Raw genomic sequence first — 72,089 nt, forward strand, 5'->3', positions numbered from 1 at the left:
GCCCAGAGGCAAGATAAATGTTGGTGCCCCCCCAAATTAAAATGTACCACCCCCCCAGCACCTATGCCAGCCCCAGCTGCCGCCCCCCTACGCAGTTCCCCCAGTAGAGGTCCCCCTATGCAGTACCGCCTATGTAGTGCCCCCCAATAATGGTCCCCCTATGCAGTACCTCCAGTAGTGGTCCCCCTTTGCCGTGCCCCCAGTAGTAAGGGCCCCAGTAGTGCCCCCAGTAGTAAGCCCCCTGTAGTGCTCCCAGCAGTAAGCCCCCTGTAGCAAGTCCTCAGTAATGCCCCCTGTAGTAAGCCCCCAGTAACGCCCCCTGTAGAAATTCCCCTGTAATAAGCCCCCAGTAGTAAGCTCCCAGTAATGCCCCTTGTAGTAAGCCCCTGCAATGCCCCCTGCAGTAAGCCCCCTGTAATATGCCCCCATAATGCCCCCTGTAGTGAGCCCCCAGTAATGCCCCCTGTAGTGAGCCACCAATAATGCCCCCTGTAGTGAGCCCCCAGTAAGCCCCCTGTAGTGAGCCACCAATAATGCCCCCTGTAGTGAGCCCCCAGTAATGCCCCCTGTAGTGAGCCCCCAGTAATGCCCCCTGTAGAAAGCTCCCTGTAATGCCCCCTGTAGGAAGCTCCCTGTAATAAGCCCCCAGTAATGCCCCCTGTAGTGAGCCACCAATAATGCCCCCTGTAGTGAGCCCTTAGTAATGCCACCTGTAGTGAGCCCCCAGTAATGCCCCCTGTAGTAAGCCCCCTGTAATAAGCCACCTGTAATGCCCCCTTTAGTCAGCCACCAATAATGCCCCCTGTAGTGAGCCCCCAGTAATTCCCCCTGTAGAAAACCCCCTGTAATAAGCCCCCAGTAATGCCCCCTGTAGTAAGCCCCCGCAATGCCCCCTGTAGTAAGCCCCTTGTAATAAGCCTCCAGTACTGCCCCATGTAGTGAGCCCCCAGTAATGCCCCCTGTAGTGAGCCCCCAGTAATGCCCCCTGTAGTGAGCCACCAATAATGCTCCCTGTAGCGAGCCCCCAGTAATGCCCCCTGTAGTGAGCCCCCAGTAATGCCCCCTGTAGTGAGCCACCAATAATGCCCCCTGTAGTGAGCCCCCAGTAAGCCCCCTGTAGTGAGCCACCAATAATGCTCCCTGTAGCGAGCCCCCAGTAATGCCCCCTGTAGTGAGCCCCCAGTAATGCCCCCTGTAGTGAGCCACCAATAATGCCCCCTGTAGTGAGCCACCAATAATGCCCCCTGTAGTGAGCCCCCAGTAATGCCCCCTGTATTGCCCCCTGTAGTGAGCCCCCAGTAATGCCCCCTGTAGTGAGCCCCCAGTAATGCCCCCTGTAATGCCCCCTGTAGTGAGCCCCCCCGCGAACGCACACACATACAAAAAACAAAACAAGAAGAAACCAATACTTACCTGAAACCCCGCTCCACTGATGCTGCCTTCCGGCGCCCACTCCTCGGAAATATAGGAGTGATGTCATGATGTCACTCCCATAGTGCATTGCGGGACCCAGAAGCGGAGCTCAGGAGTGAGCTCCGTTCCTCCGGTTACCGCCGGGGGAAAGAAGGAGCCGGGCGCCCGTTGGTAACACACTCAGCGGGCGCCCGCCAAATAGGGGGTGCGACCGAACTCCCCTTATTGACTCCGCTGGAGGTGGAGCACGATCAGTGGCGCTCCATCTCCATAGCAGTGCCCGGAACGGACCGTGGGACAATGGAGCCAGGTGCCCCCTTAAGCGCTGGAGCCCGGCGGCAAATGACTCCATTGTCTCCGGGAGTTCCGCTACTGCACAATACACTTTGTATGACGCATATTAAAGCTGGATAAGTACTAATTCTACCCTCTTCATGGACTGGCCACACTCACTCTAAAATCAGGCATTTGGAAACCCCTCTCTAGAAATCCTGCATTTGCCACTGCAGTTATCGCAGACTTTCACAGGCAAATGTACAAAACTTTCCAGAATCCATTTAAATAGTGATCCATTGCAGAGCATACATACTGTATATACTCAGCGTCATTGGTGCACCACCTGTTGTAGTGTAACAGTCCAGCATTTATGCTTTGATAATAAAAGATAATACTAGTGGTGAAACATCTTAGCAGACATGTGCGGTATCTGTTTGAACACTAGGTGGCGCCATGCCATCTATTCTTCTCCTTGGATAGTTGCTGGCTAAAGGCCGGATTCAATTAGACGCTATAAATCAATAGATTCTCGCCGGTGAATTTATCGCACTTATCGCCAGTTTTGGTGCGATACTTTTGCCTATTCTGGCAATGCATGCTCCCGTTTTTTGGCAAATCCAGGCGAAAACACATACGTGCGATAATTTTTCATAGTGAAGCCTACAATTTCTCCACATTTTGGGAAATCAGTCTGTACCCCAAAAAAAGCCTATTTGACATAGGAAATCAATATAAAAGTGTACTGAAGGTCGTAATAAATGTATTTGGCTTCTTAAATTGTGTCAATTGGCTGTTATATGCGTATTTGTATAAGTGTTGAAAAATTATAAAAAGTAATATTTTTTGGAGAATATAACTGCTGGACGTAAATTGGGGGGTGCATTAAAATGGGTGCAAGTATATTTTGTGTCTATAAAGTGCACTTAAATGTTTAAAAAAATATATACCTGCTGCAGCCACCTACATTGTTTAAAACACCTGTCCCATTGATACAGCTCCCCAAAATACCAGGCCCACTACTTTAAACCTATTTTCCACTACTTTTATTTTTTTTACCCAAAATTGACATGTCATTTTTGACCAAATTACGCTAATTAAAAATTTTAAAGAGTTCTGAAACAAATCTCCACATTTTTAGCCAAAAATATGGATTTAGCATTTTTTTTTCACCTATTCTGAGATGGTGAAAACTTATCGCCGGTTTCGGTCTATGTAATTATCGTACATGTGATCATTTAATTGCCAGATTTCAACATTTTCACCAAAGCGATAATTTATTGGGAAAATGGAGCTTATCACACCTAATTGAATCGGGCTCTTTAGTTGGAAAGATTGTTATCTGTATATCAATAAGTTATTAGTGCTGTATGATTTTCTGGTTATTTCATACTGCGGTGACCGAATTCTCTATGAGTAGACACCTAGGTTCCTCTAGCTACTTATCTGTGGCTCATGTACTGTAAGAAAGTGGGAATGTATCATACACCTGTGTAACATGTCCGATTCCGTGCTTCTCACTGTTACGTGTCTGCGTTACTCTTACACTTAGCTCTAACTTCAAAAAATGTTTATTTAATTGTGCCTGATATAAGGGACACATGTTCTAATTTTGTACCCGTCTCATCCATTTACATCCCCAACCCAAAGATATCAGGGGCAAAGCACAGTACCATGTTATAAATTAGGGACATTCTACTCCATCTTTTGTCAGATCCCCATCTGGCTCCCCCTTCAGTTCCACCCCAGAATGACATCACACTACATACACAATGATGCAATGCTGGTACCACCACTGAATGACATCACGTCACATCCACAATGATGCAATGCTGGTAGCACCACTGAATGACATCACACCACATCCACAATGATGCTATGCTGGTACCACCACTGAATGACATCACACCACATCTCAATGATGCTATGCTGGTACCACCACTGAATGACATCACACCACATACAGAATAATGCAATGCTGCTACCACCCCTGAATGACATCACACCACATACACAATGATGCAATGCTGCTACCACCCCTGAATGACATCACACCACATACACAATGATGCAATGCTGGTACCACCACTGAATGACATCACGTCACATCCACAATGATGCAATGCTGGTACCACCACTGAATGACATCACACCACATCTCAATGAAGCAATGCTGGTACCACCACTGAATGACATCACACCACATCTCAATGATGCAATGCTGGTACCACCACTGAATGACATCACACCACATCCACAATGATGCTATGCTGGTACCACCACTGAATGACATCACACCACATCCACAATGATGCTATGCTGGTACCACCACTGAATGACATCACACCACATACACAATGATGCAATGCTGCTACCACCCCTGAATGACATCACACCACATCCACAATGATGCTATGCTGGTACCACCACTGAATGACATCACACCACATACACAATGATGCAATGCTGCTACCAACACTAAAAGAAAAATGATAGTATAAAAAATATTGCTTTATAAAGAACATAGAAGACAAAAATATCATTAATACATTTGTTTAGAAAAAATAAGAATGAAATATCTTTGCGTGTCCTCCTTACTAGTATATGAAGCAGGATCAATTCTTTCTTATGTATAGCGTTATATACAAGGCACGTCTGTGTAGTACATAACCTCTGCTTGATATAATGTATTATGTGGAAGCAAAAATTAAACTACAAGCCAAAGAGCTTTTATACACACAAATCATTAATCCTTGTTCCCAATGATGTCATCCTGTAATTCCATACACAGTGTTATTTATTGCAGCCATAACGTAAAGCTGCATACACGGTATCATTATAGTTCATATCGTTCAATATCGTTCCGTGTGTATACAAGACATCGCTAACGATACGCTCTCCCGCAGATCGTTCACAATATCTTTCATCGGCTGTACTTGTAGGGCAACCTGCCAATAACGGCAGATCCTGCAAGTTAGGGGATGCAGCCTGTGACGTCACTAAACGATTAGAGATGTGCGCCAACCCCGTGTTTTGGTTTTGGTTTTGAATCTGGATCTCCCCTGGTTTTGGATCTGAATCTGGTTTGGATCTTTTTCCTTGGTGTTTTGTTTTTAGGTTTTGGTTTTGGTTTTGGATCTGTATTGTTTCCAAAAAATTATATAGGGGTCTAGTTACTAAACAGTGTTAGGAGACAGAGTGAAAAGTGATAAGTCTGTGATAAGGTGCCAGCCAATCAGCTCCCAACAGTCATCTCATAGGCTGTGTTTGAAAAATGACAGTTGGGAGCTGATTGGCTGGTACCTTATCACAGACTTATCATTTTCACTCTGTCTCCTGACACTGCTTAGTAAATAGAATCCACAAACAGCTAAAACCACATAATTTGGGCCTATTTTTGTTCCTACAGTATTATTAATCTTAATAACAATGATTTTCAGGCATTTCTAGGCATTTTAACCACCTCACAGCTCACAATATTGATTTCACTATTTGTCATCAATATAGGCCAAAGGCTGCAGCGAGCTGGCTGGCTAAAGTAGCGACAGAGCATCGGCACAAACGCACGGCAGTTTAACAAAATATCAGATGTCTATGAGACATTGCCATACAGCAGTGGCAGACAGGATGGCAGTTTAATAAACTATAATAATGTCAGTCGGCAATGCCCAAAATTGTGCCAAATCTAAAGGAAAGAGGTACAAGATGGAATTGTCCCTCCCACCCACTCTTATGTGGGATAGTAAAAAGGACATACACAGTTTAACAAACCAAGCACTTTAGCCACTAGGACTGACACTTTCGTGGCTGAACTCCTTGGTTTGTTTGGGCCCCCACAAAACATTTTTTGGAAGGACTACCTTCAATTATTAAGGAGGAGGTTGATGATGAGGGTGTTGGTGGTGGAGATTGCATGTGCTGGTCCAAACTGCTGGTATCTGATACTGGATTGCTTGTTATTCATTTACACATTATAATTTTGTTAAACAAATTACATGAACTCGCTGCAAATGACGTAACAGGAAGGAGGTGCCTAGATGGTTAACGTCCCTTCCTCTGCTAATTTTGGCTTTACAAATGGAACAGATGCCTTCACAACTGTTGTCTGAATTTAGATTAAAATAATTTCACACCCAAGACGTGACTTTTTTGGCTTTTTTATCATTAGCAAGAACTGCTGCCACTGGTGGCTGATTTACGCAAACCACATCCTTATCATCAACATCCACATTAGTGTCAGATATGACACAAATTTCCCCCTCATCCTCCTTTTGCACTTCCTCCACACTATCATCCTCATTTTCTATTACTTCACCATCTAATACTAGCACAGCCGTCATGGTGTCAGTGATCCGCTGTGAACCTGGGTGACAGCTGTTGTACTTACTTCCTCTATCAAAGGACTGTTTAATAGTCAATTATTTTTTTAATTACTACTAGTAGTAGTCTTCTTGGTCCCTTTCTGGGATGAAGATCCACCCCCAGCAGCAGCAACAGGCGTAGCACTCAAGGAACCTTCTGAGGAATCACGGATAGGAGAGGATTAAGTCATGCTTATGAAATTGGATGCAGGACTACTTCCAATCGCGAATGAGGATGTTGATGATGATGCAGGTGTTGGTGGTGGAGGTTGCAGGCGCTTGGATCCAGATAGAAGGGAGCAGCTAGGTGACACTGGACTGATTGTTGTTCGGTTTTTTACCCCAAAGTTTTAGAATTTGAAATACCCTTTCCAATTTGATGAATGCGCTGCAAGTGACGTAACATGGAGGAGGTTCCAAGTTGGTTAAGGGCCTTACCTCTACTCACTGTTACTTTGCAATTGTTACAAATGGCTTGGCAATGGTTGTCCTGATTTGGGTCAAATAATTCCACACATGAGAAGTGGATTTTTTGGTCCTTTCCCCAGGCATGACAACAATGGGATTTTTCCCACCATGGGCAACAACTGTTGCCTGATTTACAGTTTTTACACAAACATCCTCACCATCAACATTCTCATCATCATCATCAACATCCTCATCATCCTTGTTGTTATCGCCAACTAGATATACAGTCAGGTCCATAAATATTGGGACATTGACAGAATTTTCAGATTTTGTCCTCTATTCACCACCACAATGGCTTTGAAATGAAACAAACAAGATGTGATTTAACTGCAGACTTTCAGATTTAATTTGAGGGTAATTACATCCAAATCAGGTGAATGGTGTAGGAATTACAATGGTTTCTATATGTACCCCCACTTTTTAAGGGGCCAAAAGTAATGGGACAAATTAAACAATCCTAAATCTAACTTTCACTTTTTAATACTTTGTTGCAAATCCTTTGCAGGCAATTACAGCCTGAAGTCTGGAACGCATAGACATCACCAGAAGCTGGGTTTCATCCCTGGTGATGCTCTGCCAGGCCTCTACTGCAAATGTCTTCAGTTCCTGCTTGTTCTTGGGGCATTTTCCCTTCAGTTTTGTTTTCATCAAGTGAAATGCATGCTCAATCGGATTCAGGTCAGGGGATTGACTTGGCCATTGCATAACATTCCACTTTTTAGCCTTAAAAAACTCTTTGGTTGCTTTTGCAGAATGCTTCGGGTCCTTGTCCATCTGCACTCTGAAGCGACATCCAATGAGTTCTGAAGCATTTTACTGAATATGAGCATATAATATTGCGCGAAACACTTCAGAATTCATTCTGCTGCTTTTTTGTCAGCAGTCACATCATCAATAAATACAAGGGAACCAGTTCCATTGGCAGCCATACATGCCCACGCCACGACACTACCACCACCATGCTTCACTGATGAGGTGGTATGTTTTGGATCATGAGCAGTTCCTTTCCTTCTCTTCTCTTCCCATCACTCTGGTACAAGTTGATCTTTGTCTCATCTGTCCATAGGATGTTTTTCCAGAACTGCAATGGCTTTTTTAGATGTTGTTTGGCAAACTCTAATTTGGTCTTCCTGTTTTTGTGGCTCACCAATGGTTTGCATCTTGTGGTGAACCCTCTATATTCACTCTTGTGAAGTCTTCTCTTGATTGTTGTCTTTGACACATATACATCTACCTCCTGGAGAGTGTTCTTGATTTGGTCAACTGTTGTGAAGGGGTTTTTCTTCACCAGGGAAATAATTCTTCTGTCATCCACCACAGTTATTTTCCGTGGTCTTCCGGGTCTTTTGGTGTTGCTGAGCTCTCCAGTGCGTTCTTTCTTTTTAAGAATGTTCCAAACAGTTGATTTGGCCACACCTAATGTTTTTGCTATCTCTCTGATGGGTTTGTTTTGATTTTTCAGCCTAATGATGGCTTGCTTCACTGATAGTGACAACTCTTCGGATCTCATATTGAGAGTTGACAGCAACTGATTCCAAATGCAAATGTCACACCTAGAATCAACTCCAGATCTTTTACCTGCTTAATTGATAATGAAATAACGAGGGAATAGCCCACACCTGTCCATGAAATAGCTTTTGAGTTGATAGTCCCATTACTTATGGTCCCTTAAAAAGTGGGAGGCACATATTGAAACTGTTGTAATTCCTACACCGTTCACCCGATTTGGATGTAATTACCCTCAAATTAAATCTGAAAGTCTGCAGTTAACGCACATCTTGTTTGTTTCATTTCAAAACCATTGTGGTGGTGAAAAGAGGCCAAAATCTGAAAATTCTGTCAATGTCCCAATATTTATGGACCTGACTGTATATCCTAATCATCCTCCTCGTGCAATTCCACAGAAGCTTCCTCGATTTCTACGTCAGAAGGCACACAGATGGTGGAAGGAGGATCCTCTTCAAGTACAGTATTACTAGAAAGGTGGCTACAGCAAACACACTTGGACTCTCCTCAGGGATTTGTGATTTTTCAGAGCTCACAATTGGTTCTGGTGTCTTCCTCGTCTTAACAATTTTAATTTTTTTTGTACCTCTCCTACAAGCAGAAGGGCTTAAATCATCACTAGAACCACCAGTCATAAATAATAAAGACCAAGGCCTTATCCTTTCCTTGCCACTTCGTGTAGTGAATGGCATATTGCCAATTTTTTGTTTCTCTAAAGCTGACTTAGCTTTACATTTTTTTGCTTAAACAGGGTAAAAGTAGTTTTTATTAGCCTGACTTTTTGGCCTGACTTAAGCCCTGGTACATCGGCCTTCATAGATGACGTTGATGGCCTTGCATCGTGATCAAGACTGCTGCCAGCAGCTACAAGACTGGTATGTGGATCCTGCTCTCCGGTCATGTGATTGTCTTCCATACTCACTACGCACACAACCACACACAAAAATAATTGTTGGTTTTATTTTTATTATTTTGGGCAGCAGCCCCTCGACAGATAGGAGCACAGCACCCATGCGCACTTACGCCAATGACAGGTGTGGCTAAAATGCACACACATTTTTTTATTATTTTGGCCAGCAGCCCCTTGACCGGCAGGAGCACAGCACCACTGCGCAGCTACGCCAATGACAGTGACAGCCAGGTGTGGCTGACCTGCACACAAAAAAAAATGTCTTTATTTTTTGGGCCAGCAGCCCCTTGACAGACAGCAGCACAGCACCCCTGCGCACCTACTCCGATGACAGGTGTGGCTAACACGCCACACAAAAAAAATGTTTATTTTATTATTTTTTTTAACACTGGGGTGAACCCCTGAAAAGAGGCAGCAGCCCCTTAACAGACAGCAGCACAGCACCCCTGCGCTGATGACAAGTGTGGCTAACACTAATTAAAAATTTTATTTTCACACTGGGGATGGGTGAAGAGCACCCCTGAAGGATAGAGCACCCCCCGGACAACACAGCACTACAGCCAGCCAGCCCCTATGGACAGGACAACAGCCAGCACCTATGGACAGGACAACAGCCAGCCCCTATGGACAGGACAATGACAGCCAGCCCCTATGGACAGGACAACAGCCAGCCCCTATGGACAGGACAACGACAGCCAGCCTCTATGGACAGAACAATAGTCAGCCCCTCTATAGATAACAGCCAGCCCCTCTATAGACAACAACCAGCCCCTCTATAGACAACAGCCAGGGAGCCCTTATGCACAGTGTCAGTGTGCAATTAATTAACAATAACAAGTATTAACAACAGCACCAGCACAGCTCCCAGCTCCCTCCCTCTTCACTCTCCACAGCCAGGAAGGAAAAATGGCGGCGAATCACGGGACCTTTATAGAATCCAAAACCTGTGAGAATCTGACAGCGAGATGATGACGTTGTGCCTCATTTTCAGATCCAAGTCAGGCGGCAACTCATATCTGCCTTGGATCCCCGTAGTTCTGGTGGGTTCAGTTCTCAGGGAACCGAACCCGCTCATCTCTATAAACGATATCGTTAACAATATCATTCAGTATGTATGCTCAATGTCGGGAATGTAGTTGAGCCCGGTAGGTGAGGGGACAACACTGAACGATATCGCTCATACAGCATATTGTTCCATGTGTGCCTGGCTTTAAAGGTTATGATATACCAAGTTTTCATAATATATCCACAAATTATACGAACATGTTACCACATTTAGAGTGTATCCTGGTCTCCAAGTTGGTCAATTGCAATATATACTTCCACTAATACTACCCATACTGTACATCTCCTTTTGTCCTTAAAAAAAACTGTGAGCAGGAGGTAAAACAGGTGCCCATCGCAGTGCCAAAAACATGGATGTAAAATTGGTGATTAAAAAAAAAGTGTGAGAGAGAGAATAAATCTGATTGCTTCCAAAATAAAAAAAACCCAAATTATTCATGAGAAGTGCTAGAACCACCACAAATGCCCTCGTTGTATGTCATCTTTGTATAAAACTCTATTCCATCACATTCATCTGATAATAGCTCTCTTTCCATTTCATATTCAGTATTTTTTTTAAGTACTGTTATAGCATCTTTAATGTAGGATTTCATAGAGACGACATTGGTATGTAAAAAAGTGGTACAAATATATAGTAGTTAAGAGACCCAATTTCAATAATAAAAATAATAATATAAATATTAATACTAATAATAATAGGATGACCTGCTGGACTGATAAAATGTTGTAGAATTTAGGTAAGTAATAATAATTCTGAATTCTAAAAATAAAATAAAATAGAGCAAATCTTGGGCCTGATTCAGAGCCGGACGCTCTGACAGAGCGCTCGCTCTGAATCAGGGCCGGCCTTCTGTTTTTTTTAAAGCAGGCTCCTGGCCGTTCGCATAGCTGTGGGTGACCACCCACAGCTATAGTGAGCGGCCAGGAAGATGGTCGCGATGGTCAAGAGCATCGTGACCATCTTGCTTGCTACGAGACCCTTGTGGTAGGGTCCCATTGCCGCAAGCCCTAGAGTGCTTTCGGCTCTAACAGAGCCGAAAGCACTCCCACTGACATCACTTGTGATGTCGGTGGGGCCGGCCCCAGATGATAGGAGTTCCCATGGGAACGCCTCCGTCTGGGCAGCCACGCCCCTGGCCCGCCCACCACAGGGGGCATGCTGTCACTCAACATCGACAGCACGCCCCTTTGGTATGAGACCTGGAGCGACAGTTTGCCCGTCGCTATCCGGGTCTCGCGCATGCACACTGGGCCACCATCGACCTGCTTGAGAGCGCATAGCGCTCCCGATCGGGTCTGAATCAGGCCCCTTGTTTGACTATGCAATGAATCCCCAAATTGTGTATGAAATCACTGAGGGGGATCCTGTAATAATACAATATATAAGATATAGACCAGGGATGGGGAACCTCCTGCCCGGAGGCCATATAAGGCCCGCAGAATCATTTGGTCTGGCCCTCTGAGCTTTTTTCTGCTGGTCTCATCTGGCCATCAGGGTGCCTAGAATGGCCAGCAAATAATGTTATATATGACCTGAACCTGACCCACAACTAATGTTATATATATCAAAATGGCCCTTGGCAGAAAAAAGGTTCCCCACCCCCGATATAGACGTTAATATTTCTAACCTGTCCATTTGTGTAAACAAAAATCCACCTTCCTTTGTCAACTGCCTTTATTAAAATTGGATAATCCTTTTTGAGTTCAAACTGGACTGATTGCTACAGTGATCTCTAAGGGAACCCACAAACATGAGTGGTCTCTTAATGTAATAACTAGTTGTCATCTCTCCATCAACTATCAATTCTCCTGTCTCATTAAGTCCATCTCAGATAGAACTTTAAATATAGAGCTCCTTTTGTGCCGGGTTCTCCCTAAAATTCGGATTCAAAATAAACACACACCCGTACCTCTTAAGTAAATTAACTGAAGCTCCTCCTCTTTCACTGATAGGCTATGCCACACTCCCAGCCTGACACAAAGGAGCTTACTGCACCAGTGTTGTCCCCTTGCTTGCTCCACACAAGGTAAGTAGCAGGGTGGGAGTGGTCACAAACTCTTCCCCCAAAAGAAAAGCAGAACAATACTCCAGGTTACAAAGAGCATGTAACAATCCTTATGGCACTTTCATGTTGTCAGATGTTACTGGTCATGATTCCATTGGAGCCGTGTGATTGGTACATGAAGTGAGCCGAGAAATGAAAGACGTATGGGCCAAATCTGCTTCAAGCCAAAGTGTCACTTCTGTCAGGAAACAAATTTCCTCCTATGGGTTTCACTGTCACCTTGATGAGGTTCACCATCCATTTTAGGTCTCTTCTCTGGTATTTCTCGCCATCTGTGGTGGCACGTGATACAGAAAGTCTCTCTGCCATTTCATCTCGAACGGCCTCTCGCCACCTCAAACTCAGGTTTTCAAAAACTGAACTATTGATCTTAGCTGGGGCCAATAGAAGCTGCATAGATGAAAGTTCTAGAGCTCCCTTTTTGAAAACCTGAGTTTGAGGTGGCGAGAGGCCGTTCGAGATGAAATGGCAGAGAGGCAGAGAGGCGCTGGGGGGAGGTTAGGTTTAGATGGCGTTGCCTATAAAAACCTATGGGCTTCTGTATACACTAAGGGCTTTATTCAGAGGCAGCCGTACGGTCTACGACTGCACGGCCGCCTCGATGTTTGTCTAGTGCGCATGCGCACGAGGGAGCCGGCTCCTTCGTGCGCATGCGTGAGACCCGCTACGACCGACAGCGCCGGTCGTAGCGGGTCTCTTTCCAAAGGGGGCAGCTATCGATGTTGATTGACAGCTCGCCCCGTCTGGAAGGCAGGCCGGGGGGTGGCAGCCCAAACGGAGGCGTTCCCATGGGAACGCCTGCCATTTGGGGGAGGCCCCACTGACATCACTAGTGATGTCAGTGGAGAGCTTCCGGGTCTGACAGAGCCAGAAGCTCTCCGGGGCTTATGACAAGTGAGACCCTACCCTAGGGTCTCGTCGTAAGCCCCGATGGTCGCGATGGTCTATGACCATCGCGACCATCACCCTAGCGGTCGTTAGAGCTGTGGGTGTTAACCCACAGCCTAACGACAGATACAGAGGCGGGCGGTCAGGATGCAAGCGGCCATCCAGTTTCTGAGCGACCGCTTGCATCCTCCGACCACCTCTGAATGAGGGCCTAAGACCCTGGAGAGGGATCTGTCCCCCCGATGAATACGCAAGCGCAGGCCCTGATGATTGCTGATGCACCAAAAACTTTTTGTTTGTTTGTATATGCTAAACCAGAGGTTCCCAAAATCTGCCATTACAGTACACGTTTTAGGGATATCCATGCTTGAGTCCAGATGGTTAAATCAAATGGATTGAGGTACTAATTAAGGGCCTGATTCAGACCCACTCGCGAGCGGCTGTCCGCTCGCAAGTGGGTCAATGTTATTGAGGGAGCTCCGACGTGCGCATGCGCCAGATGCGACGAGCGAAGGAAAGTCCTTCGCTCGTTGTGTCCGATCAAATGGGGTGTGCTGTCAATGTTGATTGACAGCACGCCCCCTTTGGTGGGCGTGCCGGGGGCGTGCCTCCCTGACGGGGGCGTTCCACGGGAAAGCCTCCCGTCAAAAGCCGGCCCACTGACATCACTAGTGATGTCAGTGGGAGTGATTTTGGCTCTGATAGAGCCAAAATCACTCCGGTGCTTGCGGTTGAAAACCTCAACCGCAGGCTCCGGCTCGCAAATTCGATGGTCGCGACCATCGCGACCATCACAATGCACGCTCGTATAGCCTGTGGGTGGTGACCCACAGCTATACGAGCGTCCAGGAGGACGCTCCATGAAAATGGAGCCCGACCCTCATTCAGAGCGTGCGCTCTGCTCAGAGCGTACGGCTCTGAATGAGGGCCTAAGTCACCTGTGCTCAAGCATGGATATCCCCAAAATGTGGACTGTAATGGCGGACTTTGGGAACCTCTGCTCTAAACAAATAACCCACCGACCCCCAAACCTATATTGGCGCGTGACTGGATCATATCGCCACTCCGAAGCATTATTATAATGGAAATCTTTTGCTATATATTGCTGGATCAGTAAGCAATATATAGCATTTAACCTTATGTACCAATTCTGCGCTGGCCTATTCCTCTGCATTTTAATACGCAATCTTTGTTATTACTGTGCTTACTCCCTATTGTAAAGAGCTGTATGTGAGTAAAGGTGCCCACACACAGGGCCTGATTCAGAGCCACTCGTAAGCGGCCGCTCGTTCTCTCAGAGCGATGTTCACACAACTGCGCATGCGTATGGGTTGTAATACGCATGCGCGGACCATTCATTGCGGTCGGAAATTGTGTGCTCGCAAAATAGCGAGGGCCTGCTAATTTGAGTGACAGGATGAGGTGTTTGTGGGTGGTAACAGGGGAAGGTGCTTGAAAACGGGGAGTGGAGATCCGAACGCAGGCATGCCAAACGGTCAAAACGGGCGTTTTAAGGGTGTGCATAATTAACAGAGCAGCGTCATCGGCCACGTCACTTGGTTGTTTCTAAGCCTGAACTGTTCGCATGAAAATCCAACCACAAGAATAGCGAGCAGTTCAGACGCCTTTCGATGTACTCGATTAATCAAATAAATAGCGGAGATGATGTAGGATGCGAGCGGCCAGGGGGCGTCTTTACAAAATAGCGAGCGCATGTTTCGTTCGCTCGCTCAGACATAGAGGCGTCAACAGACCGCAAGGAGCGAGCGCTCAATTTAAATAGCCGGCCCCTTTTTCTGAACGAGCGAGCGTAAATAGCGTCCGGCTCTGAATCAGGCCCAGTGTCAGATATTTTGCACAATTTGCTGATTTCAACGCATCCGAACAACAAATCGTGCTAAGTATGAGCAAATCGTGAGTATCCACTCACGATGCCGATGCGGGTATCCAGGGGTCGTACATCGTATCTCCAGATCTTCCCTCCTGCTGGTAAGATCTGACAATCTCGTTAACGATGCACTGGAAATAGTTAAGGTCGTTAACTATATAATGATAGGTCATTACTAGTTAGTAGATCGTTTGTCAAAATGAACATGTTACTTTGCATCGTTTGCGAGTCGCTCAGTGTGTGGGCACCTTAAGGCACTATATATACAAGGAGATGTTACTGCTAATAATGTACATTACTCATCAACTACTAAGTGTCATTGCTGCAGCTAATCTCCATGACAAACAGACAGGGGATGTGATATCGATGTGTGAAACAAAACTGTACGTAGGAAAGTGTCATTATCATCAGTTTTTTAATTAGAATTATTTATAGGTCTAAATGATGTAGAAATTCTAAACAGAACATATAATTCTATATACGATGTACTGTACAAGGTAAAGAAAATACTGTCAGGTAATTCATCATCACATGTAAATTACAACTAAATCTATACTTTTATTTTATATTTTAATAATATATTAAAAACAGAGACCCCACCCCGAAATGCTGATAATTTTCTCCATATCTCCATCAATTCTAATTTTTTTTATTAATTTTTTACATTCTATTGGAATTTTTTTGCTGCATCTGTCCCAATTTCTGATCAAAAGGGATGTGGTCATAATACCGACAGTCATGATGTCGGTACTTACACTGCTGGCGCAGGAATCCCAACACCTATCAGAAGCGTGGCACCGGCATCCCGACTGTAAGTACTGGGGTCAGGGTGAGGGTTAGGCACTAGGAGGAGGGGTCGGGTTAGGGTTAGGCACTAGGGGAAAGGTTAGGATTGGGGGTTAGGGTTAGGCACTGGGGGAGGGTTAGGGATTAGGCACTAAGGGGAGGGTTCAGGTTAGGCACTAGGGGGAAGATTAGGATTTAGGGTTAGGCACTAGGGGGAGGGTTAGAATTGGGGGTTAGAGTTAGGCACTATGGGTAGGGTTAGGGGTTAGGGTTAGGCACTAGGGGGAGGGTTAGGGACTAGGGGGAGGGTTAGGATTGGGAGTTAGGGTTAGGCACTAGGGGAAGGGTTAGGGTTAGGCACTAGGGGAAGGGTTAGGGTTAGGCACTAGGGGGAGGGTTAGGGCTTGGCACTTAGAGGGGTGGTTAGGTTTAGGCAGTGGAGAAGGAGGGAGGGTTAGGGGTTAGGCTCTAGGGCGACGGTTAGGATTGGGGGTTAGGGTTAGGCACTAGTGGGGTTAGGATTGGGGGTTAGGGTTATGCAGTAAGGGGAGGTTAGGATTGGGGGTTAAGGTTAGACACTAGGGGGAGGGTTAGGATTGAGGGTTAGGGTTAGGCACTAGGGGGAGGGTTAAGGGTTAGGGTTAGGCACTAGTAGGAGGGTTAGGATTGGGGGTTAGGGTTAGGCACTAGGGGAAGGGTCAGGTTTAGGCAGCGTAGAGGGAGGGAAGGTTAGGGGCAGGGAGAGGGGGAGTGTGAGGATACTGACAGACAGGTGTCTGTATCCTAACCCTGTCGGGATTCTGACTGCCGGGATCCCGAGCTCTGGCATTCCGTACCCATCCCTGACCAAACAATTAGAGCAGTGAAGGTTTGTCTGTAATGTCACTAGGTTAAGCAAATTACTTCTTGAAACAAGGGCTGAATATAGAGATTAAGTCCCACCAGTTTGTGACTCCTCACTCTATGACACTCCCCACATTCAGTCTCTTTCAGAATCCTGCTGCTTCCAGCTTCTCTGATATCAGACCCTTCATCGCCATGGATGCCACAAAAACTCTCATCCATGCCTTGATCACTTCCCTACTGGACTACTGTAACCCCTTCCTCTCTTGCCTTACCTTCATCGAACCTCTCTCCACCTTGATGTCTATAGCATCTCTCCCATCCCCTGCCTCGGCCACACCCCTGTAACAACTGCTTCACTAACTAACCACCCACCATAGAAAGCTGCTCAAATGAATCATCCCCACATATAAAGCCGTCAGTTGCTCCACTACCCCCAACATCTCCAACCTAATTTCTGTCTACACTTCCACCTGGCTTCCCCTCACCTCCCCTGACCACTGCTAACACTTACTCACACTCCCACATCCAAGATTTCTCCTGTGCTGCTCTGGAGCTCACTCCCTTGTACTATCAGATTGTCTCCACATCTTCATGTGAGCGGGTTAGATTAAACTAACTCACTCCTCTGACCACCCTCCTCCTGTCCTCTCTACCAGTTACCCCCTCCCTCTGGCTGTAAGCCTTGTTCCCTTTACTCTAACCCCATCGGTAAAGGCTCATTGAAAGTGTTGTTTGCTCTCTACTCCTCACCCCCACCTGCTACCCATGCAATCCATCATTGCTTCTTCTTCAAGCCATTGTGATTTGCCTTCCACTACCCAATGCAGTTTGATTATTACAGAGGTGAAACATAAGCTGCCAGAGAATAAGAAATATTGCAAATAATAATAATAATAATAATAATGAATAGGTTTACCATGACATCAGGGTCACCAAGAGGAGGGGTACTAATTACGCGGGCCAGGGCTTGTTGGAGGTACCCAGATCCACCACCACCCTCCTTCTTAGCTGACAGCTGACCCTCTCTGCAGCCCAGTCTCCTCTGCCTGTGCAGGCCGGGGGAGAGTAATAACACTGACCATGCCCCTCCTGGATTTGCCCCTGACTGAGGCTCACAGCGCTACCTCTCCAGCGCGCAGCACCACAATGCTTTATTCCTAAGGTGGACTTGGCCATGCCTCCTGAGAAAATAACCGGGGCCTGGGCCAGCTCTCTATAGGCCTCCATGACACAGACAAGTTTGCTGTGAAACACAACGTTATATTAGTCTCTATTCATGGCAAGTCTATGACTTTCTCTGGTATGAAAATGTACATGTTTCGTAAAGGAGAATATATTTAAATGGAGCAGGGAGAATCAGGCTTTTGGGTTTGCTACGTGTTATAGATGAGCATAATGAAGACACACGGCCAAAAGTCATAGCCTACGGATTGCGGAAAGTACCGGGGTTTCAGTAATTTAGCCACGAGATTTAAAGCAGCAAATTTTCTTTGTTTTTTTTAATGCAAAACTAGGTTGGATTCCTCTTTAGAAAAGTTGCTGCTTTAAATCTAGCAACTTAATGGAGGTAACACCGGTACATTCCGCAATCCACCGGCTATTGTATTTGGAGTAGAGTGTGATTTAGAGAATGGCTCTACCAATATGAGGCTGTGGTTGTTGTATCCCACGATGACCCAAAGTCTGGTTTCGTGGGTAATTACATCCAGAGGCCAACTGATGACAATTGCACTGATCAGGTTATTTGGGTGTTTTGGTCGCACACATGAAGCTGTATTGGGGCAAATCGGTAAAGAGCTATCCAATGGTTCAACCTAATCACTGATTTGTGACCAGGGGGTATATCTACAGTACTTAAAGTTGATTATGGTTGATTTTGGAATCGGTATGTATTACCGCCGGACCTAAGCCTGGTGGATGAAATACAGACACCGGAAGGCCAGCAGCTGAAGATCCCGACTGAGGTGAGTATTTACCCTCACCCTCCCCTCTCCCCACTAACCCTAACCCTCCCTTAGGGGTGCCAAACTCTAACCTCTCCCCTAGTGCCTAACCCTAACCTCCCCCCAGGGGTGCCTAAACCTAAACCCCCCTCCCCGCACCCTAACCCTCCCGGGGGGTTCCTAACCCTAACCTCCCCCCCGAGGGGTCCTGACACAAACCCCCCTTTCCCCTAGCCCAACCCTAACCCTCCCAGGGAGGGCGGTGCCTAACCTTAAGCCTCTCCGGGAGTCCCTAACCCTAACCTTCCCCCCCAGTGCCTAACCCTGATCCCCCTTCAAAGTGCCTAAAGCTAACCCCCGCTTCCCCACCGCCTAAACCTAAGTCCTCCTCGGGGGTGCCTAATGCTAAGCCACCCTAGCATAAACCTAAGCTCCCGGGATGGTTCCTAACCCTAAGTCCCCCCCAGGAACCCTAAACCTAACCCTCCCCCCCCCCCGCGCGGCTATCTGCGATCAGCGCGCGGCTTCCCTTCGATCGGGATGCCGGGCATTGGGATCCCGGCGTAAGTCTGATGACAGGCGTCGGCATATCGACGCCTGTCTTTAGACCCTTGCCGGGATATGACAGTCGGGAAGCCGGCTGTCGGGATTTGGTCCGCCGGCTTCCCGACTGCATACCACTTAACTTCATCCAGGCTCAGACTTAAAATAACACATCCTTTGTCCCGACCTCCATATCTTCCCATCTGTATGAGATATTTAATGCCAGGATATAAGAAGGATGAGGGTTTGGCAGGCATCCATTAGTACACAGAGGTGGTAAGTTGGTGAAGCTTGGGGCTGCCTGCTGCCCACATACTTATGTTGTCCTATGTCGGGTCATGTGTGACCCTTCCCCGATTCCAGCCTTCTCGGCATCTGATCTGGAGCCTCTAGTGTGGAGTCCAGCGGGGTGGTTGAATTCCAAGCGGTTTGTTACAATGCAGCAGATACATAAGAATGTCTATTGAGCTATTTTTATGAATGGGGTTGAAAAAAGGCATTTAATGAAACTTTAAAAGAGCCAGAAGGAGTCTCAGAGGCAAATACTGTAGGTCACTATCTGGTCGGCATGTTCATGTAGACTTTCTTGTCGTCTGGAAGAAAGGAAAAGGACAAAAGTTTGAACTTACAGATCGCATGACAAAACACTTAGTATTCTGCGTTACAGAGGCACAGACGTTACAGAGGCACAGACGTTACAGAGGCACAGACGTTACAGAGACACAGACGTTACAGAGGCACAGACGTTACAGAGACACAGACGTTACAGAGACCCAGACGTTACAGAGACACAGACGTTACAGAGACACAGACGTTACAGAGACACAGACGTTACAGAGGCACAGACGTTACAGAGGCACAGACGTTACAGAGACACAGACGTTACAGAGGCACAGACGTTACAGAGACACAGACGTTACAGAGACCCAGACGTTACAGAGGCCCAGACGTTACAGAGGCACAGACGTTACAGAGACACAGACGTTACAGAGACCCAGACGTTACAGAGGCACAGACGTTACAGAGACACAGACGTTACAGAGACCCAGACGTTACAGAAGCACAGACGTTACAGAGACACAGACGTTACAGAGACACAGACGTTACAGAGACACAGGCGTTACAGAGACAGGCGTTACAGAGACACAGGCGTTACAGAGACACAGACGTTACAGAGACACAGACGTTACAGAGGCACAGGCGTTACAGAGACACAGACGTTACAGAGACACAGACGTTACAGAGGCACAGACGTTACAGAGGCACAGACATTACAGAGACACAGACGTTACAGAGGCACAGACGTTACAGAGACACAGACGTTACAGAGGCACAGACGTTACAGAGGCACAGGCGTTACAGAGGCACAGACGTTACAGAGGCACAGACGTTACAGAGGCACAGACGTGACAGAGACACAGAGTTACGTATAGGCCCATTTTGCGGACAGATCTTGCTAATTGTTTTTTTTTTTTCACTGCGCATGCGCCAAGTGGATAAAGGACCTCATTCAGAGTCTCTCGCAAGCGGCCGCACGCTCGTACGCGGACGATGTTAACAGACCACGCATGCGTGCACTTCGTTGTGCGCATGTGCGTACGAGTCCTCGCGATCACAAAATCCGTCGCTTGTACGGCTTGCGAGCAGGAAGAGACTCCCGATAGTTTATTGACAGGAAAGGCCGTTTGTGGGTGGCAAGAGGGGAAGGTGCTTGTGAACAGGGGAGTGGTTGTGCGAATGCAGGCGTGTTAGGCCACCAAAATGCCGTTTAAAGGCATGCATAATTAGCAAAGTAGCGTCATTGTACACGTCATCTGCATGTATTTCAGCCAGCACTGATCGCAGTGCTTGCGGCAGGCTAAGGCAACCCCAAGGGCTGCGAGCAGTCGATGGCTCTCGATGGTCCCGATTAATCCTTCATTTCCCAGAGATGACGTCTGTTGCGAGTGGCAAAGGGGGCGTCTTTAGACACTTGCGAGCGCACTTTGCCGTAGCTTGCTAAAACATAGTGGGCGTCCTTACGAGACGCAGTGCGAGCAATTCATTACAATATCCGGCCCCTTATTGCATACGAGCGCTCGCATCTTGTGAGAGACTCTGAATGAGGTCCAAAATGTAACTAATTGCAACTCCCGGTGTGTTAGACTTGCGGCTGGGTGGGTGCAACTGGGCTGCAACTAAGGCCCCCATTTATCAACAATGGTAAATACCAGCGCAGTTTTTCGTTTAGCATCACTGTGATACAAATTTAAAAATGTACTGGTATTTGCCAATACTTGCCCCTCCGGCGAGGGCCCGCGAAGCCCAGCGAAGTCCTCCTCCTCCGCTAGGTCCGCCACTGGTCTGCTGGCAGCCTAACACTGCCAGGGACGGGGCTCCGGTGCATGACATGGGGACCCGGCAGTGCCTAGAAGGCTTCGATTAAGATGGAAAGGCAGCGCTGGGTCTCCATTGCCGGCAATGGGGACCGCATCACTAATGCCATCTAGAACACAGCGAGAGCGATGCTTGAAAAATGGCGGTAACGTAAGATTACAGCTGTTTGTAAAGCATCGCTCTCGCCATGTTTGTTAAATCCAGAAAAGGGGGCATAACCCTTGTAGCGAGCACTTCGATGATAAATGGGGGTCGAAGTGCCCTGAGGGTGCGTCAATCAGACTCGCAGGCCAATTAGAGTTGAGCGTATGTAAAGGGGTATCTGATTCTCATGACTGTGAATACAGGCGAAGATCTGTATTTATTACCGAGCATCCGATTTGCGCGCGTCTCTGAATCCGCTTCAATAAACCATTTGTGAGTAAAAAATAAATATATGAAGGTTTTGTGAATGAGCAAAAGTGACAGAATCTTTATAGAAGATGACAATTAATAACTTAGATACGTCCATAATTTAGCAGCAGAAAACAATCACGATTTTGAAAAAAATTACTCCACAAAGTACAAATTTTATAAAAAATAATATGACAAACTAAAGTTAATACAATAGAATACAAATGTTGACTATTGTGAATATAACTTCAGAATTTATCTAATGAAAGGTGTACATGCCGATACAAATGATTGCGGCACTTGGTATAAAATCAGTAGGCGATGCGGCTTCCCACTTGAAGACGTACAATACGGATCCTCACATTCGCCGTAAGTCCCAAAATGCTGTCTCCCAGCAACAGGACGACCAATTCTCTACACACAGGGAAAGGAACTAAGGCCCTGATTCAGACCCACTCGCGAGCGGCTGTCCGCTCGCAAGTGGGTCGATGTTGTGCACAGTGCATGCGCACGACGGCGGGAGCTCCGTCATGCGCATGCGCCAGACGCGACGAGCGAAGGAAAGTCCTTCGCTCGTTGTGTCTGATCAAAGGGGGCGTGCTGTCGATGTTGATTGACAGCACGCCCCCTTTGGTGGGCGTGCCGGGGGCGTGCCTCCCAGACGGGGGCGTTCCTAAGGGAACGCCTACCGTCAGAAGCCGGCCCACTGACATCACTAGTGATGTCACTAGTGACATCACTAGTGATGTCACTAGTGATGTCAGTGGGAGTGATTTTGGCTCTGATAGAGCCAAAATCACTCCGGGCCTTGCAGTTGAAAATCTCAACCGCAAGCTCCGGCTCGCAGTTTCGATGGTCGCGATGGTCACGACCATCGCGGCCATCAAACTGCACGCTCGTATAGGCTCTGGGTGGTGACCCACAGCTATACGAGCGTCCAGGAGGACACTCCATAGTTATGGAGGACGGCCCTCATTCAGAGCGTGCGCTCTGCTCAGAGCGTACGGCTCTGAATGAGGGCCTAAAGTCATTATTATGTTGTTTTTAAGGAGACAAATCCCATTTTAAAGTATCTTTAATAGCAATTTTTTAAATGTATATCTATATCACCCCTACACGGTAACCGTACCCATTTCCGCTCGTTTTTTGAAGCTTTGTTTCGTGCAGAAGTACACCACCAGGACTATAATGACCGTCAATGCCGTGTCTCCGAGGATCACCCCAACCAAAGTCACGGTATCAATCCGGTAACAGTCTCCACAAGCTGACCCTGCAAGAGATGACTAGATTAGTGGGGGAAGATAATATGGGGCCAATGGCCCGATTCACACCCGCTCGCTAGGAAGCGTTCGCACGCAGACTGCCGATGTTTGCATTGTGCACATGCCTACGCATCGCAGTGCGCGTGCGCGAACCAGTCTGAGCGAACGGGTAGCGTACGCTCGCTGCGCATAGACTGCTCAGCCGAGTGAGTGACAGGAGAAGCCGTTTGTGAGTGGTGACGGGGGCTGGTCTTTGAAAACGAGCGAGTGGAGGTGTGAACGCAGGCGTGCCTGAGCGTCTCAACGCCATTTCAGAGGCGTGCATAATTAAGGCGCTGCATCATAGTACACGTTACCTGGCTGGAGTGTACACTTCCTGGAGATGACGTGCGCAAATGGGCATCTTAAGACAGGCTGGTGGGCATCTGCATACATAGAGCAATCGTACGCCAAGACATAGTGGGCATGCTTATGCCTTGTCGTGCGATCGCCTGCCTTGCTGTTAGTTAGCCAGATTTGCATACGCATCAAGCGAGCGAACGCATCTAGCGAGCGGGTCTGAATTGAGCCCCTAATTCAAAGACAGGAACTAATGCGATTGCATGTGTACGACATCGCATACCTGCGCAAATATCGGTAACATCGATGCACATCGAGCAGCCATCTTGCCCTTGCGACCATCCGCAGACCTGGCAGCTCACCTGACGCGCAGAGAGCTCGCATACTGTGTATGTAATAGCAATGGCTAATTTATGCACGCCCATGTAATGGAGTATAGACGGTCAGACACGCCTGCGTTTTATTACCCACCCCCCATTAGCTTCCCCAAACGCTGACAGCCTGTCACTCACTTTGTGATGGATTCCTCTGTGTGTCTGTAATCGGAATGCGATCACTGCGCATATGCAGTGCGTCTTATACACATGCGCAATGGCTAACAATTGCTCAATCTGCGTACGTAATCGCCATTGCGTCCATCTCTGAATGAGACCCATGATCTTCACATTCACTGCCTGTATAACTGAGACCTTTCCCTATATATACAGTATATCCAGGATGCAGAAGGATTCGTCCTCTCACCGATATAAGAACCTTACATGAAAGGAGTCTTCGTTTTTCTCAGATCGCCGTCTGGGACATATAAACTACATGGCATACACTTCAGGGCCGTAACTAGGGTAGTGCGACCAGTGCCATGGCAATGGGCACTGCAGGGCAGGGGGCACTGTTTGGGCCTGTCACTTTTCTGTTTATTATCATTCTCACTTGTAGCTCCCTCATCTTTTATCCCCAGCATCTCCTGGCCTCCCCTATCTCTTCCCTGGCCCTTCCCCATGAGGCCATGACCCTCTCTCAGGTGCACTATATTATGTCCCTATTTATTTCCAGCATCTCCTGGCCTCCCCATCTCTTCCCTGGCCCTTCCCCATGAAGCCATGGCCCTCTCTCAGGTGCACTATATTATGTCCCTATTTATCCCCAGCATCTCCTGGCCTCCCCTATCTCTTCCCTGGCCCTTCCCCATGAGGCCATGGCCCTCTCTCAGGTGCACTATATTATGTCCCTATTTATCCCCAGCATCTCCTGGCCTCCCCAATCTTTTCCCTGGCCCTTCCCCATGAGGCCATGGCCCTCTTTCAGGTGCACTGTATTATGTCCCTATTTATCCCCAGCAGCTCCTGGCCTCCCCTATCTCTTCCCTGGCCCTTCCCCATTAGGCCATGGCCCTCTCTCAGGTGCACTATATTATGACCCTATTTATCCCCAGCATCTCCTGGCCTCCCCTATCTCTTCCCTGGCCCTTCCCCATGAGGCCATGGCCCTCTCTCAGGTGCACTATATTATGTCCCTATTTATCCCCAGCGTCTCCTGGCCTCCCCTATCTCTTCCCTGGCCCTTCCCCATGAGGCCATGGCCCTCTCTCAGGTGCACTATATTATGTCCCTATTTATCCCCAGCGTCACCTGGCCTCTCCTATCTCTTCCCTGGCCCTTCCCCATGAGGCCATGGCCCTCTCTCAGATGCACTATATTATGTCACTATTTATCCCCAGCGTCTCCTGGCCTCCCCTATCTCTTCCCTGGCCCTTCCCCATGAGGCCATGGCCCTCTCCCAGGTGCACTATATTATGTCCCTATTTATCCCCAGCATCTCCTGGCCTCTCCTATCTCTTCCCTGGCCCTTCCCCATGAGGCCATGGCCCTCTACCAGGTGCACTATATTATGTCCCTATTTATCCCCAGCATCTCCTGGCCTCCCCTATCTCTTCCCTGGCCCTTCCCCATGAGGCCACGGCCCTCTCTCAGGTGCACTATATTATGTCCCTATTTATACCCAGCATCTCCTGGCCTCCCCTCTCTTCCCTGGCCCTTCCCCATGAGGCCATGGCCCTCTCTCAGGTGCACTATATTATGTCCCTATTTATCCCCAGCATCTCCTGGCCTCCCCTATCTCTTCCCTGGCCCTTCCCCATGAGGCCACGGCCCTCTCAGGTGCACTATAGTATGTTCCTATTTATCCCCAGCATCTCCTGGCCTCCCCTGTCTCTTCCCTTGCCCTTCACCATGAGGCCATGGCCCTCGCTCAGGTGCACTATATTATGTCCCTATTTATCCCGAGCATCTCCTGGCCTCCCCTATCTCTTCCCTGGCCCTTCCCCATGAGGCCATGGCCCTTCCTCAGGTGCACTATAGTATGTCCCTATTTATCCCCAGCATCTCCTGGCCTCCCCTATCTCTTCCCTGTCCCTTCCCAATGAGGCCATGGCCCTCTCTCAGGTGCACTATATTATGTCCCTATTTATCCCCAGCATCTCCTGGCCTCCCCTATCTCTTCCCTGGCCCTTCCCCATGAGGCCATGGCCCTCTCTCAGGTGCACTATATTATGTCCCTATTTATCCCCAGCATCTCCTGGCCTCCCCAATCTTTTCCCTGGCCCTTCCCCATGAGGCCATGGCCCTCTCTCAGGTGCACTATATTATGTCCCTATTTATCCCCAGCATCTCCTGGCCTCCCCTATCTCTTCCCTGGCCCTTCCCCATGAGGCCATGGCCCTCTCTCAGGTGCACTATATTATGTCCCTATTTATCCCCAGCGTCTCCTGGCCTGCCCTATCTCTTCCCTGGCCCTTCCCCATGAGGCCATGGCCCTCTCTCAGGTGCACTATATTATGTCCCTATTTATCCCCAGCGTCACCTGGCCTCTCCTATCTCTTCCCTGGCCCTTCCCCATGAGGCCATGGCCCTCTCTCAGATGCACTATATTATGTCCCTATTTATCCCCAGCGTCTCCTGGCCTCCCCTATCTCTTCCCTGACCCTTCCCCATGAGGCCATGGCCCTCTCCCAGGTGCACTATATTATGTCCCTATTTATCCCCAGCATCTCCTGGCCTCTCCTATCTCTTCCCTGGCCCTTCCCCATGAGGCCATGGCCCTCTCCCAGGTGCACTATAGTATGTCCCTATTTATCCCCAGCATCTCCTGGCCTCCCCTATCTCTTCCCTGGCCCTTCCCCATGAGGCCACGGCCCTCTCTCAGGTGCACTATAGTATGTCCCTATTTATCCCCAGCATCTCCAGGCCTCCCCTGTCTCTTCCCTGGCCCTTCCCCATGAGGCCATGGCCCTCTCTCAGGTGCACTATATTATGTCCCTATTTATCCCCAGCATCTCCTGGCCTCCCCTCTCTTCCCTGGCCCTTCCCCATGAGGCCACGGCCCTCTCTCAGGTGCACTATATTATGTCCCTATTTATCCCCAGCATCTCCTGGCCTCCCCTATCTCTTCCCTGGCCCTTCCCCATGAGGCCATGGCCCTCTCTCAGGTGCACTATATTATGTCCCTATTTATCCCCAGCATCTCCTGGTCTCCCCTATCTCTTCCCTGGCCCTTCCCCATGAGGCCATGGCCCTCTCTCAGGTGCACTATATTATGTCCCTATTTATCCCCAGCATCTCCTGGCCTCCCCTATCTCTTCCCTGGCCCTTCCCCATGAGGCCACGGCCCTCTCAGGTGCACTATAGTATGTTCCTATTTATCCCCAGCATCTCCTGGCCTCCCCTGTCTCTTCCCTTGCCCTTCCCCATGAGGCCATGGCCCTCTCTCAGGTGCACTATATTATGTCCCTATTTATCCCCAGCATCTCCTGGCCTCCCCTATCTCTTCCCTGGCCCTTCCCCATGAGGCCATGGCCCTTCCTCAGGTGCACTATAGTATGTCCCTATTTATCCCCAGCATCTCCTGGCCTCCCCTATCTCTTCCCTGGCCCTTCCCCATGAGGCCATGGCCCTTCCTCAGGTGCACTATAGTATGTCCCTATTTATCCCCAGCATCTCCTGGCCTCCCCTATCTCTTCCCTGGCCCTTCCCCATGAGGCCATGGCCCTCTCTCAGGTGCACTATATTATGTCCCTATTTATCCCCAGCATCTCCTGGCCTCCCCTATCTCTTCCCTGGCCCTTCCCCATGAGGCCATGGCCCTCTCTCAGGTGCGCTATATTATGTACCTATTTATCCCCAGCATCTCCTGGCTGCCCCTATCTCTTCCCTGGCCCTTCCCCATGAGGCCATGGCCCTCTCTCAGGTGCACTATATTATGTCCTATTTATCCCCAGCATCTCCTGGCCTCCCCTGTCTCTTCCCTGGTCCTTCCCCATGAGGCCATGGCCCTCTCTCAGGTGCACTATATTATGTCCCTATTTATCCCCAGCATCTCCTGGCCTCCCCTGTCTCTTCCCTGGTCCTTCCCCATGAGGCCCTGGCCCTCTCTCAGGTGCACTATATTATGTCCCTATTTATCCCCAGCATCTCCTGGCCTCGCCTATCTCTTCCCTGGCCCTTCCCCATGAGGCCATGGCCCTCTCTCAGGTGCACTATATTATGTCCCTATTTATCCCCAGCGTCTCCTGGCCTGCCCTATCTCTTCCCTGGCCCTTCCCCATGAGGCCATGGCCCTCTCTCAGGTGCACTATATTATGTCCCTATTTTTCCCCAGCGTCACCTGGCCTCTCCTATCTCTTCCCTGGCCCTTCCCCATGAGGCCATGGCCCTCTCTCAGATGCACTATATTATGTCACTATTTATCCCCAGCGTCTCCTGGCCTCCCCTATCTCTTCCCTGGCCCTTCCCCATGAGGCCATGGCCCTCTCCCAGGTGCACTATATTATGTCCCTATTTATCCCCAGCATCTCCTGGCCTCTCCTATCTCTTCCCTGGCCCTTCCCCATGAGGCCATGGCCCTCTCCCAGGTGCACTATATTATGTCCCTATTTATCCCCAGCATCTCCTGGCCTCCCCTATCTCTTCCCTGGCCCTTCCCCATGAGGCCACGGCCCTCTCTCAGTGGCACTATATTATGTCCCTATTTATCCCCAGCATCTCCTGGCCTCCCCTCTCTTCCCTGGCCCTTCCCCATGAGGCCATGGCCCTCTCTCAGGTGCACTATATTATGTCCCTATTTATCCCCAGCATCTCCTGGCCTCCCCTATCTCTTCCCTGGCCCTTCCCCATGAGGCCACGGCCCTCTCAGGTGCACTATAGTATGTTCCTATTTATCCCCAGCATCTCCTGGCCTCCCCTGTCTCTTCCCTTGCCCTTCACCATGAGGCCATGGCCCTCGCTCAGGTGCACTATATTATGTCCCTATTTATCCCCAGCATCTCCTGGCCTCCCCTATCTCTTCCCTGGCCCTTCCCCATGAGGCCATGGCCCTTCCTCAGGTGCACTATAGTATGTCCCTATTTATCCCCAGCATCTCCTGGCCTCCCCTATCTCTTCCCTGTCCCTTCCCAATGAGGCCATGGCCCTCTCTCAGGTGCACTATATTATGTCCCTATTTATCGTCAGCATCTCCTGGCCTCCCCTATCTCTTCCCTGGCCCTTCCCCATGAGGCCATGGCCCTCTCTCAGGTGCACTATATTATGTCCCTATTTATCCCCAGCATCTCCTGGCCTCCCCAATCTTTTCCCTGGCCCTTCCCCATGAGGCCATGGCCCTCTTTCAGGTGCACTGTATTATGTCCCTATTTATCCCCAGCAGCTCCTGGCCTCCCCTATCTCTTCCCTGGCCCTTCCCCATTAGGCCATGGCCCTCTCTCAGGTGCACTATATTATGTCCCTATTTATCCCCAGCATCTACTGGCCTCCCCTATCTCTTCCCTGGCCCTTCCCCATGAGGCCATGGCCCTCTCTCAGGTGCACTATATTATGTCCCTATTTATCCCCAGCGTCTCCTGGCCTGCCCTATCTCTTCCCTGGCCCTTCCCCATGAGGCCATGGCCCTCTCTCAGGTGCACTATATTATGTCCCTATTTATCCCCAGCGTCACCTGGCCTCTCCTATCTCTTCCCTGGCCCTTCCCCATGAGGCCATGGCCCTCTCTCAGATGCACTATATTATGTCCCTATTTATCCCCAGCGTCTCCTGGCCTCCCCTATCTCTTCCCTGACCCTTCCCCATGAGGCCATGGCCCTCTCCCAGGTGCACTATATTATGTCCCTATTTATCCCCAGCATCTCCTGGTCTCTCCTATCTCTTCCCTGGCCCTTCCCCATGAGGCCATGGCCCTCTCCCAGGTGCACTATATTATGTCCCTATTTATCCCCAGCATCTCCTGGCCTCCCCTGTCTCTTCCCTGGCCCTTCCCCATGAGGCCATGGCCCTCTCTCAGGTGCACTATATTATGTCCCTATTTATCCCCAGCATCTCCTGGCCTCCCCTCTCTTCCCTGGCCCTTCCCCATGAGGCCACGGCCCTCTCTGAGGTGCACTATATTATGTCCCTATTTATCCCCAGCATCTCCTGGCCTCCCCTATCTCTTCCCTGGCCCTTCCCCATGAGGCCATGGCCCTCTCTCAGGTGCACTATATTATGTCCCTATTTATCCCCAGCATCTCCTGGTCTCCCCTATCTCTTCCCTGGCCCTTCCCCATGAGGCCATGGCCCTCTCTCAGGTGCACTATATTATGTCCCTATTTATCCCCAGCATCTCCTGGCCTCCCCTATCTCTTCCCTGGCCCTTCCCCATGAGGCCACGGCCCTCTCAGGTGCACTATAGTATGTTCCTATTTATCCCCAGCATCTCCTGGCCTCCGCTGTCTCTTCCCTTGCCCTTCCCCATGAGGCCATGGCCCTCTCTCAGGTGCACTATATTATGTCCCTATTTATCCCCAGCATCTCCTGGCCTCCCCTATCTCTTCCCTGGCCCTTCCCCATGAGGCCATGGCCCTTCCTCAGGTGCACTATAGTATGTCCCTATTTATCCCCAGCATCTCCTGGCCTCCCCTATCTCTTCCCTGGCCCTTCCCCATGAGGCCATGGCCCTCTCTCAGGTGCACTATATTATGTCCCTATTTATCCCCAGCATCTCCTGGCCTCCCCTATCTCTTCCCTGGCCCTTCCCCATGAGGCCATGGCCCTCTCTCAGGTGCGCTATATTATGTACCTATTTATCCCCAGCATCTCCTGGCTGCCCCTATCTCTTCCCTGGCCCTTCCCCATGAGGCCATGGCCCTCTCTCAGGTGCACTATATTATGTCCTATTTATCCCCAGCATCTCCTGGCCTCCCCTGTCTCTTCCCTGGTCCTTCCCCATGAGGCCATGGCCCTCTCTCAGGTGCACTATATTATGTCCCTATTTATCCCCAGCATCTCCTGGCCTCCCCTGTCTCTTCCCTGGTCCTTCCCCATGAGGCCTTGGCCCTCTCTCAGGTGCACTATATTATGTCCCTATTTATCCCCAGCATCTCCTGGCCTCCCCTATCTCTTCCCTGGCCCTTCCCCATGAGGCCATGGCCCTCTCACAGGTGCACTATATTATGTCCCTATTTATCCCCAGCATCTCCTGGCCTCCCCTATCTCTTCCCTGGCCCTTCCCCATGAGGCCATGGCCCTCTCTCAGGTGCACTATATTATGTCCCTATTTATCCCCAGCATCTCCTGGCCTCCCCTATCTCTTCCCTGGCCCTTCCCCATGATGCCATGGCCCTCTCTCAGGTGCACTGTGTTATGTCCCTATTTATCCCCAGCATCTCCTGGCCTCCCCTATCTCTGCCATGGCCCTTTTTCAGGTGCATTTCTTATATCCATATTTGAAAAATAATTGGGGTGGTGGGGCACCAATGATCTTTCTGGCACAGGGCACAAAAAAGTCTAGTAACGGCTCTGATACACTTAGGGGTAAATTTCCTAAAGGTCAATTTTGATTTTAGTGTGATTTGACATTCGATTTACACTCGATTTTCATTCGATTTAGCATTTGGATATTTACTAAAGGCTAAATCGAATGTAAAATCCCACTCAAAATTGAATTTTACTCAAATCATACTCAAAATTAAACATCGTAAAAACATCTGTACTTTTACATAGACTAACACACAAATCCCTTAATTACTATTGTTCGATTTGAAATCAAGCACAAAATCGAACTTCAAATCAAACTTCAAATTCCCACATGAATAGACCTGCTTTATGCTCTCGATTTTAGCATGAGCAGGTCGGATTGACACAGATACGGTAGATGCATACATCATTGAGATGCATCCATGTATCTTACTGTAACAAGCTTAGAAAGAGTTCAATTTTTTTTTTTAATTTGTGGGGTCCCCCCCTAAAACAGAACCAGCCCTGGACTTTTCATAGCCAGTCATGGTTGTGCAAATACAGGGGAAATATTGCGTAGGGGAGTTTGACTAGGGCAGTACATCTGTCAAACCGTAACGCAGGTGTCCTAAGGCAAGCTCAGGGAGGACAGAAACCTCCCGTGGAGCAGAAGGGCAGCACTGGGCTCTGATCCTCTGGGCTCTGATCTTACAACGACCAGCACTGGGCTCTGATCCTGTCCTGGTTCTGGACTTATAGGGGAAAATATGCGTAGGGTTCTCCTGTAATATCCAGAACCAGCACTGGGCCCTATCTAGCGGGGGGCTGATGCCACAGCCAGGGGAGGCTGCGATGGTACTCGGTTGTACCGATGGATTCGCAGTCTTGTGTGCAAGGTACAGTGGGCGTCCTTGTGTAGTGGTACGATGGGGCAGCGATCGCAATGGATTAACATACTATCGCTGTTGAACTGGGTGCGTAATCACTATTGCATACGCAGTTTTGTATGGTAGTGAATGAGCCCCTGACGGACGTTTCCAGCACCAGTGCATCTAATACACAGGTGACCAGGTGTTACAGCGTCAGCCACACTATGACATACACAGGCAGAGACACATAACACAGACATTTTATTATTCACGTACAAAGGACAGACAATAGCGAGCGGAATATATGAGATTGTTATTTACCGGTCTCAGGAGATGCTGCAAACACTAGAAAATAAAAAGGAGAGGAATTAGTGACAGAGCTGGGTCACATGGAACCACCTCATCTGATGTCTGTAATAACTCGCTGTAATAAAACATTCTGTGTAGCCGTTTTTTTTAATTCACGTAAATATTCTCACTCCTATAACAAGAGGATACAAACACCATTAGGTCCCAACGACGAGGATGTGCACCATTGTATCAGGACGCAAACTCCGGCTTCTCCCCGAGCATCGCCTCCATTCTGTACACTGCGACGCAAATCTATCAGCACGTACAGGAAATAAGCTGCACGGACACCCAGAAGAGAGTCGTGTGTGTGTGACTGTGTTTGTGTGTGACAGTGTGTGTGTGTGTTTGTGTGTGACAGTGTGTGTGACAGTGTGTGTGTGGCAGTGTGTGTGTGTGTGACAGTGTTTGTGTGTGTGTGTGACTGTGTTTGTGTGTGACAGTGTGTGAGTGAGTGTGTGTGACAGTGTGTGTGTGTGTTTGACAGTGTGTGTAACAGTGTGTGAGTGTGTGTGTGTGTGTGTGACAGTGTGTGTGTGTGACAGTGTGTGTAACAGTGTGTGTGAGTGTGTGACAGTGTGTGTGTGACAGTGTGTGTAACAGTGTGTGAGTGTGAGTGTGTGTGTGTGACAGTGTGTGTGACCAGGAGGCTGCACTAAAAAAACAGAAGGACGGCCCTGATTCAGGCCCTATGTACTAAGCCATGGAGAGAGATAAAGTACTAACCGATCAGCTCCTGTCATGTAACAGGCTATTTTTGAGACTCACAACTAGGGCGACCACACCAGCCCATAGTTGCCGACTTTCTGGCTGCTCCTTCCGGGAGGGAGAAGCCAGATAGGCAGGGCAGCCGGGGGCGTGGCCGAAAAAGGGGGCGTGTCCGGACGGGTGCCTGCCGTTTGTTGGCATCACGGGGGCGGGGTAACGCGATCGCGTCATTTTGGCCCCGCCCCCGCCACACAATGCCGATAATACAGGCATTGTGAGGCAGGGGGCGGGGTCAAAATGACGTGAATCGCGTCACTGGCTGCCCTCAAAGCGGGGGTTAAGAGTAAGTTGCGGGAGATGTCGGGGGGATTGCCGGCTGCCGGGAGGCTTGCCTGCCTTTCCGGGGGGGCGGGAGCTGCACCCGATTATCGGGAGGCTCCCGCCCAAATCGGGAGGGTAGGCAACCCTGCACCAGCCATACATACCTGAGAGCACGTGCACTGCAATTACTTCACATACTCATACATGCTGCATAATAAATACTATAAACACGCAATACACATGTGAAATAATTGCAGGGCAGACATGCAGCTTGTGCAGTGTACGTATCCGGATGTACATGTCAGGGGCGGGATGCAACAAAGGGAGAAATGCAGACTAACCCCGAAAATGCAGATGTGACAGCATTTCTCATATACCCCGGGGCCTGGAATGCGATGCACACTGGGGCCTGGAATGCGATGCACATCGGTGCTTGGTTGCAGTGGGTGACGCCATCTTCCTGATGGCGTTACCCTATAGAACTCTATGGATCTGATCGGATCTCTTCCAGAACCCCCCGCGGCACGCGCATCCTTCTGCGCATGTGCAGGACACCAGAGGGTTTCTGGGTCACAGTGCCGGAACTCCCTACATCGCAAAGAGCCGCTCTTACCAAGAGATCACCAACGCCTTTACCAACGCCGGTAACGCCGGCATGCATGGGAAGAGCGGCGCGATGCAACACGCCCCAGGTGTGGAAAACATCACACATGACGACCATACTTTATCTGAATGGAATTCCTTAGCCACATGGAGAGAAATTCCTCTGACTTTTCCCCTTAAGGTGACTTTGGGCATACATGCCTACCCTCCCGGTTTTCGCCGGGAGGCTCCCGATTTTTCGGGTAACCCCCCGCACCCCCGGAAGGGTAGGCATTTCTCCCGCTTTCTGCCCACTTCCTAGTGAAGTGGGCAGAATGCGGAGAACTTCCGCAGCACTCGCGGGTCTCTGTGTAGGGGGCAGGGCTTAATGACGCGATTCTGCGGGAATCGCATCATTTAGCCCCGCCCCTTATGCAAATCTACGCCAATCGCGGCAATTTGTCGCGAAGGGGGCGGGGCCTAATGATGCAAGATGTCAGGCCCCGCCCCCATCACGACCTGATCTTTCTCCTCTCTCCAAGTCTCCCGCAAAAGAGTACTACAATGTAGGCAAGTATGACTTTGGGAGAAGCAGAGATGCTGGGGCAGAGGGGTGGGTGGGTACAAGCTGCCAAGACCCAGTCATGTCTGGAAGCCTGAGATTGGCGAAGTGATGCCGGCACACGCCCAACGTGCCACCTCCAGTACCGCTCTGCTGCGAAGGCAAGAAATTCACAATGTGGCATCACGGCCACTCCCACACCCAGTGCGGCCGCTCTTCCTAAACTGACCCTGGCATTTCTCATGGTGCCCCTATGGAAAACTACAGTAAGCCGTATATAATAGGCTACAATTTAAATGACACGTTGGCCTTACAAAAGCAGGCAATGGGGGAGATGTACTAATCCTTGGACAGTGATAAAGTGGAGAGTGATAAAGTACCATCCAATCAGCTCCTAACTGTCATGTTGCACGCTGTGTTTTAAACAGATGGGAGCTGATTGGTTGGTACTTTATATCTCTCCACTTTATCACTATCCAAGGTTTAGTGCATCTGCCCCAGTGTCACAGAAGGTAATGATTTTCTAAAGTCTAATATATAAATATGTACTTAATGTGACATATATGGAAATAACTGCAGAATGGGTGTATTGCGATTAGTGCCCACGCATTCTGCACGTATGACGTTATTACCCTGCAGACATACAGCATGCATGTGATCTATAACAGCCATACAGGTCTTGTACTGTCATTTACAGGTGTGATAGGTTAATCTTACTGTAGCTATTATCTTTTACCTTTCTAATATTGATAGAATATAGTGACGCGCTCTGTCTAATTCATTTGTGTTTCTAACTAAATGATCCCAGAATGAATGAGGAACAATGGCTTCACCGATACAGCGCTGACTTATTACATAGCGCAATACATTGAGCATGACAGAAACACATTACATACAGTGACAGGACACAGAAGGTAATAATGGCCCGTCCTAAATGAGCTTAATATGTAAGAGAATCAGGTGTATAGTTACAGTAGCTGATAATGTCTCCGGGTCTCTATCAGCCCCTTATGTGAGTGTAAAAACTGTTATATAGGGTGGATCTGAGCATAGAGGGGGTCACTTCTGAAGCGCAAAAATACCAACGCGATTTGTAAATGAGATGCACAGTGACCTCATATAATTAGCACGGTGAGAATAACAGCTTGCCATTGTAATTTTATAACACTACATAATTCAAAGGACATTGCTCTATAAGTGCATAAAATATAATATATATATAATTGTTTTCTGTGATCAGATATTGTACAGTATATCAGGTCTGAGATCTAAAACTTTCTAACTACATGACAATTCCAGCCAACCTTCCTCTCCTACCTTTCATCCCACTCTCATAATTATCCTATTAGATATTGGGCAAACCCCTAGAACTGTTTGTTGAATTGATGCACAATCTGCTCTTTCTTCTACCTCATACAGTGCTGAACGATTCTGCATAAAATTCTGATTTACAGGCAACAACATCAAAATGCAACTGAAGCTTCAAGGAAAAAAAAACAACGCATTAAAATTGCTATGGAAATATTGCTCAATCCTCCTTGTGTTTGTCAGCGACTTAAGTCATTAAATAGTCGCAGAGGAGTCAGCGTAATGTAGGGTCAGCTACTAACTCAATCATGGGAAAAACAAAAAGTTGAAACTAAAAAAACAAAAACAATCTGGAAATATTCCGTCTTATAGCAACTCTGAGGACCAATGGTATTTCCTCCGAAATGTAAATGAATCTAGATTGGTATAAAGGGTGTTAGTCACAGTATACGATCCACACCACAGTACATTTTGTCACACATATAAGCATCTCCTTCCCCCTCTGCCCCCTCCCAAGCCCCTGAAAGCTTCGCCCAGACAAGGGCTCTCCGTCTACTCCTTGTTACATTATCCCATTCTCGCCGGTCTAACTGGATAGTGTGACAGAATTGTTCTCACCCATGGGTAGGCAGAAAAGGAAGGCATACAAGATGCTCGCCAATGTCTCCTTCATTGTTTCACTGTGCCCGGTTCTCTCTGCCAGTCGCCCCCCACCGTCCTGTGCGTTCTGCTCATTAAACAGGATGTCACAAGTGGTTATTGTCTTCCCCTCTAACACTTAACAGCGGTGAACTAATGAGACAGATTCTTCATCCAGAGTGAGACTTACTTCCTCCCTGCCCTCCACACGCTACATACTCATCCTCTGCTGCCCGTCCCCTCTTCTCTATATTCTCTCACAGTTCATCTCTACAGGCCGATAACATGACAATGGGAATTTGCAGTATTTATTTATGGGATCTATCTATCACAATGTCACAATGCGCATCTAAGATGTGGATGGGATGAATTATCACCCAGTAATTTAAGGCCATTTGTTTTTTAACCCCCAAAAATTACGTAATTATTGGACTAATTAAGCTAATTGGAAACCTCCCATTGCCTAATTAGTTATTAGGGGAGGTGTTCAAGAGGCTCAGCACAGTGTCCCGACATTTTAACCGTAAAATTAAGATTTTTTTCCCTCCATCTCTCAGCCTCAGGGAGGTGCGAATGGAAAAATTTGAGTTTTACTCTGACTGGTTCAGTGCGAGTTGCTAAATTGGATTTCAAAATGCGAATTCACAGAGAAAACAGCAACTCGCACCTAATTGGATTAACCCCTTAAATAGCCAGCTGTCAGATGTAGTCCTTGCTGGTAGTTGAGTAATTATTACCTAACACCTGGGCACAAAACAAAGTCCAAAGAGCAGCACCTCTGGTAAGAACCAGTACTGCAACTCACATAACCAGAGGACAGATGACCCCTGGTGGCAGGGATTCATACTGCAGAGGGACAAGGCAAAACAGAGGGCCTAATTCAGACCCGCTCGCAAGCGGGTCGATGTTGGGCAAGTGCGCATGCGCACGACGGCGGCTGCTCCGTCGTGCGCATGCGCGAGTCCCGAATAACGACGGCCAAGCCGTCGTTATGGGTCTTGCACCAAAAGGGGCGTGCTGTCAATGGTGAGTGACAGCACGCCCCCTTTGGTGGGTGTGCTGGGGGCGTTGCTGCCCAGATGGAGGCGTTCCCATGGGAACGCCTACCGTCTGGGGCCGGCCCCACTGATATCACTAGTGATGTCAGTGGGAGTGCTTTTGGCTCTGATAGAGCCAAAAGCACTCCAGGGCTTGCGGCAACGAGACTCTACCACAAGGGTCTCGTTGCAAGCCCGATGGTCACGATGGTCTTAACCATCGCGACCATCATCATGGACACTCGCAAAAGCTGTGGGTGGTAACCCACAGCTATGCAAGCGTCCAAGAGGCCACTACCGAAAAAAAACCGCAAAGGTTCAGAGCGGGCACTCGTTCAGAGCGTCTGGCTCTGAATCAGGCCCAGAGTTCTAACATCATGCACCCCTCCAGACGGCGAATTCCAAGCGCCTTAAAGTTCACCTTTCCTATTCGTCTTTTTGCCTTTTCTTTTGGATGACTTCTTAGCGGTGGTAACAGGCTGAATTTGAAGGGAACCCAAACACAGCCCGACTGCTGGAGACTCAGAACCTGCAGTGGGGATCTCCAGGGAATTCCCAGTATGGAATGATGGGGTGGAGGATGGAAGTCCGAACTCCCTAAATACTGCTGCAACAAAGGTTTGGGTATCTATTAGCATAGGATGTTGAATTTTCAGTAACAGACAGGCCCAAGTCAGAACCCTCCCTTTGAAATGTGCAATGATGTAATCTACTTGGGGTGATGGTTTATGGAAGAACTCGGGTACGATAAAGAAATGCTTACAGCAGAAGTTCAAAAAAGGAAAAAAACAGTGAACTGTCCCTGTCAAAAGTAGTCTCTTCTTGAGGCCCTGGCTGGGTGGGAGACGCAATTGACCCCAACTGGGCAGGCACAGGAACCATCATACTGGTGCCAGCCAGGACTGGAACCACCAGGCTGGCAGCACACATCAGTGTGCGCGGCTTGGTAGTAGATACAGTGTGTACTGGATACACGGCAGGATCAGATACAGGGCTATGGGCCTCAGCAGGCATGACAAGATTGAAGATCGTGGAGGGCTTGAAAAGGTTAAATTCTAGCGGGACCTTTGGCAAGAAAGCGGGCACTTCTTGGACCACCGTCAAAGAGAAAAACACCTCTTGGACCTCTGATAAGGCAGCAGACATCTCTCAAACCTCTGACAAGTCTGCAGCCATTTCTCGGACCCTTTGCAAGGCAGCATCCACCTTTCAACCCTCTTAACAGAGCAGCGGCCACCTCTTGGACCTCTGTCAGGGCAGCAGCCACCTCTCTGACCTCTGGCAGGGCGGCGACTACATCTTGTACCTCTGGTAGGACATCAGCAACCTTTCAGACCTCTGTTAAGGTGGCAAACACCTCTCGGAACTCAAGTTTGATTACAGGGATTGAGACCTGCACCCTGGAGTGCTCAACAAGACTGATATCTTGGGCTAGTGAGTCCTTTAGCAAGGTAGCGGGCACCACTCGGACCACCAGCAAGGAGACCTCTTGGTCCTCTGTTAAGGTTGCAAACACCTCTCGGACCTCTGAAAAGGCTGGCAACTCTCATACCACTAGCAAATCGATCATCTCTTGTATCTCTGGCAAAGTAGGAACCTCTAGCAAGGTGATCACCTCTCAGACCTCTGACAAGTTGGGTACCTCTCAGACCTCAGGAAAGGCAACATACACCTCTCAGACCTCGTCATGCCCAGAGGCAAGGACAGAGTGAACCTCATGCCCAGAGGCAAGGACAGACATAACCTCATGCCTGTGGGCAAGGGTAGGCCAGTGACTCAATTTTGTCACAGCAGCAGATTGGAGGGACAGCACCCTCTCAGGAACTGGAGGAACAGGAATTGCCCACTGGGACAGCATGGCTGGAGTCGCCCACTGGGACAGCACAGGTGGAGTCCCCTACTGGGACAGCACGGCTGGAGACCCCCACTCTAGAAAGTTCTGCAACAAGGGGCTGACTAGGAGAAGCCAAAGTAACAGACTATTCAGCATTCTCTGGTTTGATTGTTTGGTTCGTTCTGTTATGAACCCCCTGGTGCAGTTAAACCACAAGTCACAGAGTATGATGAAACATGTGAAGATCTTTATTGAGGGATGATTCAATAGCTGTAGTGATTGAGATGCACAGTCTGAGAAGTGTATTGGGAATGTATTGAGCATTGCTGGGTGCTGACTGGAAGGACAGATGAACTGTCAAATGGGCGTGTTATGGGAGTGTCACGTGCATGTGAGGTTATGAACTCAGAAGCTTATTCACTCACATTGGAGCCATACTCTGATGGAAAATCTGCACCTAGCAGCTGGAGGTAGTGCAGGTCCCCATGGTGTGCTTGACAGTAGCATCTACAGACATACCAAGTGGGATTGTTGCGTGTAAGGGGTAGATACAATTGGGCGCGAGATTTAGCAAGGAAAAAACATTGCCCCAATTTTGGAATACGGCGGGTATGCGCGCTTCCGATACCCGTGGTATCCAATCAAAAAAATAGTGGTCGAGGGGTTTTCAGCTCTGAAAACCCTGTGCCGCGTAAAGAATAAAACAAAAAGTATTCTTCACTTACCTGCCCGGGGGTCTCTGGTGGTCTCCGCGGCTCCTAGTAGCCTCAAATCTATCTTCTCACTGGAGAGGGGGCTTCTGGGAGTCCCGGGGGCTGCTGGTAGGCTCCAGGGACTGGTGGGAGAGAGGCAAGGGCTGCTGGGAGATGTAGTTCTCCCAGCGCCCATTCCGGGGGGGCCACACTAACACTGGGGGGACACATACACCAGGAGTCTCACACACACACTCATATACACACATACTCACTCATACACACAGACACACACACACACACTGACACACTCACCCTGCTGCAGAAGAGCCGGCTTCCGACGCTGTATGCAGAAGACAGCACTGCAAAAGGTTAGTAATTATGGACTAATTAAGCTAATTGGAAACTTCCAATTGCTTAATTAGTCCTAAGGGGCGGTGCCGCCGGGGTACCAGGGCAAGTCCCACTGATTTTGCCTAAAATTTATGATTTTATGAAATATCACACTTGCTCTGGAGGTGCGAGGTAAAAACACCTCCCAACTTGCAAAAAAACAAAAAACATGGACCTTATTGAATAGCAAAACATCCCGCAGCTACAGGAAACACCTCGCAGGTGCGGGATTTTTTATATTCTCGCACCCAATTGAATATGCCCCTAAGTGTGCACAAAGTGAGCGCCTCAGCCCTTGCGCATTCAGACGCACACGTGTACACCAGGGAAGGGATGATATTACCATCAGCATAAAGTCACAGGCACGACTACGGCAAATGACGCCAAAGCAGTCGCGGCAGCATTTGGCTCAGTATCAGCTACATAGGGCTCAATTTGAGAATGCAATGTAACCTCTTTTGCGCTCGCTAAAGGGGTAATGAGCGCCGTTCAGTATTTAGCAATCAGCGGTAAGCTTAGCGTACCTCTGCTTGTCACAGTACCGGGCTTTCCTGAGTCCCCGCCGCATGGACGCACAACGCACATAAGCAGGTGTCCGTCATACATGCACATTAGTCTCCAACCCAGACAGCGTGCTGGCATGTCAGCAGAGGACACGGCAGAGGAGGAAGACACCACGGGACCTCGCTGGACATACCGGCTACATATTCGTTAGCATTACTGTGATACTAAATGAAATATGTCGCCGGCAATAAGTAACGTTATCACACGGAGCCCTTATGCTGTATATTGCAAAATAAAATGAGGTAGAAATGTTGCAGCTTAAAGCCTGTAGGTTGCAGCTTGAATTGCTCCATGTTACAATGAATGGTAAATGTGTGTGTACAGGAAACCACGACAAACCGATGACACACAGAAATGCCTGATCTATCCCGCAGCTATATTTACTTTCCACGCGTCACGGGATCTATCACAAGATATTATCCACCTCCCATTACATACATACACATATTCTACAGTTTTCTATAAGTGTGAAGGTCGTCTGATAAAAGAAAACCACGATAGTGTAATACAATATAAATTTGTGGTATTGGGGGGTGCGGAGCACCGCAGCAGTATAACGTGCCAGGTGCTACATAAGTGCCAATCTGCGCCCAAAATACAAAGGGCCAAATGTAATAGGGTGAGATTATATAAAATGTGAGAGTTTAGCAATAAATCTTACACTATTACAGCTGTTTTTCAAAATGGGAAAATATCTGGATGAGAGTTTTAATCGTAAGAGTATTTTGAGTCTGAAAAACATGCGATTCTGCCTGTTATCGGACTCTAGTACATTGGCCCAGTTTAAAAAGTGAGAGTTCACTCTCACATTTTCTAAACTCTCACCCTATTACATTTGGCCCATAGTCTTCATAGCTTATCTGCTGCTTCATCAGGAAGCTCTGCTCACATCAGGAAGCCCTGCTCACATCAGGAAGCTCTGCTCACATCAGGAAGTCCTGCTTATCTCAGGAATCCCTGCTCACATCAGGAAGCCCTGCTCATCTCAGGAAGCCCTGCTCACATCAGGTAGCCCTACTCATCTCAGGAAGCCCTGCTCACATCAGGTAGCCCTGCTCATCTCAGGAAGCCCTGCTCACATCAGGTAGCCCTGCTCATCTCAGGAAGCCCTGCTCACATCAGGTAGCCCTGCTCATCTCAGGAATCCCTGCTCACATCAGGGAGCCCTACTCACATCAGGAAGTCCTGCTCATCTCAGGAATCCCTGCTCACATCAGGAAGCCCTGCTCACATCAGGAAGCTCTGCTCACATCAGGAAGCCCTGCCCATCTCAGGAAGCCCTGCTCATCTCAGGAATCCCTGCTCACATCAGGAAGCCCTACTCACATCAGGAAGTCCTGCTCATCTCAGGAATCCCTGCTCACATCAGGGAGCCCTGCTCACATCAGGAAGCCCTACTCACATCAGGAAGCCCTGCTCACATCAGGAATCCCTGCTCACATCAGGGAGCCCTGCTCACATCAGGAAGCCCTACTCACATCAGGAAGCCCTGCTCATCTCAGGAATCCCTGCTCATCTCAGGAATCCCTGCTCACATCAGGGAGCCCTGCTCACATCAGGAAGCCCTGCTCATCTCAGGAATCCCTGCTCACATCAGGGAGCCCTGCTCACATCAGGAAGCCCTACTCACATCAGGAAGCCCTGCTCACATCAGGAATCCCTGCTCACATCAGGAATCCCTGCTCACCCTACGTGAGGATATGTAGCATCTGAAGTCACTCATGTGAAAATAACAGATGTCCAGAGTGTAGTATTTTTTAATATAATATAATAAATGCATTTTTTTTAAAAGCCAACAAACTAAGGGCCTTAGGTGGATGCAAATGTTGCCTCTACTGCACCTTTGTAAGCAGTGGGTGTGCAACAATATGTTAAGGCCGCCGGAGGCATTTCGTGTAAAAATATACGCCCACTGCCGGGTTTTCTGATCAACATCGCGACCATTGGTTGCAGCATTGGATCTCTGAATAACCCTCAGGTTACTCAGGATACCTGGCAAAACTGCGTTGCTGGGGCCAGTGCAACTGTATCAAAGGCTGACAGTCTCCGTTTTCTGGAACGCTCCCAGTCACCGCCCTGAAATACCTGCAGCCTGTCAATCAGGCTATGGCTAACAGGGCATTGCGACAAGAACCACAGCAGCATCGCGAGACATGCGCAGTCCAAAAAACATTGGTCAATTGCGACCGAATTGGGACTGAGGGGCTCATTCAGACCCGCTTGCTAGATGCGTTCGCACGCAGCCGCTCAGCTGGTAATATATGCATAGGCTGCGATCTCACAGTAAAACATTAGTACGCCCACTATGTCTTAGTGTGCAACGGCAGTGCGATCGCAAGCCAGTCTTATGACGCCCCCTTTCCCCTCGCAGCACACGTCATCTCCAGGAAGTGTATGCAATATCAGTAACATCGAGAGTCATCGGAACTGCTCGCAGCACTTGTGGTTGACCCTACTCCGCCGCAAGCACTGCCATCGCTGCAGGGTGAAACACAGCCAGGTGACGTGTACAATGACGCTCCATGTTCATTATGCACGCCCATGAAATGCCGTTAGAATGCACAGGCACGCCTGCGTACGCACACCCACTCCTCCGTTTTCATGGACCATCCCCTGTTACCACCTACAAACGGCTCGCGATCGCTTCCCAAGCGCAGTGACTGGCTTGCGCACACGCAGTGCGATGCATACGCATGCGCAGACCGAAAATCGGCCAGCTGCGAGCGAACGCAGTCTTGCGAGTGGGTCTGAATCGGGCCCTGAATCTGGTACTCAATCAAACCCTGCATACTGTACATACAAAAAAATTATATTACAATCGGTATCTTACTAATCACACTGTGAGATATGCACATAGGAGCTTTCACTGTTCTCATTTACATACACAGGACATGCTGGTGTGTGCACCACTGGACTGTACTCATTTACATATACAGGACATGCTGGTGTGTGCACGACTGGACTGTACTCATTTACATATACAGGACATGCTGGTGTGTACACGACTGGACTGTACTCATTTACATACACAGGACATACTGGTGTGTGCACCACTGGACTGTACTCATTTACATATACAGGACATGCTGGTGTGTGCATCACTGGACTGTACTCATTTACATATACAGGACATGCTGGTGTGTGCACCACTGGACTGTACTCATTTACATACACAGGACATACTGGTGTGTGCACCACTGGACTGTACTCATTTACATATACAGGACATGCTGGTGTGTGCACCACTGGACTGTACTCATTTACATACACAGGACATGCTGGTGTGTGCACCACTGGACTGTACTCATTTACATACACAGGACATGCTGGTGTGTGCACCACTGGACTGTACTCATTTACATACACAGGACATGCTGGTGTGTGCACCACTGGACTGTACTCATTTACATACACAGGACATGCTGGTGTGTGCACCACTGGACTGTACTCATTTACATATACAGGACATGCTGGTGTGTGCACGACTGGACTCTACTCATTTACATACACAGGACATGCTGGTGTGTGCACGACTGGACTGTACTCATTTACATACACAGGACATGCTGGTGTGTGCACCACTGGACTGTACTCATTTACATACACAGGACATGCTGGTGTGTGCACCACTGGACTGTACTCATTTACATATACAGGACATGCTGGTGTGTGCACCACTGGACTGTACTCATTTACATATACAGGACATGCTGGTGTGTGCACGACTGGACTCTACTCATTTACATACACAGGACATGCTGGTGTGTGCACCACTGGACTGTAGTCATTTTAAACACACACTTAATGCATTTCTATGTCACACCAGAAGATGGCAGCACAACTACACATAGCTAAGTGGACCCTCCTTTGAAAGTGAAAAAAAGCATTTTTCATTAACCCTTTCACCGCCAGAGGTAGTTTGCACCTCAAACAATTTGTGCGTTTTCGAGGGTATCTAAGCCGTGGAGAGCGATAAAGTGCCAACCAATCAGCTCCCATCTGTCATTTTGCAAACACCAGTAATATGACAGTTAGGAGCTGATTGGCTGGTACTTTCTCTCTATCTACGGCTTAGTACGTCTCCCCCGTAATCTGATAGAACAAGTGAAACTTTTAGTGATGAAACAAAATGCAAAACAAAACAAAATGCAAACTGTACATATATTAAGAGGCATGGATAGCGAGTGCTGGACATTTATACAGCTGTTCCCCGTTACACAGGTGGATATGTTACCATGCCCTTCCCCCTATGACATGCTATCTGGAACACCTCTAGCTTCTGAGAGTAATGGTAGGTTCACAGGGCTACAGGATAACCACTTTGTAGGGGTCCCAAACCAATAACATTAGAAACATGATATACAGTGCTGGCGATATTAATAAAAAGTATAATGTGTAAATACTCCCTGCATCGCACTGTAGTGTCCCCAGGTTACAGTATGCCACACAGTTCCCCCAGTTCACATTATGCTACACAATGCCCCCACTTCACATTATGCTTCACAGTGTCCCCAGTTCACATTATGATACAGTGCCCCAGTTCACATTATGCCACACAATGCCCCCAGGTCACATTATGCCACACAGTGCCCCCAGGTCACATTATGCCACACAGTGCCCCCAGTTCACATTATGCCACACAGTGCACCAAGTTCACATTATGCTACACAGTGCCCCCAGTTCACATTATGCCACACAGTGTAACCAGTTCACATTATGATACAGTGCCCCAGTTCACATTTTGCCACACAGTGGACCTCATTCAGAGTCGGTCGAAGCGGCCGCACGGTCGTACGAGAAAAGGGGCCGGATATGCAAATTATTCCCTCGCAAGTTGCGTTCCTAAGTTCGGATCGGTTACTGGCCGACCAAGGGGAGGAAGCGGTCGGATGACAAAAAATATGCCCCCTTCTCGTACGCATTACACGTAATCTCCGGGCATATAAGGATTAATCGCGAGCATCGGGAACCATCGGAACTGGTCGTAGAGCTTAAGGTTGACCATACCCTTTCTTAAGCTCTACGATCATGTCAGTGTAAAAACCTCCCATGTCACAAGTGCCATGATGCTACTTTGCTAATTATGCACTCCCATAAAACGCTGTTCGCATAATTAGGCACGCCTGCGTTCGGATCTCCACTCCCCCGTTTTCAAGCACCTTCCCCTGTTACCACCCACAAACGCCTCTCTGTCACTCAACTACCGACCTGGCTGTGTTCAAGGAGAGAGAAATTTCTGATCGTAGCGGCTAGTTTGCGCACGCGCATTGCGAACTTAACGCATGCGCAGTATAGCAAACATCGGTGTGGCCACTTCGACCGACTCTGAATGAGGTCCAGTGTTCCCAGTTCACATTAGGGTACGCAGTGACCCAGTTTACAGTATGCCACACAGTGTCCCCAGTTCACATTATGCTACACAATGCCCCCAGGTCACATTATGCTACACAGTGCCCCCAGTTCACATTATGCCACACAGTGCCCCCAGTTCACATTATGCTACACAGTGCCCCCAGGTCACATTATGCTACACAGTGCCCCAGTTCACATTTTGCCACACAATGGACCTCATTCAGAGTCGGTCACCACCGATGTTCGCTAAACTGCATATGCGTAAAGTTCGCATTGCGCGTGCGCAAATTAGCTGCTACGATCTGAAATTTCTCTCTCCTTGAACACAGCCAGGTGGGTAGTTTGAGTGACAGAATGAGGCATTTGTGGGTGGTAACAGGGGAAGGTGCTTGAAAATGGGGGTGTGGAGATCCGAACGCAGGCGTGCTTAATTATGCGAACAGCGTTTTATGGGAGTGCATAATTAACAAAGTAGTGTCATGGCACACGTGACATGGGTTGTTTGTACACTGACCTGATCGTAGTGCTTAAGAGAGGGTATGGTCAACCTTAAGCTCTGCGACCAGTTCCGATGGTTCCCGATGGTCGCGATCAATCCTTTTATGCCCGGAGATCACGTGTAATGCATACAAGAAGGGGCGTTTTTTTTGTCTTACGGCCACATCCTCCCCTTGGTCGGCCAGCTAATGATCTGATCTTAGGGACGCAACTTGCGAGTGCATCATTTGCATATCCGGCCCCTTTTCCCTTACGACCGTGCAGCCGCAACGACCGACTCTGAATGAGATCCAATGTCCCCAGTTCACATTATGCCACACAGTGTCCCCAGTTCACATTATGCAACACAGTGTCACCAGTTCACATTATGCTACACAGTGCCCCCAGTTCACATTATGCCACACAGTGCCTCAGTTCACATTATGCCATACAGTGATTCCAATTCAAATTATGCCACACAGTGGTCCTCATTCAGAGCCGGACGCTATTTGCGCTCGCTCGTTCAGAAAAAGGGGCTGGCTATTTAAATTGAGCGCTCACTCTTTGCGGTCTGTTGACGCCTCTATGTCTGAGCGAGCGTCCAAAACATGAGCTCGCTATTTTGTAATGACGCTCCTTGGCCGCTCACATCATACATCATCTCCGCTATTTATTTGATTAATCGAGTACATCGAAAGGCGTATGAACTGCTCGCTATTCTTGTGGTAGCATTTTCCTGCCGCAATCATGCGAGCAGTTCAGACTAAAAGACAACCAAGTGACATGGTCAATGACGCTGCATTGTTAATTATGTACACCCTTAAAACGCCCATTATGACCGTTTGGCACGCCTGCGTTCGGATCTCCACTGCCCATTTTCAAGCACATTCCCCTGTTACCACCCACAAACACCTCATCCTGTCACTCAAATTACAAGCCCCTCGCTATTTTGCGAGCACACGATTTCCGACCGCACTGACTGGTTGGCGGATGCGCATTACGACCCATACGCATGCGCAAATGTGCGAACATCGATCGGAGCGAGCGAGCGAGCAGCCGCTTACGAGTGGCTCTGAATCAGGCCCAGTGTCTCCAGTTTATATTATGCTACACAGTGCCCCATTCACATTATGATACAAAGTGTCCCCAGTTCACATTATGCCAGTGTCCCCAATTCACATTATGTTACACAGTGTCCCAGTTCACATTATGCCACAAAATTATCCCAGTTCACATTATGCTACACAGTGTCCCCAGTTCACATTATGCTACACAGTGCCCCAGTTCACATTATACTATACAGTGCCCACAGTTCACATTTTGCCACACCGTGCCCTAGTTCACATTATGCCACACAGTGCCCTAGTTCACATTATGCTCCACAGTGCCCCAGTTCACATTATGCTACACAGTGCCCCCAGTTCACATTATGTTCCTCAGTGCCCCCAGTTCACATTATGCTACACAGTGCCCCCATTCACATTATGCTAGACAGTGCCTCAGTTCACATTTTGCCACACAATGTCCCAGTTCACATTATACTACACAGTGCCCCAGTTCACATTATGCCACAGAGTGTCCCCTGTTTACATTATGCTACACAGTGCCCCCAGTTCACATTATGCTACACATTGCCCCCAGTTCACATTATGCTACACAGTGCCCCAGTTCACATTATACTATACAGTGCCCACAGTTCACATTTTGCCACACAGTGCCCTAGTTCACATTATGCCACACAGTGCCCTAGTTCACATTATGCTCCACAGTGCCCCAGTTCACATTATGCTACACAGTGCCCCCAGTTCTCATTATGTTCCTCAGTGCCCCCAGTTCACATTATGCTACACAGTGCCCCAGTTCACATTATGCTAGACAGTGCCCCAGTTCATATTTTGTCACACAATCTCCCAGTTCACATTATGGCACACAGTAATCACAATTCACATTATGCAAGTGTACCCAGTTCACATTTTGCCACACTTGGTTCCCAGTTCACATTATGCTACACAGTGTCCCCAGTTTACATTATGATACACAGTGTCCCCAGTTCACATTATGCTACACAGTGTCCCCAGTTCACATTATGCTACACAGTGCCCCCAGTTCACATTATGCCACACAGTGCCCCCAGTTCACATTATGCTACACAGTGCCCCATTCAGATTAGGCTACACAGTGCCCCTGTTCACATTATGCTACACAGTGCCCCCAGTTTACATTATGCCACAGTGTCCCCAGTTTACATTATGCCACAGTGTCCCCAGTTCACATTATGCTACACAGTGCCCCCCGTTCACATTATGCTACACAGTGTCCCCATTTCACATTATGCTACACAGTGTCCCCAGTTCACATTATGCTACACAGTGCCCCATTCACATTATGATACAAAGTGTCCCCAGTTCACTTTATGCCAGTGTCCCCAATTCACATTATGTTACACAGTGTCCCAGTTCACATTATGCCACAAAATTATCCCAGTTCACATTATGCTACACAGTGCCCCCAGTTCACATTATGCTACACATTGCCCCCAGTTCACATTATGCTACACAGTGCCCCAGTTCACATTATACTATACAGTGCCCACAGTTCACATTTTGCCACACAGTGCCCTAGTTCACATTATGCCACACAGTGCCCTAGTTCACATTATGCTCCACAGTGCCCCAGTTCACATTATGCTGCACAGTGCCCCAAGTTCTCATTATGTTTCTCAGTGCCCCCAGTTCACATTATGCTACACAGTGCCCCAGTTCACATTATGCTAGACAGTGCCCCAGTTCATATTTTGTCACACAATCTCCCAGTTCACATTATGCTACACAGTGTCCCCAGTTTACATAATGCTACACAGTGCCTCAGTTCACATTATGGCACACAGTAATCACAATTCACATTATGCAAGTGTACCCAGTTCACATTTTGCCACACTGTGTTCCCAGTTCACATTATGCTACACAGTGTCCCCAGTTTACATTATGATACACAGTGTCCCCAGTTCACATTATGCTACACAGTGTCCCCAGTTCACATTATGCTACACAGTGCCCCCAGTTCACATTATGCCACACAGTGCCCCCAGTTCACATTATGCTACACAGTGCCCCCGTTCACATTATGCTACACAGTGCCCCATTCAGATTAGGCTACACAGTGCCCCTGTTCACATTATGCTACACAGTGCCCCCAGTTTACATTATGCCACAGTGTCCCCAGTTTACATTATGCCACAGTGTCCCCAGTTCACATTATGCTACACAGTGCCCCCCCATTCACATTATGCTACACAGTGTCCCCAGTTCACATTATGCTACACAGTGTCCCCAGTTCACATTATGCTACACAGTGCCCCATTCACATTATGATACAGTGTCCCCAGTTCACATTATGCCAGTGTCCCCAATTCACATTATGTTACACAGTGTCCCAGTTCACATTATGCCACAAAATTAGCCAAGTTCACATTATGCTACACAGTGCCCCCTGTTTACATTATGCTACACAGTGCCCCCAGTTCACATTATGCTACACATTGCCCCCAGTTCACATTATGCTACACAGTGCCCCAGTTCACATTATACTATACAGTGCCCACAGTTCACATTTTGCCACACAGTGCCCACAGTTCACATTATGCCACACAGTGCCCTAGTTCACATTATGCTCCACAGTGCCCCAGTTCACATTATGCTACACAGTGCCCCCAGTTCTCATTATGTTCCTCAGTGCCCCCAGTTCACATTATGCTACACAGTGCCCCAGTTCACATTATGCTAGACAGTGCCCCAGTTCATATTTTGTCACACAATCTCCCAGTTCACATTATGCTACACAGTGTCCCCAGTTTACATAATGCTACACAGTGCCTCAGTTCACATTATGGCACACAGTAATCACAATTCACATTATGCAAGTGTACCAAGTTCACATTTTGCCACACTGTGTTCCCAGTTCACATTATGCTACACAGTGTCCCCAGTTTACATTATGATACACAGTGTCCCCAGTTCACATTATGCTACACAGTGTCCCCAGTTCACATTATGCTACACAGTGCCCCCAGTTCACATTATGCCACACAGTGCCCCCAGTTCACATTATGCTACACAGTGCCCCCGTTCACATTATGCTACACAGTGCCCCATTCAGATTAGGCTACACAGTGCCCCTGTTCACATTATGCTACACAGTGCCCCCAGTTTACATTATGCCACAGTGTCCCCAGTTTACATTATGCCACAGTGTCCCCAGTTCACATTATGCTACACAGTGCCCCCCCCGTTCACATTATGCTACACAGTGTCCCCAGTTCACATTATGCTACACAGTGTCCCCAGTTCACATTATGCTACACAGTGTCCTCAGTTCACATTATGCCACACAGTGCCCCCTACACTGGTGATGATGCTATTTGTCGGGGATGTATGGCGGCCGCTGGTTGACCACCGTGGCTGCTCTGTTGTTAACCCAACACTGTAGATATAGAAATGTTGCCCTAATTGAAATCAATAAAATAAACTACCAATGTAAAACAAGTTGTATAAAACAAACGTTTTTGCTTCCAGTTCCACTTGCATCAAACATAAAATAAAATCAAAGTTTGTAAAAATAAGGGGTAAATACTATTTATTTTAAATAAATAAATGAAAAACATTTCTGTGTTCTGCCCCTGCTATCGCCATCCTGAGGTGGTAACAGCGAGAAGATTGCGGTCGTACAAATACCTGTTAGAGAGGAGCGCTCGGTGCAGCCACTGTTCCTGGCTCCAGAGCTGGTGGGTGCTAGGACCCAGAGTGTCTGTCCCCAGAGGTCTGACTTCTGACATGTGATGGGCTCAGGAGAGAGGCAGCTGCCACGGCTACACTGTGCTTCTTTCTACTGTGGCGTCCTGCACGGATGGACCTTCCCCTGAGTACTCCATGCTGTCTATCCATGAGACTCCCATACTGCACTGTGCCACCACTACTTAGCATAGCTAATTACCCGGGCTTGTTGGAGGGGCCTGATGGAGGCCGGGGTCCAGAGCCGCCCCCCCATACTTCTTACCTCACAGAAGCCCAGCACACGCTGCTGCGTACTGGGCTGCAATGGGAGATTGCTCAAGGCTGCTGAGCAGCAGCCGCAACAGTCTCCTATACCTGTGGGGGGGGGGATTACACTGATCGCGGCACCTCCCCATGGTAAAGGCAGGTTACAGGTATAAAGGACAGGTGTATTACATAGCAGGTTACAGGTATAAAGGACAGGTGTATTACATAGCAGGTTACAAGTATAAAGGACAGGTGTATTACATAGCAGGTTACAGGTATAAAGGACAGGTGTATTACATAGCAGGTTACAGGTATAAAGGACAGGTGTATTACATAGCAGGTTACAGCTATAAAGGACAGGTGTATTACATAGCAGGTTACAGGTATAAAGGACAGGTGTATTACATAGCAGGTTACAGGTATAAAGGACAGGTGTATTACATAGCAGGTTACAGCTATAAAGGACAGGTGTATTACATAGCAGGTTACAGGTATAAAGGACAGGTGTATTACATAGCAGGTTACAGGTATAAAGGACAGGTGTATTACATAGCAGGTTACAGGTATAAAGGACAGGTGTATTACATAGCAGGTTACAGGTATAAAGGACAGGTGTATTACATAGCAGGTTACAGGTATAAAGGACAGGTGTATTACATAGCAGGTTACAGGTATAAAGGACAGGTGTATTACATAGCAGGTTACAGGTATAAAGGACAGGTGTATTACATAGCAGGTTACAGGTATAAAGGACAGGTGTATTACATAGCAGGTTACAGGTATAAAGGACAGGTGTATTACATAGCAGGTTACAGGTATAAAGGACAGGTGTATTACATAGCAGGTTACAGGTATAAAGGACAGGTGTATTACTTAGCAGGTTACAGGTATAAAGGACAGGTGTATTACATAGCAGGTTACAGCTATAAAGGACAGGTGTATTACATAGCAGGTTACAGCTATAAAGGACAGGTGTATTACATAGCAGGTTACAGGTATAAAGGACAGGTGTATTACATAGCAGGTTACAGCTATAAAGGACAGGTGTATTACATAGCAGGTTACAGCTATAAAGGACAGGTGTATTACATAGCAGGTTACAGCTATAAAGGACAGGTGTATTACATAGCAGGTTACAGCTATAAAGGACAGGTGTATTACATAGCAGGTTACAGGTATAAAGGACAGGTGTATTACATAGCAGGTTACAGGTATAAAGGACAGGTGTATTACATAGCAGGTTACAGGTATAAAGGACAGGTGTATTACTTAGCAGGTTACAGGTATAAAGGACAGGTGTATTACATAGCAGGTTACAGCTATAAAGGACAGGTGTATTACATAGCAGGTTACAGCTATAAAGGACAGGTGTATTACATAGCAGGTTACAGGTATAAAGGACAGGTGTATTACATAGCAGGTTACAGGTATAAAGGACAGATGTATTACATAGCAGGTTACAGGTATAAAGGACAGGTGTATTACATAGCAGGTTACAGGTATAAAGGACAGGTGTATTACATAGCAGGTTACAGGTATAAAGGACAGGTGTATTACATAGCAGGTTACAGGTATAAAGGACAGGTGTATTACATAGCAGGTTACAGCTATAAAGGACAGGTGTATTACATAGCAGGTTACAGGTATAAAGGACAGGTGTATTACATAGCAGGTTACAGGTATAAAGGACAGGTGTATTACATAGCAGGTTACAGGTATAAAGGACAGGTGTATTACTTAGCAGGTTACAGCTATAAAGGACAGGTGTATTACATAGCAGGTTACAGGTATAAAGGACAGGTGTATTACTTAGCAGGTTACAGCTATAAAGGACAGGTGTATTACATAGCAGGTTACAGCTATAAAGGACAGGTGTATTACATAGCAGGTTACAGGTATAAAGGACAGGTGTATTACATAGCAGGTTACAGGTATAAAGGACAGGTGTATTACATAGCAGGTTACAGGTATAAAAGACAGGTGTATTACTTAGCAGGTTACAGGTATAAAGGACAGGTGTATTACTTAGCAGGTTACAGGTATAAAGGACAGGTGTATTACATAGCAGGTTACAGGTATAAAAGACAGGTGTATTACTTAGCAGGTTACAGGTATAAAGGACAGGTGTATTACATAGCAGGTTACAGGTATAAAAGACAGGTGTATTACTTAGCAGGTTACAAGTATAAAGGACAGGTGTATTACATAGCAGGTTACAGGTATAAAGGACAGGTGTATTACTTAGCAGGTTACAGGTATAAAGGACAGGTGTATTACATAGCAGGTTACAGATATAAAGGACAGGTGTATTACTTAGCAGGTTACAGCTATAAAGGACAGGTGTATTACATAGCAGGTTACAGGTATAAAGGACAGGTGTATTACATAGCAGGTTACAGGTATAAAGGACAGGTGTATTACTTAGCAGGTTACAGGTATAAAGGACAGGTGTATTACTTAGCAGGTTACAGCTATAAAGGACAGGTGTATTACATAGCAGGTTACAGGTATAAAGGACAGGTGTATTACTTAGCAGGTTACAGCTATAAAGGACAGGTGTATTACATAGCAGGTTACAGGTATAAAGGACAGGTGTATTACATAGCAGGTTACAGGTATAAAGGACAGGTGTATTACTTAGCAGGTTACAGCTATAAAGGACAGGTGTATTACATAGCAGGTTACAGGTATAAAGGACAGGTGTATTACTTAGCAGGTTACAGCTATAAAGGACAGGTGTATTACATAGCAGGTTACAGGTATAAAGGACAGGTGTATTACATAGCAGGTTACAGGTATAAAAGACAGGTGTATTACTTAGCAGGTTACAGGTATAAAGGACAGGTGTATTACTTAGCAGGTTACAGGTATAAAGGACAGGTGTATTACTTAGCAGGTTACAGGTATAAAGGACAGGTGTATTACATAGCAGGTTACAGGTATAAAAGACAGGTGTATTACTTAGCAGGTTACAGGTATAAAGGACAGGTGTATTACATAGCAGGTTACAGGTATAAAAGACAGGTGTATTACTTAGCAGGTTACAAGTATAAAGGACAGGTGTATTACATAGCAGGTTACAGGTATAAAGGACAGGTGTATTACTTAGCAGGTTACAAGTATAAAGGACAGGTGTATTACATAGCAGGTTACAGATATAAAGGACAGGTGTATTACTTAGCAGGTTACAGCTATAAAGGACAGGTGTATTACATAGCAGGTTACAGGTATAAAGGACAGGTGTATTACATAGCAGGTTACAGGTATAAAGGACAGGTGTATTACATAGCAGGTTACAGGTATAAAGGACAGGTGTATTACATAGCAGGTTACAGGTATAAAGGACAGGTGTATTACTTAGCAGGTTACAGGTATAAAGGACAGGTGTATTACATAGCAGGTTTCAGGTATATAGGACAGGTGTATTACTTAGCAGGTTACAGGTATAAAGGACAGGTGCATTACTTAGCAGGTTACAGGTATAAAGGACAGGTGTATTATTTAGCAGGTTACAGCTATAAAGGACAGGTGTATTACTTAGCAGGTTACAGGTATAAAGGACAGGTGTATTACTTAGCAGGTTACAGGTATAAAGGACAGGTGTATTACATAGCAGGTTACAGGTATAAAGGACAGGTGTATTACATAGCAGGTTACAGATATAAAGGACAGGTGTATTACTTAGCAGGTTACAGGTATAAAGGACAGGTGTATTACTTAGCAGGTTACAGGTATAAAGGACAGGTGTATTACTTAGCAGGTTATAGCTATAAAGGACAGGCGTATTATTTAGCAGGTTACACCTATAAAGGACAGGTGTATTACTTAGCAGGTTACAGCTATAAAGGACAGGTGTATTACTTAGCAGGTTACAGGTATAAAGGACAGGTGTATTACATAGCAGGTTACAGCTATATAGGACAGGTGTATTACTTAGCAGGTTACAGGTATAAAGGACAGGTGTATTACATAGCAGGTTACAGCTATAAAGGACAGGTGTATTACTTAGCAGGTTACAGGTATAAAGGACAGGTGTATTACTTAGCAGGTTACATCTATAAAGGACAGGTGTATTGCTTAGCAGGTTACAGCTATAAAGGACAGGTGTATTACAATATCTGGCTACCAATATTACAGAGGGGAAAGCAGGTTTTATGGGGACCCTCTAAATCCTCAGTGCTTTCAGCAGACTATAGTGATAGGGAAGAGCAGGTGGAATATAATACATAGATATATAATGGGAAACAATAATACTGGATCCTTTTACTCATCGCCAGTCACATCACAGCTAAAACCCAGGTTGCTGCTAGGCGTAAAAAGGGCAAGGATTGGATTCCCGGTCAAGTGACCCTGCAATCAAACCCGGGTAGTTTGCAGAGTTTAACACAGGAATGACCCGTGTAACCCTGCAGTGTTAACAGGTGACCCGGATCCCGTTAATAACAATGGTGTAATTTCCAAGCACCGGCAGGCCAGTTCCACTGCAAGGTCTGACGGGGATCTGTCCCGGGTCTGACCCGGGAATTTAATGTAAAAAAGAGGTTTAAGGACATTAAGTTATACACAGACTCTATCTATTACCCCATGGCTCAAAACAGTAGATAACAGTGCTGGGATGTAGTTATCAGACCGGGGGCTGCGGTGCCGCCGGTCCGAATCCTGACGAGGGAATACCGACACGGGACTTAAGATAGGCGTTGAAATACTGACGCCAGAATCCAGAAGGACGGCAGCCCGAATGAGGTAAGTGCGGGACGCCCTTAGTGTTAACCGCAGGGGGGGGGAGTGTTAGGTTTAGGCAGCGTAGCGGGGTTAGGGTTAGGTTGTGAGGGGGGAGGTTAGGCACCACTGGGGTGTTAGGGTTAGGCACTAAGGGGGGAGGGTTAGGTTTAGGCACTAACGGGGAGGGTTAGGGTGCGGGGTGGTGAGGGTTAGGCTACAGGAAGGGAGGGGTAGGGGGAGAAGGGGGGAGGGTAAGTATACTTACCCAGCCCCTGTTGGGATGCAGCAAAATATTTTAAATATATGCTTATATATATGGAAAAAACCTTATGTATTCACCTGTACCCTATGTATTCAAATGTAATGGTAATGTGTTAGATGTTTGCATCCACATTCTAACAGTTATGCATTTATAAAACACTAAGGCCCTGATTCAGAGCCGGACGCTCTGACAGAGCGCTCGCTCTGAATCAGGGCCGTCCTTCCTAGTTTTAGAGCGGCCTCCTGGCCGCTTGCATAGCTGTGGGTGACCACCCACAGCTATAGCGAGCGGCCAAAAAGATGGTCGCAATGGTCAAGACCATCGCGACCATCGGGCTTGCGACGAGACCCTTGCGGTAAGGTCTCATTGCTGCAAGCCCTGGAGTGCTTTTGGCTCTATCAGAGCCAAAAGCACTCCCACTGACATCACTTGTGATGTCAGTGGGGCCGGCCCCAGATGGTAGGCGTTCCCATGGGAACGTCTCCGTCTGGGCATCAACGCCCTCGGCCCGCCCACCAAAGGGGGCGTGCTGTCACTCACCATCGACAGCACCCCCCCTTTGGTGCGAGACCCATAGCGACGGCTTTTTCATCGTTATTCGGGACTCGCGCATGCGCACGGCGGAGCCGCCTCCGTCGTGCACATGCGCACTTGGCCAACATCGACCCGCTCACGAGCGGGTCTGAATTAGACCCTTAGGCCCTCATTCAGAGCCGCTCGTTAGCGGCAGTACGCTCGTTCTGAGCGATGTTCGCACATCTGCGCATGCGTACGGTTTTTAGTACGCATGCGCGAACCAGTCAGTGCGGCCGAAAATCGTTTGTATGCTATATAGCGAGTGCCTGCTATTTTGAGTGACAGAATGAGGCGTATGTGGGTGGTAACAGGGGAAGGTGCTTGAAAACGGGGGAGTGGAATTCGAACGCTGGCGTGCTTAAAGGTCTAAACGGGCGTTTTAAGGGTGTGCATAATTAATCCAGCAGCATCATTGACCACGTCACTTGGTTTTTTTAAATTCAGAACTGCTCGCAAAATAGCGGTTGAAAAAACCAACCACTAGAATAGCGAGCAGTTCATACGCTGTACGATGTACTCGATTAATCAAATAAATAGCGGACATGACGTATGGTGCGAGCGGCCAGGGGGCGTTTTTATCAAATAAACGACCGTATGTTTTGCTCGCTCGTTCAGACTTAGAGGTGTGAACAGACTGCAATTTGCGAACGGATCATTTGAATAGCCACCCCTTGTTTTTGAACGAACGACCGCAAATAGCGAACGGCTCTGAATGAGGGCCTTAGTTAGTTCATTATTACTTGCTGGTGTTTATCGGGAAAAGACACAAATAAAAATAGTGTGTGAACTATCGGGTTTCCCCATTTAGGCCTATATCTACTTGGGTGGAGGCACTGACCTAACAAAAAATTGGTACTCCACTAAACATGGAGTTAAAGTGGGTACATCCTAGACTTTAAAGGAGTTGGTAACCTGGTGTCCCTTTATAGAGTAAAGGAGGATTACATCCAGTTACCGCTAACCTGTACTCTAATGCCCTCTCCCAGCAACAGAACTGCACCACTTGCAGCTAGTACACAATGCAGCCGCCAGGCTATTAACCAACCAGCCCTGTTCCAGCCATATATCACCCGCTCTCTACTCACATCACCGGCTGCATTTAAGATGGAGAATCTATTTCAGGTTTGGCTACTGACTTTCATAGCCCAAAATGACCAGGGTCCAAGGTACGAGATACAGTTTCTGATCCCTTACTGTACAGCACACTTCCTATGATCTGTAGATGGAGTATAGCAGTACCTAGAACCTCCCTTACTGCCCCGCTCACTTACTGCGATCTAAAGATGAAGGACTATTAGCAGTACCTAGAATCCCTTACTGTCCCAATCACTAACTGGGTTCTGTAGATGAAGGACTATAGCAGTATCTAGAACCTCCCTTACTGCCCCGCTCACTTACTGTGATCTGTAGATAAAGGACTATTAGCAGTACCTAGAATCCCTTACTGTCCCACTCACTAACTGGGTTCTGTAGATGAAGGACTATAGCAGAACCTAGAACCTCCCTTACTGCCCCGCTCACTTACTGCGATCTGTAGATGAAGGACTATTAGCAGTACCTAGAATCCCTTACTGTCCCACTCACTAACTGCGATCTGTAGATGAGGGACTATAGCAGTACCTAAAATCTCCCTTACTGCCCTGCTCACTAACTGCGATCTGTAGATGAATGACTATAGCACTACCTAGATTCCCTTACTGTCCCACTCACTTACTGCAATCTGTAGATGAGGGACTATAGCAGTACCTAGAACCTCCCTTACTGCCATACTCACTTACTGTGATCTGTAGATGAGGGACTATAGCAGTACCTAGAACCTCCCTTATTGCCCCACTCACTTACTGCGATCTGTAGATGAAGGACAATAGCAGTACCTAGAATCTCCCTTACTGTCCTGCTCACTTATTGTTAACTGTAGATGAAGGAGTATAGCAGTACCTAGAGTCTCCCTTACTGCCCCGCTCACTTACTGCAATCTGTAGAGGGAGGAGTATAGCAGTACCTAGAATCTCCCTTACTGCCCTGCTCACTTACTGTGATCTGTAGATGAAGGAGTATAGCAGTACCTAGAATCTCCCTTACTGTCCTGCTCACTTACTGTTAACTGTAGATGGAGTATAGAAGTACCTAGAATCTCCATTACTGCCCTGCTCACTTACTGTGATCTGTAGATGAAGGAGTATAACAGTACCTAGAGTCTCCCTTACTGCCCCTCTCACTTACTGTGATCTGTAGATGAAGGACTATAGTAATACCTAGAATCTCCCTTACTGCACTGCTCACTTACTGCAATCTGTAGATGAACGACTATAGCAGTACCTAGACTCTCCCTTACTGCCCCACATACTTACTGCAATCTGTAGATGAAGGAGTATAGCAGTACCTAGAATATCCCTTACTGCCCTGCTCACTTACTGTGATCTGTAGATGAAGGACTATAGTAATACCTAGAATCTCCCTTACTGTCCCACTCACTTACTGTGATCTGTAGATGAAGGACTATAGTAATACCTAGAATCTCCCTTACTGCCACACTCACTTACTGCAATCTGTAGATGGAGGACTATAGCAGTACCTAGAATTTCCCTTACTGCCCCACACACTTACTGCAATATGTAGATGAAGGACTATAGCAGTACCTAGACTCTCCCTTACTGCCCCACTCATTAACTGCGATCTGTAGATGAGGGACTATAGCAGTACCTAGAACCTCCCTTACTGCCCCACTCACTTACTGTGATCTGTAGATGAAGGAGTATAGCATCACCTAGAATCTCCCTTACTGCACCGCTCACTTACTGCGATCTGTAGATGAAGAACTATTAGCAGTACCTAGAATCCCTTACTGCCCCGCACACTTACTGCAATCTGTAGATGAGGGACTATAGCAGTACCTAAAATCTCCCTTACTGCCCTGCTCACTACTGCGATCTGTAGATGAATGACTATAGCACTACCTAGAATCCTTTACTGTCCCACACACTTACTGCGATCTGTAGATGAGGGACTATAGCAGTACCTAGAACCTCCCTTACTGCCATACTCACTGTGATCTGTACATGAGGGACTATAGCAGTACCTAGAACCTCCCTTACTGCCCCACACACTTACTGCGATCTGTAGATGAAGGACAATAGCAGTACCTAGAATCTCCCTTACTGTCCCTCTCACTTACTGTTAATTGTAGATGAAGGAGTATAGCAGTACCTAGAGTCTCCCTTACTGCCCCGCTCACTTACTGCGATCTGTAGTGGGAGGAGTATAGCAGTACCTAGAATCTCCCTTACTGCCCTGCTCACTTACTGTTAATTGTAGATGGAGTATAGCAGTACCTAGAATCTCCATTACTGCCCTGCTCACTTACTGTGATCTGTAGATGAAGGACTATAGCAGTACCTAGAACCTCCCTTACTGCCCCACTCACTTACTGCAATCTGTAGATGAAGGACTATAGTAATACCTAGAATCTCCCTTACTGCACTGCTCACTTACTGCAATCTGTAGATGAACGACTATAGCAGTGCCTAGAATCTCCCTTACTGCCCTGCTCACTTACTGTGATCTGTAGATGAAGGACTATAGTAATACCTAGAATCTCCCTTACTGCCCCACTCACTTACTGTGATCTGTAGATGAAGGACTATAGCAGTACCTAGAATCTCCCTTACTGCCCCACACACTTACTGCAATCTGTAGATGGAGGACTATAGCAGTACCTAGAATTTCCCTTACTGCCCCACACACTTACTGCAATCTGTAGATGAAGGACTATAGCAGTACCTAGACTCTCCCTTACTGCCCCACATACTTACTGCAATCTGTAGATGAAGGACTATAGCAGTACCTAGACTCTCCCTTACTGCCCCACATACTTACTGCGATCTGTAGATGAAGGATTATAGCAGTACCTAGACTCTCCCTTACTGCCCCACACACTTACTGCGATCTGTAGATGAGGGACTATAGCAGTACCTAGAACCTCCCTTACTGCCATACTCACTGTGATCTGTACATGAGGGACTATAGCAGTACCTAGAACCTCCCTTACTGCCCCACACACTTACTGCGATCTGTAGATGAAGGACAATAGCAGTACCTAGAATCTCCCTTACTGTCCCTCTCACTTACTGTTAATTGTAGATGAAGGAGTATAGCAGTACCTAGAGTCTCCCTTACTGCCCCGCTCACTTACTGCGATCTGTAGTGGGAGGAGTATAGCAGTACCTAGAATCTCCCTTACTGCCCTGCTCACTTACTGTTAATTGTAGATGGAGTATAGCAGTACCTAGAATCTCCATTACTGCCCTGCTCACTTACTGTGATCTGTAGATGAAGGACTATAGCAGTACCTAGAACCTCCCTTACTGCCCCACTCACTTACTGCAATCTGTAGATGAAGGACTATAGTAATACCTAGAATCTCCCTTACTGCACTGCTCACTTACTGCAATCTGTAGATGAACGACTATAGCAGTGCCTAGAATCTCCCTTACTGCCCTGCTCACTTACTGTGATCTGTAGATGAAGGACTATAGTAATACCTAGAATCTCCCTTACTGCCCCACTCACTTACTGTGATCTGTAGATGAAGGACTATAGCAGTACCTAGAATCTCCCTTACTGCCCCACACACTTACTGCAATCTGTAGATGGAGGACTATAGCAGTACCTAGAATTTCCCTTACTGCCCCACACACTTACTGCAATCTGTAGATGAAGGACTATAGCAGTACCTAGACTCTCCCTTACTGCCCCACATACTTACTGCAATCTGTAGATGAAGGACTATAGCAGTACCTAGACTCTCCCTTACTGCCCCACATACTTACTGCGATCTGTAGATGAAGGATTATAGCAGTACCTAGACTCTCCCTTACTGCCCCACACACTTACTGCGATCTGTAGATGAGGGACTATAGCAGTACCTAGAACCTCCCTTACTGCCATACTCACTGTGATCTGTACATGAGGGACTATAGCAGTACCTAGAACCTCCCTTACTGCCCCACACACTTACTGCGATCTGTAGATGAAGGACAATAGCAGTACCTAGAATCTCCCTTACTGTCCCTCTCACTTACTGTTAATTGTAGATGAAGGAGTATAGCAGTACCTAGAGTCTCCCTTACTGCCCCGCTCACTTACTGCGATCTGTAGTGGGAGGAGTATAGCAGTACCTAGAATCTCCCTTACTGCCCTGCTCACTTACTGTTAATTGTAGATGGAGTATAGCAGTACCTAGAATCTCCATTACTGCCCTGCTCACTTACTGTGATCTGTAGATGAAGGACTATAGCAGTACCTAGAACCTCCCTTACTGCCCCACTCACTTACTGCAATCTGTAGATGAAGGACTATAGTAATACCTAGAATCTCCCTTACTGCACTGCTCACTTACTGCAATCTGTAGATGAACGACTATAGCAGTGCCTAGAATCTCCCTTACTGCCCTGCTCACTTACTGTGATCTGTAGATGAAGGACTATAGTAATACCTAGAATCTCCCTTACTGCCCCACTCACTTACTGTGATCTGTAGATGAAGGACTATAGCAGTACCTAGAATCTCCCTTACTGCCCCACACACTTACTGCAATCTGTAGATGGAGGACTATAGCAGTACCTAGAATTTCCCTTACTGCCCCACACACTTACTGCAATCTGTAGATGAAGGACTATAGCAGTACCTAGACTCTCCCTTACTGCCCCACATACTTACTGCAATCTGTAGATGAAGGACTATAGCAGTACCTAGACTCTCCCTTACTGCCCCACATACTTACTGCGATCTGTAGATGAAGGATTATAGCAGTACCTAGACTCTCCCTTACTGCCCCACATACTTACTGCGATCTGTAGATGAAGGAGTATAGCAGTTTCTAGAATCTCCCTTACTGCCCCACTCACTTACTGTGATCTGTAGATGAAGGACTATAGTAATACCTAGAATCTCCCTTACTGCCCCACATACTTACTGCGATCTGTAGATGGACTATTAGCAGTACCTAGAATCTCCCTTACTGCCCCGCTCACTTACTGCGATCTGTAGATGATGGACTATAGCAGTACCTAGAATCTCCCTTACTGCCCCTCTCACTTACTGCGATCTGTAGATGATGGACTATAGCAGTACCTAGAATCTCCCTTACTGCCCCTCTCACTTACTGCGATCTGTAGATGATGGACTATTAGCAGTACCTAGAATCTCCCTTACTGCCCTGCTCACTAACTGCGATCTGTAGATGGACTATTAGCAGTACCTAGAATCTCCCTTACTGCCCCTCTCACTTACTGCGGGCTGTAGATGAAGGACTATAACAGTACCTAGAATCTCCCTTACTGCCCCTCTCACTTACTGTGATCTGTAGATGATGGACTATAGCAGTACCTAGAATCTCCCTTACTGCCCTGCTCACTAACTGCGATCTGTAGATGGACTATTAGCAGTACCTAGAATCTCCCTTACTGCCCCGCTCACTTACTGCGATCTGTAGATGATGGACTATAGCAGTACCTAGAATCTCCCTTACTGCCCCACTCACTTACTATGATCTGTAGATGATGGACTATAGCAGTACATAGAATCTCCCTGAATTCATCTGGAGGTCGAGCTTTTAGGTTTATGGCTTCCAAATCTATGGAACTCGCTTCCCCCGCACAGTACAAGCGTCCTTCAAAAACAGAATCAGGACTCTTGTGGTTTCTCACATGTTTCACTAATGTCCCATCACTAGTATTTCTCTTTTCTGTTAAGCTTATTTTGAATATAGTTTTTATAAGTACAAATGTAAAGCATTTTGAGTCCTACTGGGAGAAAAGTGCTAAATAAATATGATTATTATTATTATTATTATTATTATTATTATTATTATTATTATTATTATTATTATTATTATTATTATTATTATTATTACTACTACTACTACCGACTAGCCACCAATGACAGATAAACTCCATAGGGGGAAGCCTTAACTCCAGGTACAACACCCCCTCTTTTCCCAAAGAAAGGGGGTTATTGCTTTCTTATATAAGCCACTTAAGTTAATACATCATTATTGATCAGGTTTATAAGAAACGTGCTGGATTTAAGTAGACACCCAATTCCTCTAATTGGCCACAAGAGGGAGATAGGTGCAAACAATACATTTAATTTAGGGAAATCAGTGTTAAAACAAGCAATGAGGGTAAAAAAAATGAAATTCTGGGAATCTCTGGTCAAAATACTGTACCTTAATGCACACCAGGCTGTGTGTGTAGTCCCAGGACACGGATTAATTCAGTATTACTGCTAATTAATATCACAAATAGATAGATAGATAGATAGATAGATAGATAGATAGATAGATAGATAGATAGATAGATAGATAGATAGATAGATAGATACGAGATAGATAGATAGATAGATAGATAGATAGATAGATAGATACGAGATATATAAATATGAGATAGATAGATAGATAGATAGATAGATAGATAGATAGATAGATAGATAGATAGATAGATAGATAGATAGATAGGGACCTGCTCAAAGAGGTGACCTTGATGGTGGTGGGCAGGCCCGTATCAGTGGCCATTGATATGCAAACTACCTCTGAAATTCTATATAATAAATGTAAATGTATACAGTAATGATCGCATAGTGCATCTGCAACTCTGTATTTTGTATATGTCCCTTCTTATATCCCCATCTTGTTTGAGCCAGGTGATCGGACATTGGCTTATTCAGGGACAGCGGCTGTAGCAGGGTCTTAATAGCAGGGCAGGAGGTGTCTGCAGCAGTCACAGCTGCTGCCTCTGTGGGCACAGCATCAGATCAGGGGCGTTTCTAGAGAGGAGGGGGCGCGTGTGCAGTCTCCAACATGGGCCCGCTCCTCTCCGCCCGGCGGCCAGCAGCGCACTGAGCTGTGGGTGGCCAGCGACAGAGTTATAGACTTTGGGCACTAGAGTGTGCCCAGAGTCTATAGTGTATGCACAGGTCACCGGGAAAATGGCCGCGACAGCCATTTTCCTTGTACTGCACATGCGCAAACAACGGGAAAATGGCCACCGCGGCCATTTCCAGTCGTTTTGCAGCGCCGGACACCTGCGCCGACGTGGGACTCCGGAGAGGTAAGTAACATTACGGGTGCAGGGTGTGCGGTGCAGGGCTCCCCTGGACCCAGGGGCCTGTGTTCCCTGCACACCCTGCACCCATTATAGATACGCCCCTGCATCAGATTGGAGGATGGAGCAGGTTCACTTACAAGTAGGGATGTCCATCGTCCATCGATGTTTTCAAAACATCGATAGTGGCCAACCAATGTTAACTAGTTTTACTATCGATGGCAGATGGTTTTCTGCCATCGATGTATGAGAGGGGAGCCGATGTTTATTGTTTCACCCTTGTCAGGATGGAGCTTAGCCCCGCCTTCCTGCAGCCGATAAGCTCCATCCCCATTTATGATTGGCTGGCGGCCATCCGTGCCACCAGCAGCTGTGGCCATCGAAGGTGGTGTGAACCATCTATGGAATTTGTGCTATCGATGGTAATCACAGATGGGCCCATCGATGGTAACCATCAATGGACTGGCAAAAAATGTTGCTAACATTGGCACTCTCATTACTTCCCACAAAGCATCAGACGCAGCTGCCAAAACAAAGGATGTGTATATTCCTTCAAACTAATTTTAGAAATACAGAAATGGCCGCACAATGCAACAGTAACACTAAAAAGCTGGATGTATTGGGTATTTAAAAGTAACAGATTCTTTAATAACACATAATAATAATAGGGCAGATGTATGAACTGCCAAAGCGGCATCAGCTGCTTCTCCCCCATGTATTAATGGGGGTCTGGGCAGTAAATGACAGGGGCGCGATACGCCCCAGTCATTATCGGGGCTGCTATCTACAAGACAGCAAGCGCCGATAACCTGGGCCATGTATGAGCGGTCTGTTCACCTGACCGTTCCGCCTGCTGCAGCTGTCGCTATCAACAGCTACAGCCTGGCAGTGCCTTGTCCCCCCTGCTGCGTGGGCTTCCGGCTCCAGGGCTGCACGTGGGATCTCGCACATGCTCAGTGGAGCCGGCCGGGACTGAGACGCATCAGCCCCCGCTCCAGCCGATGAGATGTTAATACATATAATTGGTAGGGCTTCCTGCTTCACCTCGATAAAGAGGCAAAGCAGGAAGCGTTATAGCGGCACGATAATAATATAATACATCACCCCTAATATACACAATAATATTCTCATATGGACATAAAAGTGCTTGTGCAATTGTAGGATAACAAGTCTCAGTATTTTCAGCAACAACATTAGATGGTACAAAATATAAATTCTCTCGTTGTATAAAATCCAATCCACAGTCTGTAGATAACGAGGCTTTGCACTAAACACAGATGGTGATAAAGGAAATTGTAGTGTAGCAAATCATGCTGTACAGATGGTAAAAATGACTGAGCACAGGTGCTGAATTATAAACTCTATATATGGAGACCTCACTGATGGCCATTCATACTTAAAAATGTAAGAAGTGTAGGGGGGTATCAGCCTCTGAGCATCAGGGCCGGCTCCTGGCATGTTCCTTATGTGCGGTTGCTCAGGGGAGCCGAGAGTCGGTAGGAAAATGTCCCCGCCCTACACCCACCTGCGGCACTGAATATTTTATGGGGGAGGGCGCAATGAAGGGGTGGAGGCAGTCCACGGGACGGTGCAGGGTGCCGAGTCACTGAGCTCAGGCCCTGCTGACCATGCACGTCAGGGACAGACTTTTACAATATTATATGTTACATCGTTTACTTGTATAACTCCAGCATTTACCCAGCAGTGTACACAGAGTGTTTGTCATACACATCAAGTACTTTCTATACGAATACAAATGCAAGATAATTAGTACTTTGAATACCTTGTCCCCAGAGCTCATTGCAGACCCCAGCACCTACAGTAGGTCATTAGGCGGCTTCTTGCAAAGATTTTGTGTGAGCTCACTGTGATAATAAAGGTCCCTGGTAGGGTGTAAAATTATTCGGCTGATGATGAATCCTCCTACCAGCACATGGGTCTCTTTTATTGTCATCGTTACTGGCAGGGCTGTAACGAGGGTGGGGCAACATGGGCACAGGGCACCGCAGGGCAGGGGGCGCTGCTCGGCCCTGTCAATTTGCTGTTTATATTCATTCTCACTTGTAGCTTCCTCTTCTTTTATCCCCGTCATCTCCCGCCCATCCCTATTTGATCCCTGGCTGACTCCCCCTCCATCTGGCCACCTATCTAAGCACCTTCAGTCACTTCCTCTTTTATTTAACACACATATTTACTGTCATACCCGGGACTCAAACCTATCACCTCTCACATAGCAGTCAGGCACCTTACACATTAAGCTGTCTGCTCCACAATTTCTGATGGCGGCCCTGAACACACCCACCGATTCCCGACCCAGGTGTTACCAGCATACCTAGAGTTCAGCTGCTGGTACAGTATACAGACTCGGACCTCCCCATCGCTGATATTACACTACACTACAAGCAGCGCTCTATCTATACCTGCAGTCGGTGATCTACACTACCGGCTCCAGGCTAGTGCATGGCTGTTTTGACAGACAAAGGTGCAGCCTCACCAGCGTTCTCCTACATCTGCAGCTGGTGAGTTATACGGTATAATTACTGTGTATCATCACTGCAGCCATTGGATTCACACTGTATATGGCAGTGACACTGGGATAACAGTGGTACAAATGGATCAGTACCCTTTCATCATCGTACAGGACAAATCAGATTTGGCATGGCCCTTCCCCATGATGCCACGCACCTTGTTTGGGCACGTGTCTTATGTCCGGGGAGGGGAGAATGCTCTTTCTGGCCAAGGCAAGGGCATGACTGCCTATCTGCCGATGGCCAGTTGGTACAGTCCGGCTGCAAACCCCGGCCGAGCAGCTCCGCCTCCCTACACTCTGCTCGGCCAGACACTGAAAGACTGGGGCGTTCAGCAAGGCCACGCCCCCATGACTCATGGCCCACCCCGGTGATCGCGCCATTTTTGCGGTGATGCCACGCCCCTCTTCCAGGCAAGTGCATTAGGGGGACTGCCAGGGCTGTTGAGCAGCCCCAGTCCGTCCGTGGGCCCTGGGCACCAAAAAGTTTAGTTACAGCTCTGATTAATCAGAATTGTTTTGAAGACAATTGTGTGAAGCTCTTCTCTGCACAGTTCCCCGTAGCTGCTGATTATAATCTCATTTCCATCCTCTGGAAACTTCCACTGAAATGAGACACATTCACAGAACCCTCTTCTATAGTACTTAATCTTTGGAATCTACAACTTGGAGAAGTTGTGTTGCCATCGATGACACCCTCCTCCCACCTCCCGGCCCATTACACATGACCAGCTCTCTCCTACTCCCCCTGTCACATCCTGCTGTCAGCTGGGTGATTTATGTCACATTTCTGCACTGCGTTCAGATAGCGAGATCCTCCTCATATTAGACCGGTGTGAATACCGTATATTACCCACATTAAATAACCCTTTACATTTTATCCATAGCATTTGTGTTTGTCCCCAAACCTGACTAATATTAATGTGTCATATAATTCTATTACTCACTGTCAGTGGGGTTTATAAAACAGGAGGGGGGCATTTACTAACAAACAAGAACAATGATGGACAATTCACAGTGTTGGGAAAATAACTCTGTTTTCAGTGGATTGATTCACATATAATAATAATAATAATAATAATAATAATAATAATAATAATAACAATAATAATAATAATAATGATAATAATAATAATAATGATAATAATATATTTGAAGAATTTGTTGTTTAGAGCTAAATTTCAAATAATATTTTGCTTTAGAATGAAAGTTTTTTATACATAGCGCCATGAACTGGTTTCTCCTTCCTAAAAACACCAAAAAATTTTGAAAAAATTGTTATATTTTGCTTTTCTAAGTTATTACAAATGTGCAGCGACAGTTTTCATTGTAAAGCGCAACAGAAGATGTTACGGTATAAAACAAACTGTTAATAAATAATAAATAAATCATCTAATTTACACCTAACCAGTTACATCTAATTACTGACTAGTACAGAGGTGTTAGTAGTCTCCTCCTTTCCTTTCTTCCTTTTTTTTTGTCTGTCCCGTCTCTTTATCTTTTTCTTCTAAAAATAGATCACAACCTATTACATTTCTTTCTTTCTCTCTCCACCCTACCTCTTTTTTCTTTCTTTCTTTTTTTCTCTTGTTTATTCTTCTACTCTATCTCCCTCTTTCTTTTTATCTTTCTTTCTTTATTTCTTTTCTTTCTTTCTTTCTTTCTTTTTTTTCTCTTTTTTATTCTTGTACTGTATCTCCCTTTTTCTCTTTCTTTTTTTCTTTCTTTTCTTTCTTTCTTTCTTTCTTTTTTCTTTCTCTTTTTAATTCTTTTACTGTATCTCCCTCTTTTCTTTCTTTCTTTCATTCTTGCTCTCTTTTTTATTCTTGTACTGTATATCCCTCTTTCTTCTTCTCTTTCTTTCTTTCTTTCTTTCTCATTCTTTCTTTCTTTCTTTCTTTCTTGCTCTCTTTTTTATTATTGTACTGTATCTCCCTCTTTTCTTTCTTTCTTCCTTCTTTCTTTCTTTTTCTTTCTTTCTTTCTTTTTTCTTTTTTTATTCTTGTACTGTATCTCCCTCTTTTCTTTCTATCTTTATCTCTCTTTTCCTCCTTCACCCTACCTCTTTCTTTATTTCTTTTTTTCTATTTTTTATTCTTGTACTGTATCTCCTTCTTTCTTTTTCTCTTTCTTTCTTTCTTTCTCTCTTTTTTATTCTTGTACTGTATCTCCCTCTTTCTTTTTCTCTTTCTTTCTTTCTTTCTTTCTTTTTTTCTCTTTTTTCTTCGTGTACTGTATCTCCCTCTTTTCTTTCTTTCTTTCTTTCTTTCATTCTCTTTTTTATTCTTGAACTGTATCTCCCTCTTTCTCTTTCTTTCTTTCTCTCTATTTTATTCTTGTACTGTATCTCCCTCTTTATTTTTCTCTTTCTTTCTATCTTTCTTTATATTTCTTTCTTTCTTTTTTTCTTTCTCTTTTTTTATTCTTGTACTGTATCTCCCTCTTTTCTTTCTTTCTTTCTTTCTTTCTTTCTCATTTTTATTCTTGTACTGTATCTCCCTCTTTTCTTTCTTTCTTTCTTTCTTTCTTTCTCATTTTTATTCTTGTACTGTATCTCCCTCTTTCATTTTCTCTTTCTTTCTTTCTCTTTTTTATTCTTGTACTGTATCTCCCTCTTTCTTTTTCTCTTTCTTTCTTTCTTTCTTTCTCTTTCTTTCTTTCTTTCTTGCTCTCTTTTTTATTCTTGTACTGTATCTCCCTCTTTATTTTTCTCTTTCTTTCAATCTTTCTTTATCTTTCTTTCTTGCTTTCTCTCTTTTTTATTTTTGTACTGTATCTCCCTCTTTATTTTTCTCTTTCTTTCTTTCTTTCTATCTTTCTTTATCTTTCTTTCTTTCTTTTGTTCTTTCTTTCTTTCTTTTTTTCTTTCTTTCTTTCTTTTTTATTCTTGTACTGTATCTCCCTCTTTATTTTTCTCTTTCTATCTTTCTATCTTTCTTTCTATCTTTCTGTCTATCTGTCTTTCTATCTATCTTTCTATCTTTCTTTCTTTTTTCTTTTTCTTCTCATCTTGTTGTTGTTGGGTGCATGTAAACCAGCTAGAGAATTAGATTTAGAGGTTCAGCTGAAGGTAATAGAGGTCTTCCAGCAGCAGAATAACTCAACCTGAAAACCACAAGAGTACAATGAAAGCACCAGGTGCTGATAACTCTGAGATAACACGTGGTCACAAACAGGTGCACACAACACATCCCCAGATAGAGACTACACTGACCAGCTTCACAACACGTTATGGGCAACTTTATTGCTTGGGGTAAATTTTTAGGGTAGCAATTAGTGGAGGCTCTTAAGCTGGGTACACACATAAAGATTTTCTGTCCAACTAGGTGATTGGTTGGAATGAAAATCTGGTAAGAGATGAAAGCAAATGACAATCAGCAATTTGCTCCCAAACGCCAGAAAATGGACAAAAACTGTTGTTTGAACAAATTGTTTAGATCAAACATTTAACAAACTTATCTGACCGACCATTTTCACCTGTTTTCTGGCATTCAGGAGCAAATTGGTGATCATCAGTTATCAATCAACTAGTTGGATGGTTGGTAGAAAATCTTTATGTGTGTATGCAGCATTAAGCTGGATACACACGGTACAATCTGCACAACCAACAATATCGCTGAAGGATTTCTTTTCTGTAGTGCAGGACAAATGATATTAGGTGTACACACTGATACATTTCCATGATAGACATTGGGTGTACACACTGATACATATCTATGATAGACATTGGGTGTACACACTGATAGATATATATGATAGACATTGGGTGTACACACTGATAGATATATATGATAGACATTGGGTGTACACACTGATACATATCTATGAAAGACATTGTGTGTACACACTGATACATATCTATGATAGACATTGGGTGTACACACTGATAGATATATATGATAGACATTGGGTGTACACAGTGATAGATATATATGATAGACATTGGGTGTACACACAGATATATATATGATAGACATTGGGTGTACACACTGATAGATATCTATGATAGACATTGGGTGTACACACTGATAGATAGATATGATAGACATTGGGTGTACACACTGATAGATATATATGATAGACATTGGGTGTACACAC

At 46.9% G+C, this 72,089-nt stretch overlaps 1 protein-coding gene across 1 annotated transcript; it reads right to left on the reverse strand.

Moving 5' to 3' along the window:
• Window positions 1-18,926: 18,926 nt before the first annotated feature.
• Window positions 18,927-36,565, reverse strand: HCST (hematopoietic cell signal transducer). The gene is made up of 4 exons (XM_088459363.1): window positions 36,397-36,565; window positions 32,271-32,294; window positions 22,855-22,995; window positions 18,927-19,549 (listed from the first exon to the last, which is right to left on the reverse strand). The coding sequence occupies exons 1-4, from the start codon at window positions 36,449-36,451 to the stop codon at window positions 19,512-19,514; spliced, it is 258 nt and encodes an 85-aa protein (XP_088315489.1). The 5' UTR covers window positions 36,452-36,565; the 3' UTR covers window positions 18,927-19,511.
• Window positions 36,566-72,089: the final 35,524 nt, after the last annotated feature.

Source organism: Taudactylus pleione, unplaced genomic scaffold (assembly GCF_031769625.1).
Source record: "Taudactylus pleione unplaced genomic scaffold, aTauple2 ptg000906l, whole genome shotgun sequence".
Lineage (NCBI taxonomy): Eukaryota > Metazoa > Chordata > Amphibia > Anura > Myobatrachidae > Taudactylus > Taudactylus pleione.

Excerpts from the sequence above, each read along its gene's own strand:
- HCST (XM_088459363.1), bottom strand. The coding sequence starts at position 36,451 with ATGAAGGAGACATTGGCGAGCATCTTGTATGCCTTCCTTTTCTGCCTA. Across the intron at positions 32,295-36,396 it reads CCTTTTCTGCCTACCCATGG|TGTTTGCAGCATCTCCTGAG; the intron begins GTGAGAACAATT and ends TTTATTTTCTAG. Across the intron at positions 22,996-32,270 it reads TGCAGCATCTCCTGAGACCG|GGTCAGCTTGTGGAGACTGT; the intron begins GTAAATAACAAT and ends CATCTCTTGCAG.